The 59,108-nt window shown below is 45.4% G+C and overlaps 1 protein-coding gene across 1 annotated transcript; it reads left to right on the plus strand.

Annotated features, from left to right (window-relative positions):
- Positions 1 to 4,770: 4,770 nt before the first annotated feature.
- Positions 4,771 to 49,720, plus strand: MFN2 (mitofusin 2). The gene is made up of 18 exons (XM_089681625.1): positions 4,771 to 4,950; positions 12,963 to 13,141; positions 16,821 to 16,956; positions 17,941 to 18,103; positions 20,580 to 20,704; positions 23,205 to 23,313; positions 23,756 to 23,863; positions 24,809 to 24,962; positions 25,051 to 25,118; positions 25,199 to 25,320; positions 28,435 to 28,561; positions 35,837 to 35,941; positions 36,022 to 36,124; positions 42,057 to 42,277; positions 42,387 to 42,542; positions 44,051 to 44,247; positions 46,673 to 46,807; positions 48,942 to 49,720. Exons 2-18 carry the CDS (start codon positions 12,967 to 12,969, stop codon positions 49,006 to 49,008), a joined length of 2,271 nt encoding a protein of 756 aa, XP_089537751.1. The 5' UTR covers positions 4,771 to 4,950; positions 12,963 to 12,966; the 3' UTR covers positions 49,009 to 49,720.
- Positions 49,721 to 59,108: the final 9,388 nt, after the last annotated feature.

Here is a 59,108-nt window from a genome sequence, read left to right on the forward strand (position 1 = left end):
AGCTCAGCAACACCAAAAGACCCGGAAGACCACGGAAAACAACTGTGGTGGATGACCGAAGTATTCTTTCCCTGGTGAAGAAAACACCCTTCACAACAGTTGACCAGATCAAGAACACTCTCCAGGAGGTAGGTGTATGTGTGTCAAAGTCACCAATCAAGAGAAGACTTCACCAGAGTGAATACAGAGGGTTCACCACAAGATGGAAACCATTGGTGAGCCTCAAAAACAGGAAGGCCAGATTAGAGTTTGCCAAACGACATGTAAAAAAGCCTTCACAGTTCTGGAACAACATCCTATGGACAGATGAGACCGAGATCAACTTGTACCAGAGTGATGGGAAGAGAAGAGTATGGAGAAGGAAAGGAACTGCTCATGATCCTAAGCATACCACCTCATCAGTGAAGCATGGTGGTGGTAGTGTCATGGCGTGGGCATGTATGGCTGCCAATGGAACTGGTTCTCTTGTATTTATTGATGATGTGACTGCTGACAAAAGCAGCCGGATGAATTCTGAAGTGTTTCGGGAATATTATCTGCTCATATTCAGCCAAATGCTTCACAACTCATTGGACGCTTCACAGTGCAGATGGACAATGACCCAAAGCATACTGCAAAAGCAACCAAAGAGTTTTTAAGGGAAAGAAGTGGAATGTTATGCAATGGCCAAGTCAATCACCTGACCTGAATCCGATTGAGCATGCATTTCACTTGCTGAAGACAAAACTGAAGGGAAAATGCCCCAAGAACAAGCAAGAACTGAAGACAGTTGCAGTAGAGGCCTGGCAAAGCATCACCAGGGATGAAACCCAGCGTCTGGTGATGTCTATGCGTTCCAGACTTCAGGCTGTAATTGACTGCAAAGGATTTGCAACCAAGTATTAAAAAGTGAAAGTTTGATTTATGATTATTATTCTGTCCCATTACTTTTGGTCCCTTAACAAGTGGGAGGCACATATGCAAACTGTTGTAATTCCTACACCGTTCACCTGATTTGGATGTAAATACCCTCAAATTAAAGCTGGCAGTCTGCAGTTAAAGCACATCTTGTTCCTTTCATTTCAAATCCATTGTGGTTGTGTATAGAGCCAAAAATGTTAGAAATGTGTCGATGTCCCAATATTTATGGATCTGACTGTATACCAGGCTCTATAGTGAAACAAAATGCATAGATAATCCAAGATTACAGGATCTGATGCATTTTGAAGTCTCCTTCTACAGGGGTGCTTTCTATGCATTCAGTGTCCTACAATTAAAAAACATTATATTAATAAGCACAGTGGCTAAATGGTTAGCACTACCGCCTGGCAGTACTACGATTATTGGTTCAAATCCCAACCATGGCACCACCTGCCTGGAATTTGCATGTTCTCCCTGTGCCTGTGTGGGTTTCTCTAGGTACTCCGGTTTCCTCCCACACTCCAAGGACATGCTGGGAGGGAAATTGGCCCTAGTATGTGTATGTATGAATGTGAGTTAGGGACCTTAGATTGTACACCCCTTAAGGGTTAGTGACCTTAGATTGTACGCCCCTTGAGGGTTAGGGACTGATGTGAATGTACAATATATATGTAAAGCACTGCGTAAATTGATGGCACTATATAAGTACCTGAAATAAATTAATAACAAATTTAAATTTATATATATATATATATATATATATATATATATATACACACACAACATGCTTGTATCCAAGTAAGCACTTACCTTCATGTGTATAATAGACAGATGGACAAAATGGAAATTAATGTCAACGCTATTCCACCAGTTCACCAGGTAGGTGCGCCCCTCCCCCATCCCCAAAATGGCGGGAGAGCCCCGTAGAGTACCCAATATTTCCGCCACCATGCAATGTCCGTCTAATAAAGATATAAATAAATAAGTACAATATTGAAATATTTCTACAAATGTATATTAGGGAGAACAGAAATGTATCCAGTCTCTCTAATAAGTATTGGGCATATGGACCGGATGTGTTGAAAGCCAACAAGCTTGACAGAGTATCAGGAAGCAAGAGGAAAATCTATAAAGAATATATATATATACACACACTATATTGGGCCGCCTGCCTTTCCACACACATGGACTTTAATGACCCCCAGTCTTAGTCCGTAGGGTTCAATATTGAGTTGGCCCCGCCCTTTGCAGCTATAACAGCTTCAACTCTTCTGGGAAGGCCGTCCACAAGGTTTAGGAGGGTGTCTATGGGAAGGTTTGGGCAGCACAGTGGCTAGATGGTTAGCACTTCTGCCTAGCAGTAGTGAGGTCATTGAGTTCAAATCCCAGCCACAGCACCACCTGGAGTTTGCATTTTCTCCCTGTGCCTGCGTGGGTTTCCTCCAGGTACTCCAGTTTCCTCCGACACTCCAAAGACATGCTGGTGGGTGAATTGGCTCCTGTCTAAATTGTCCCTAGTATGTGTATGTATGAATGTGAGTTAGGGACCTTAGATTGTACGCCCCTTGAGGGTTAGGGACTGATGTGAATGTACAATATATATGTAAAGTGCTGTGTAAACTGATGGCGCTATATAAGTACCTGAAATAAATAAGGTTGGACCATTCTTCCAGAAGTACATTTGTGAGGTCAGGCACTGATGTCGGGGGAGGAGGCCTGGCTCACAGTCTCCGCTCTAATTCATCCCAAAGGTGTTCTATGGGGTTGAGGTCAGGACTCTGTGCAGGACAGTCAAGTTCCTCCACCCCAAACTGGCTCCTCCATGTCTTTATGGACCTTGCTTTGTGCACTGGTGCGCAGTCATGTTGGATCAGGAAGGGGCCATCCCCAAACTCTTCCCACAAAGTTCAGAGAATGAAATTGTCCAAAAAGTCTTGGTATGCTGGTGCCTTAAGAGTTCCCTTCACTGGAACTAGGGGGCCAAGCCCCACCCTCACCATAATCCCCCTCCACCAAACTTTACACTTGGCACAATGCAGTCAGGCAAGGACCATTCTCCTGGCAACTGCCAAGCCCAGACACGTCCATTGGATTGCCAGACAGAGAAGTGTGATTGGTCACTCCAGAGAACACGTCTCCTCTACTCTAGAGTCCAGTGGCGGCGTGCTTTACACCACGGCATCCGACGCTTTGCATTGCACTTGGTGATGTAAGACTTGGATGCAGCTGCTCGGCCATGGAAACCCATTCCATGAAGATCTCTACACACTGTTGTTGGGCTCATCTGAAGGCCACACCAAGTTTGGAGGTCTTTAGCTATTGACTCTGCAGACAGTTGGAGACTTCTGTGCACTTCAGCATGCGCTGACCCCGCTCTGTCATTTTACATGGCCTACCACTTGGTGGCTGAGTTTCTGTTGTTCCCAGTTGCTTCCACTTTGTTATAATCCCACTAACAGTTGAGCGTGGAATATTTAGTAGCCAGGAAATGTCACGGATGGACTTATTGCACAGGTGACCACCTATCACGGGACCACGCTTGGAGTCACTGAGCTCCTGAGAGCGACCCATTCTTTCACCAATGTTTGTAGAAGCAGTCTGCATGCCTAGGGGATGATTTTATACACCTGTGATCATGGAGGTGATAGGAACACCTGAATCACATGATTTGGAGGGCGGGGACAATACTTTTGGCAATATACATATATACTTATTATAATGGTCAGCTCAAGATATATTCACTCCAACTACAAAGAGTATACATAGTGTCTCCAACTATAGTGCCACTCAGGGAGAGGAAGTGTGTTACTCACAGAGATGGCAGATGAAAATAGAGGAAAAAATTAAATAAGAAAACGACTGCAGCCACTGCATCTAAGAACAGGTGAGCTGCAATATGTTCCATACTGTATTTGGGGGATTAGAATCCCTTTATATCTGTCCTCCGCCCCCCCTTCAGCCTTCCACACTTGTACCGCCTCCTCTCCTGGACTGATACGGCTTCCTCTGATTTCACTGCACACTGTGAGCTTCTCATAATGTCCATTACAAGCTGCAGCAAGTCAGGTGGAGCATTTCCTGTCCGGAGGACACCCAGCATCATCCTGCCTTTCCTCCCCAGACTGACTGTGCCTGGCCCGCCCCTTTCATTCATTGGATATCAATTCTTTCAGTCATGGAGGCTCTGCATTACATGTGAGTGTTAGCAAGGGTGGCCTACATGCATATACAGCCTGCCCAGGACCACCCAATCGCCCAGAATGACTCCCACCAGTCAATTCATTTTTTTTTGTCTCCTCCCAAGAGCCAGACCACTGCTTGTATGAAGACCGAGGGCTCTTGAGAAGAATACTGAGACAGGGTGCTGTGATGGTTTCAGGAAGCTGTGTACAGCACCCTGCCTGCCTCTCCAAACCACCATGATCTGCCTGCATTGCATAGAGAAGCACAGATACTCATTCATTTAATTGGATGAGCTGAAACCCTTTCATCGCTGTTATTTCCTGTCACCTCCATAGGCTAAGCAAAAATATGTGACCCAGGTGTTATCAATTAAAGGGGACCTGAGGGTGTCTCATACTTGCACCTATCTAATGTCAATAGTTGGTCTGGGTTACATCCAGGTCCTCAGTAAATGTCTTTGTCTCGCTCCTGCAGGGTCCGCAGAGACTGACATCCATCCCTGACCTCCACAGGACCTCCCAGCCTCTATGACAGCTTTTTTCGCAAAGACATGTGACAGATCCACACAAAGATGGCCGCCAGGGAGGACAGTTAATTTACGGAGCATTTCCCTCTAGTGTTCATAGACCTGCCCTCATGATCTCAGTCTAGGATGGGCCTCTAAGGAAGCCGGCCAATGAGCGGTGTGGGGGCGTGTCTGGCTAAGAGGGTGTGTGCGCTCCAGTGGCTTCTTTCTGCGCTGTACCCTTCACAGGCCGCCCGGGTGTCAGAGAGAGAAACGAGTGTGATGGGGCGGAGCCCGGCTACCGGAGAGCGCTGAGCCCCCTGTGTGCTATGAAGGCCTGCTCACCCCCGCCCGGCCTGCATGTAAGAGGCTCTGTATTGTATGGGGGGACATGGACCCTGTGCCGGGGACACAACGGGGGGGACACGGACCCTGTGCCGGGGACACAACGGGGGGCACACGGACCCTGTGCCGGGGACACAACGGGGGGGACACGGACCCTGTGCCGGGGACACAACGGGGGGCACACGGACCCTGTGCCGGGGACACAACGGGGGGCACACGGACCCTGTGCCGGGGACACAACGGGGGGGGGGGGGGACATGGACCCTGTATGCTGGGGACAAATTTTTTTTGTGGGGGATGGAGTCTGTGTTGAAGACCCAATGACAGGGACTTGGACTTTGTGTGTTGGGGACACTACGGATTGGACGGGGACCCTGTGTGTTGGGGACACTACGGATTGGACGGGGACCCTGTGTGTTGGGGACACTACGGATTGGACGGGGACCCTGTGTGATGGGGACACTACGGATTGGACGGGGACCCTGTGTGTTGGGGACACTACGGATTGGACGGGGACCCTGTGTGTTGGGGACACTACGGATTGGACGGGGACCCTGTGTGTTGGGGACACTACGGATTGGACGGGGACCCTGTGTGTTGGGGACACTACGGATTGGACGGGGACCCTGTGTGTTGGGGACACTACGGATTGGACGGGGACCCTGTGTGTTGGGGACACTACGGATTGGACGGGGACCCTGTGTGTTGGGGACACTACGGATTGGACGGGGACCCTGTGTGTTGGGGACACTACGGATTGGACGGGGACCCTGTGTGATGGGGACACAATGTAGAGGACATGGATCCTGTGTGCTGCACAAAATGCCTTTGCAAACCAGACATTACCTTGAAAAAGTATTGGTGACATCATCACTGTGATGTACATAGCCTGAACACAGCAGTGGGAGGGACCCAAAAGGCCCCACCCACTACAAAAAAACTACAATTTATGTACAATCTCTTTTTGCTTTACCTGAACTATACAAAATAATGACAGACCTAAGCAGGCCTTTTGTAAATTTGTATGGAATCATACAGGATCTCTTTCTACATAGTCTTTGATTGTGTAGTGTATGGTCACAACTCTTCAGCGTTCCAAGTTTGTATCCAGTAATAATCACCCGGCTCCTCTGACTTGCTGTAGATTTCAGTGGGAGGATGGAATGGAGTGTCTGGATATTTGATTAATTCCCATCATGCAGGTCTGACAGATCAGAGTGTCCGATTGTAGTGATGACCTCCCGGGATTGTATGGCGATGACTTGTCCCGGGACGTTATTGGTCTTTGCTGTGCTAGCTGCTCGTTGGACGGATCACAGGAGCAGAGTGGCAGTGACAGGTGTATAATGTATATCTGTGCCGTCCTCCCATGAACTCCCCTGTGACCGATCCCATGATGGACACGACCCATCTGCATCATCTCACATTCCCAATATATATTGTGCTGTGTATGTCAGCTGCTCCCAACGATTTGTGCCGAGAGGTATTGCAGTCGTGTGTGGATGGGTGCCGGAACAATCGCTCATCTAGGGGACTTTATTTTCAAAGTTTCTTTGGACAGGTAAACCATACTCTTCCTGTATACAAGTGTGTGATCCGTGGTTGTACCCGGAATATACGTGGATTGTACCCGGAATATACGTGGATTGTACCCGGAATATACGTGGATTGTACCCGGAATATACGTGGATTGTACCCGGAATATACGTGGATTGTACCCAGAATATACGTGGATTGTACCCGGAATATACGTGGATTGTACCCGGAATATACGTTGTATGATATAAAGTACAACATGTTACCAGTTGTATCATTTGTTTTACAACCTTGTTTCCGGTGGATATATGTATGATTGGTGAGCCGCCATGTGTGCTCATTACTAGGCTCTGCTATTCTCCCTGATCTCCATACTGATTACATTGATTCTGCTGGTGAAACCCGGAACCTCTGACTCCTCCTATTCCTTGTCTGTGTATTATTCTATTACATCTTCTCTTCTATTTCCATTCTCTCTCCTTTCCCTCACTTTCCTTCCTTTCTTTCTCTCTCTTCTTCTGTATTAGCTCTCTTCTCCCCCTCCCCCCTCTCTCTCTTCTCCCCCTCCCCCCCTCTCTCTCTTCTCCCCCTCCCCCCCTCTCTCTCTTCTCCCCCTCCCCCCCTCTCTCTCTCTTCTCCCCCTCCCCCCCTCTCTCTCTCTTCTCCCCCTCCCCCCCTCTCTCTCTCTTCTCCCCCTCCCCCCCTCTCTCTCTCTTCTCCCCCTCCCCCCCTCTCTCTCTCTTCTCCCCCTCCCCCCCTCTCTCTCTCTTCTCCCCCTCCCCCCTCTCTCTCTCTTCTCCCCCTCCCCCCCTCTCTCTCTCTTCTCCCCCTCCCCCCTCTCTCTCTCTTCTCCCCCTCCCCCCTCTCTCTCTCTTCTCCCCCTCTCTCTCTCTTCTCCCCCCTCTCTCTCTCTTCTCCCCCCTCTCTCTCTCTTCTCCCCCCTCTCTCTCTCTTCTCCCCCCTCTCTCTCTCTTCTCCCCCTCCCCCCTCTCTCTCTCTTCTCCCCCTCCCCCCTCTCTCTCTCTTCTCCCCCTCCCCCCTCTCTCTCTCTCCTCCCCCTCCCCCCTCTCTCTCTCTCCTCCCCCTCCCCCCTCTCTCTCTCCTCCCCCTCCCCCCTCTCTTCTCTTCTTCTTCTCCCCCCCCCCTCCTCTCTTCTCTTCTTCTTCTCCCCCCCCCCTCCTCTCTTCTCTTCTTCTTCTCCCCCCCCCCTCCTCTCTTCTCTTCTTCTCCTCTTTCCCCCCCCCCCTCTCTTCTCTTCTTCTCCTCTTTCCCCCCCCCTCTCTTCTCTTCTTCTCCTCTTTCCCCCCCCTCTCTTCTCTTCTTCTCCTCTTTCCCCCCCCTCTCTTCTCTTCTTCTCCTCTTTCCCCCCCCTCTCTTCTCTTCTTCTCCTCTTTCCCCCCCCTCTCTTCTCTTCTTCTCCTCTTTCCCCCCCCTCTCTTCTCTTCTTCTCCTCTTTCCCCCCCCTCTCCTCTCTTCTTCTCCTCTTTCCCCCCCCTCTCCTCTCTTCTTCTCCTCTTTCCCCCCCCTCTCCTCTCTTCTTCTCCTCTTTCCCCCCCCTCTCCTCTCTTCTTCTCCTCTTTCCCCCCCCTCTCCTCTCTTCTTCTCCTCTTTCCCCCCCCTCTCCTCTCTTCTTCTCCTCTTTCCCCCCCCTCTCCTCTCTTCTTCTCCTCTTTCCCCCCCCTCTCCTCTCTTCTTCTCCTCTTTCCCCCCCCTCTCCTCTCTTCTTCTCCTCTTTCCCCCCCCTCTCCTCTCTTCTTCTCCTCTTTCCCCCCCCTCTCCTCTCTTCTTCTCCTCTTTCCCCCCCCTCTCCTCTCTTCTTCTCCTCTTTCCCCCCCCTCTCCTCTCTTCTTCTCCTCTTTCCCCCCCCTCTCCTCTCTTCTTCTCCTCTTTCCCCCCCCTCTCCTCTCTTCTTCTCCTCTTTCCCCCCCCTCTCCTCTCTTCTTCTCCTCTTTTCCCCCCCTCTCTTCTTCTCCTCTTTTCCCCCCCTCTCTTCTTCTCCTCTTTTCCCCCCTCTCTTCTTCTCCTCTTTCCCCCCTCTCTTCTTCTCCCCCCCCCTTTCCTTTCTCTTTCTCTCTCATAAGAACACGCACCAGAAGACATGTGAAGGTCACATGTAGAGATGAGTTCAGTTTGTATATACAGAGGGTTCCCATGTCTGCCTGTCGTGTTGTCTGTCTTGTGATTCCAGTGGGTCTGGTAGGCAGTCGGGTTTACAGCTCCCTCCCTGTGTATGCAGCCAGTCTGATCTGATAAGAATGAGGAATGTGTGATCCATTACTGCATTCTCCTTCCATGAACATTCATTGTTTCCAGTGTCTGGAGGGCGGGTGCTGGTCACATCACTAGAAACATTCAGGGAGGGACCAGTTTTGCTACTGTTGAACTACAGAACACTTCCCCTTCTCCTCCTATCTATACCTTAAGGTAGGAATACACAATTAGAAAATCGACCGATCAGTCATCCGACTACCGAGAGCCGTTCAGACGTTGGTCAAAATCGTGGCCCACATTAACCAATCTAAAAAAATCGTTCGGGCAATACGTAGTGTTGGCGTCTTCTGTACAAGTGGAAGTGATGCGGTGTGCGTGTGACCTTGTAGCCACGCCCCTTCCGGCCAGAATGATCGATATACACAACGATGACCAGCAATGAGTATAATATCGTTTATTACATGACCTATATACATAAATAGTGATACATAAAATATAAAATGCAGAATTCTCATTTGGCCGATCTACTTTTAACATTTGGATTTTTCGTTCGTGTTTTATGAAGATTCCTTGGACATAAACATCCGGGTCATCTTCTGTTTCCGCTCATGTGTGATAGCGCTTGATAGATTTTTTTTTTTTTGTACGACCGTCCTACCACCGCATAGAAAATCGGTCGTTCGCATGCGAAACGACAAACTTTTTCATTGTTGTTCAACCGGATTTTTTCGTTCACAATATTGTTATCGGTTAAAACATCCTGCTCATCAACGTAGAGAGAATCATTCAATCAGTGGTTCCGGGAAATTTTTCGGATGATTTTCTTATCATGTGAATGGGGCATTAAGGTGCGTGATTCTGTAGTTCAGAGAGGGCTGACAACACTGCTCGGGAGCAGGTGCTGACTGACAACTCATGGGGCCCCCGGGCAATAGGGGATCTTGGGGCCCCTGTGTCCTTGCCCAAACTCAAAAGAGCCTATGAAAAAGGTACCAGGGGCATCTCATGGGGCCCCCTACTGACCCCCGGGCCCTCGGGCAGTGCCCGAGTTTCCAAATGGTCAGTCCGCCCCTGCTCGGGAGGGTGCAGAAGAGCACGCATGCATAGGAAATGAGGTGCTTACTGGATTTCTGCCATTTCTTGTTCTACGTTCCTACATACAGGGGGGGCCATGGAGTACAAATGTAGCCACCCTTTAACAGGAAGTCAGATCACAGAAACAAAAAACAAATGTCCTTTTTGGAGGAGGCTGAGAGGAATAGAAGAGATAGGAATATGTACTAAACCGGAGTTTAGTGGAACTTTAGTGAATGCGCTCCGCCTGGTTTTGAATCCCTATTGAACTCTTTTATGGAAGTGAAAGTGGAGTCTGGGGTTCCCCAATCAGCCGATCCTACTTTGGCTTTCATTTCTCCTAGCTTGGGCTTGAAAGTGAAAGAGTTGGTGGCTGAGGATTTCTTCCGTCAGACATTTTGATAAATGCAGCTATTTGTTGACATCCGTGTTGTTTGGTATCGAAGAACGAGAGTTTCTATAAATAAGTAAATGGACTCTTACATAAGAGGGTGAGGTGGTGTCTTCTAAACTGAATGTTAGAAAGTACAATAAGTGCTCCAATAAACAGTCATTATAGGCGTCCAAGCCTTTAACATGTGGATAAATGGCGTGTGCCGCCGAGGATGACATGTGCTTAGCAGGAAAAAAACAAGGATCCAGCCAAACGTGTGTGTGTGTGTTCACCTACCTATAAACCGATCATCCAGAACACCATGACCACTGACAGGTGGTAACGGAACCGGAACCCAGACCGCACTGAGTTTTTCCGTTATACCACAACTTCCCCTGTCCGAACACCATCCACGGACCACACCCTTGAAATCCCTCAGGAAAAAGACAGCACCCAGCTCTTCTTAAAACAGGGAGCCGACTTTTTATTTTAACACAAAACACAGGATATATACAGAGGGTGGGGAAACCAACCAAGAACAGGAAATACATCATCACCCCTCCCCATCCCACCAAGACACAGAACAATGGGATGAAACACATGGCAAAGGACATTGACCAACCCCCACACCAATACACAAACAGTACATCCCATAATAGTTGGCTGGACAGGAAGACACAGCACAATGGGGGGTAGCACATGGCAAACAGACAATGGACAGCCATGTGGCCGAGAACAAAGGAACACACACTATACACAAGACTCAGACATTCACATACACACCCTGTACCCCTTAACAGGCACAGGGTGGGTTAAACATAATGATTTGGGGAGATGATACGGAGGTCCCCCCATCCCCAAAAGTCACTCCTGTCACACAGGTAAAGTAAATAACATCGATTATCTCGTTCTAATGGCAGCTGAAAGTGGGTGGGATATATTGGGCAGCAAGTGAACATGTTATCCCTGAAGTCCATGTGTTGAAAGCAGAAAAAATGGGCAAGTGTAAGGATTTGAGCGACTTTGGCAAGGGCCAAATTGTAATGGACTGGGTGAGAGCGTCTCCAAAACTGCAGCTCTTGTGGGATGTTCCCAGTCTGCAATGGTCAGGACCGACCAAAAGTGGTCCAAGGAAGGAGAACCAACAACAGAGTTATGGGCAGCCGAGGCTCATGGATGCAGGTGGGGGAGTGTAGGTTGGCCTGTGTAGTCTGAACCAATAGAAGAGCTATTGTAGCTCAGATTGCTGAAAAAGTGAATGCTGGTTCTGATAGGTGTCAGAACACACAGAGCATCGCAGTTGGTTGTGAATGGGGCTGTGTAGGCACAGATCGGTCAGGGTGGCCCATGCTGACCCATGTCCACGGGCAAAAGTGCCCACAATGGGCATGTAAGCATCAGAACTGGACCACGAAGCAATGGAAGAAGGTGGCCTGGACTGATGAAAGCAGCAGTGGCGTCCCGAGGCAAGTGCAGGGGGTGCGCGCCGCACCGGGTGACACCTACCGCACGGGGGGACACTGGACCCGCTCTACGAAAAGGTAAGTTGTAAAGCAAGCCGAAGATCCCCGCAGGATAGATCTGATCCATCCTGAGGGGATCGTCGGCTTTCTTTACAACTTACCTTTTCGTGGAGTGGGTCCGGTGTCGCCCCTTATAGGTTGCATGCCGTCGATCCCTGCAGGATGGATTGGATCCGCGGATTGGGGAGCATAATGGATCGGAGTCCAATCCATTATGCTCAATCCGCAGATCCAATCCATCCTGCGGGGATCAACGGCGTACAACCCTAGGGAAGCCCCTGCCTAACCTGCAAGGGGTGTACACTGTAAGGTCCCTAATTTACATTCATACATACACATACGAGGGCCAATTTAGACAGAAGCAAATTAACCTACCAGCATGTCTTTGGAGTACCTGGAGGAAACCCACGCAGTCAGGGAGAACATGTAAACTCCAGGCAGGTGGTGCCATGGTTGGGATTCATACCAGTGACCCTAGTACTGCCATCCTGCGGGGATCGTCGCATGCAACCTATACGGGGTGACACCGGACCTGCTCCACGAAAAGGTAAGTTGTAAAGAAAGCCAAAGATCCCCGCAGGATGGATCGGATCTGTGGATTGGGGAGCATAATGGATCGGAGTCTGATCCATTATGCTCAATCTGCAGATCCAATTCATTCTGTGGGGATCGTCGCAGGGGCTGTCGCCAAGTGTTATCACACCGGGTGACAGCAACCCTAGGGACGCCCCTGGAAAGCAGGACTGGTTTAAGGAACACAATAGTGATTTTGTGGTGTTGACTTGGCCTCCAAATTCTCCAGATCTCAGACCAATTGAGCTTCTCTGGGATGTCCTGGAAAAAAAAGTCCAATCCTTGGAGACCCCACTTCTCAACTTATAGGACTTAAAGCACCTGCTACTGATGGCTTGGTGCCAGACACCATAGTATAACCTCGGAGGTCCATGCCTCAATGGGTGGTCATAATGTTCTGGCTGATTGGTGTGTATTAGTCATTCTGATCCGTTGCTTTTGTGATTTACACAAACATGACATTGCTTTTATGATTGGGGTGGTCCCTTATTAAGAAAGAGGCAGCTAAAGCTGTGCAGATCATCATTTTGGGGAAGAATGGGTTTTGTTTTCTCTAAAATGAAAGAACTTTTCTTCTCTAGAAAACTCCAAATTCAGGAAACAGAAAAGTTTCATTTGGTTGTTTGTGTGCTGGATGACGGCATTCACTCTGCCGATGAATGAAACGTATCAAAATGTTTTCTGCACTATTCACCAAGCCTGAGCCTCCGATATTTACAGAGTCTCACCTCTTTCGCAGCGCAATGTCCCTTTTGTTTGCAAGACCAACGTCGAAAATATCCAACAAGAAAGACAAGAGATTCATGGCTGAAGTCAACGCCTCGCCGCTCAAGCACTTTGTTACCGCCAAGAAGAAAATCAATGGCATCTTCGACCAGCTTGGCGCCTACATTCAGGAGAGCTACAACTTCCTGGAGGGTAAGATAGGAAATCTGTGTCCGGCAAGTCACTTTTTTTTTTTTTTTTCATTTTTGGATAGAGTAAGGGAGGGTTAGGCCGGCCATACATCCGTGGGTCGAAATTCGACCGATCTGTAATCCGAAAATCGAACCTAAGAATAATCAGCCGATTTTTTGCTCTGTTAGTGGGTCAATGACACCGGCCGATTTCCATGGTTCCTCCCCTTTTCGGTGATCGGGCATGTTTGAAAATTCGTGAAAAACGACCAATTTTCAACTCCATGATGGTCAAATCGTACGATCGTTTTTCCAAAAAGGCATATGCGCGTGAGCCGTGACCTGGAAGGAACGGAAGTTTCACCTGTTATGTGGCGTGAACTTTATGACTTGGTCGGCCGATTTTCAAATTCATTGATTGCTCCATCGGATTAGTGAGCGAACTAATTTTTCAATTTTCAGCTGAAAAATCTTTCGGAATTCAAACCGTGTATGGCCTGCATTAGTTTTATTTTGCCGTCTGTTCACCATTGGGGATATTTCTCTTTATTTCTTGTTCCGTAGCCACAGCAGCAAGTGAGAGGAAATCCTTCCAAAGTGAGGGAATACCTGGTTGTCACCAGACCTAGTGTCCACATTGGAAGATTTCCCCTCTGACTTTTATAGGGACAACCCAAAATTTAGGATTTTCTTTCTGTCACTTTCAATGATAATGGTAAACGGGACAAATGGAGAGGGGGGGGGGTCTCCTTAATGGGGACAGAGACAGCAATAAACACTGACAGATGTTCTAAGCCCTCTCCACTGTATCCAAAACTACAAAAATATATATTATTTTTTGCTTTTTATTATACTATAAAGTAGTATTAAACCCATTGTATTTTTTAGGTTAGCACCTTGCGCACCTTTTTTTAGGTTAGCACCTTGCGCACCTTTTTTTAGGTTAGCACCTTGCGCACCTTTTTTTAGGTTAGCACCTTGCGCACCTTGAGCATGATAAAATACAAACTTATCAGTAGACTATTTAAAAAAAAAAATCTTACCCCACTACTTGCAGTTTACAGCTTTCAATTCTGCTGGCTTTTGCTCTCGCAATGCGGTTTCCCTGAACTTCAGGTCTTCATTGGAAATGGTTAACAGTGGACAGTGCGGTCTACAGCCAGTCTATTGTCTTGGAGGAGCAGGGGGGCGTGCCTTGCCATCCTACAGCTGTGTGTTTCTCTTGATGCACACAGTGTTGAGAGGCACAACTCTAGTCCCTGCATGCCAGGGTGGATCCATAGGAATGCTGCAAGAGAAAGGAGCCACCCTGAGCCCCAGCTCTCACTGATGCTGTGCCGGATTTGCTGCATTTCCTGTGCATTTCCCCCACTGCATCACAATCGTACTCCGTTCATGTGAACTGCTGATGGTGTCAATGTTATGTTAACACCCAAAAAACAGTTTGTAAAACGCAGTGCGATTGGCTGAATCGGATCTCATGGTTGTAAACACCCAAAAACACACCTTTTTTCGTGCGGGTGCCGAGCAATTTGAACCATACAAAATGAATAGGCTCAAATTGCACTGCAAAGAGTTGTGTTTGATTTGAACAGGAATTCTGTGCGACTCCTGTCTGGATCGCATGCAGTTCCCCGCACCGCACCAGTGTGAACCTAGACTTAACCTCCTCGGCGGTATTATTATTGCCGATTTTTTTTTTTTTTTTTTTTTTTTTGTTTTTTTTGTTTTTTTTTTGTGCTGAAAGCAGTACCATTTTTTTGCATGGAAATATGTAGTTTTTTTATTGTAGGCCTGTAATTTTTAGGAATAACTCACTGAAATCTGTACGAACAAGAGTCTAGTAAACATCCCGGGTAGGATAAAATTTGAAACCCGACATCATAAATTATAATATAATAAGTAATCATAAAAAATAATATAATAATAATTTAATTCAATAATCTAATCAAACCAAAAACACTGAAATTTGAAATACAGAGGCAAATTCGCACATCGCTGAGCAAAGTCGCAAAATTGTTTTCAGTGTCTGATGAGGAATTTCCCCCACGAATCATTATCACTCAATTCTGCAAGTGGTTCTAATTTACTATCGCTGTTCTCTAGCCGGTCTAAAACCGCTTTTGACCTAAAGGGACGCTTTTTGGACGCCATGGACGTTTCTCAGTTTCCAGGCAGAAAGAACAGTAAAAATGCAGGCAGGGCGCCGGACAAAGCACTCGGGACAAAATGTATGTGAAATGCATTGAAACAGCAATGTTTTACTATGTAATAATCATTTTTAAAAAATTTCAAATTTGCCGCCGGTTCCGGCGCCCGTACGTCCCGACGTCACAGGGACCGGAACACAGAAGCCGAATGCCGGCATCGGCCGGAGGAGATGGCCGGGGACGCTGCAGGGGACACATCGTGGGAGCGAAGGACAAGGTAAGTGCTGCAGGGAATCCCTGAACAACGCCGCATGGTAGTCCCGAGTGTAGCTCGGGGTTACCGCGTTTGGTACTCAAATTTTACCCCGAGCTACACTCAGGAATACCGCTAAGGAGGTTAAACAAGAAACCTGGAGCAGTGGTCAAGGAACCAACTTAAACTGGAAGATGGGCAAGGATTAGAAGATAAAGAAACCACATACTTAGTAAGAGATTGAATTAGCTGCTAATTGCTGGACAGCTGGAGTGCTGACCGGAATCAAACATGGTGCTATGTATTTATCCAGATACATGTGTCCTATGGCTGCTTACTGTTTATTAGGGTTGCTCCAATATCGGTGCCGATACTAAGCATTTGCACAAGTATCGGTACTCATGCAAATACTCCCGATACCTGAAACCAATACGGAAAGTGATGTCAGCTCCAGGCTCTGTACAATGAAGGCTCGGCCGGTTCATAGGCGACGATGTAGTGATGGCGCTATTGCTGAGTGCCTGGAGAGCAAAGGAGCCCCAGGCTTCTACTGCACTGGCTCCTTCCCACTTCTCCCCAGAGCTCCATGCTGGGAAGGATGGCTTTGAGGTCACATCAGGCTGTGGGAATCAGCCGGCTTATTTCTGTCATGGCAGCTTCCACAGCCCGGAACTAATCCCATTGAGGCAGGCTGGGATGTCCCCCTGTATGGGCATCTGCTATCTGGGTATATGGTGCATATGGGCATATGTTAGCTGGGTGTATGGTGTATATGGGCACCTGCCATCGGGGTGTATGGGCACCTGCCATCGGGGTGTATGGGCACCTGCCATCGGGGTGTATGGGCACCTGCCATCGGGGTGTACGGTGTGTGTATGGGCATCTGCTACCTGTGTGTACGGTGTGTGTATGGGCATCTGCTGCCTGGGTGCGCGGTGTGTGTGTGGGCATCTGCTGCCTGGGTGCGCGGTGTGTGTGTGGGCATCTGCTGCCTGGGTGCGCGGTGTGTATTAGGTTTGCACTGCTATCACTACCACTAATAGCTGAAATGTAAACGAGAACGCCGGGTATTCTAGAAATAGGTATCGGTAATTGGTATTGGTGCGTAGGTGAGAAAAAGTATCCGTACTCATACTAGATCCTAAAAAACTGGTACCGGTGCATCCCTACTGTTTGTAGATTAAATCTAGACGGAACAGTAAAGGTGTTGACGGGTTTTTTTTTCTACAGTCAATAATACAACAGCCTCTTGCTTTCGCTTGACACTCATTTCTTTTCTTTGTGTTGTCCGTTCACAGAAACCTATGAGAATGCAGAACTGGACCCTGTCGCCTCAGAAGAGCAGGTCCTTGAGGTTAAGGGGTACCTGACCAATGTGAAAGGCATCAGTGAGGTGCTGGCACGGCGTCACATGAAAGTGGCCTTTTTCGGGAGGTAAAATACGCCTCTTTTGAGTAAAAAAAGGCACATTGCTTAGTAAAAAGCACATAGTAGGCACACGTAACATTGTTAGGCATATATATTTAACCCCTTGATCGTCATAGATGTTAACCCCTTTTCAGCCAGTGTTATTAGTACAGTGACAGTGTTTATTATTTTTTTAGCACTGATCACTGTATTAGTGTCACTAAGGATGTCAGTGTCAGTTAGTGTCTGCCCTCCGCACTATCACTGTCCCACTATAAGTCACTGATCGCCGCCATGACTAGTATAAAATAAATAAATATTCAAGTATCTATACCATAGTTTGCAGATGCTATAACTTTCAGCAAACCAATCAATGTACACTTATTGGGAGTTTGTTTTTCCAAAAAAAATGTGTACCAGACCCTTATCTGAGCACGCAGCCCGGCAGGTCAGGAAAGGTGGGGGGGGGATGAGCGAGCTGGAAGTTGCTTTGAATATTAAAAATGAATTAAATAGCATTTTTGCTTTGCGGTTCTCAGATGCAGTGCAGTTCTGCTTTATAGGCATAGTCTTTCATTGATATGTTTCGTATTCCACCCGCCTGACCATGCCATCATTCATGGGAATCTTTCAATGGGAATGCTACAAGTCCAATGTGACAACACAGATTACACTGGTGGCAGAACCGTGATGTCACTGCATTTGTAGTCCATTGTTTACTTTTTTCAGCCCCATAACAGAAAGTCTTTTACCTCTGTATGAACTTGGGGCTTGGAGTCCACCATACTGCACCCTGTGCACTGCACCCACAACACACTGGCCATAATCATTTATTATTGATGCATATTTTACATTAAAGATGCAATTAAATAGGAAAACCCCATCCAGCTGCCATGGTCTCCAGCACCTAATTTTGTACATTCCCCACTCTTATTGCAGTCTAGGAACTATGTTTGTTTTTTGTTAGCATGACATTAAATCTGTGGTAACTGTCTGTGATGTATCAAACAGGACAAGCAATGGGAAAAGCACTGTGATAAACGCCATGCTGTGGGACAAAGTCCTGCCCTCTGGTATCGGTCACACTACTAACTGTTTCCTGCGAGTGGAGGGAACGGAGGGCAGTGAGGCCTACCTACTGACCGAAGGATCCGAGGAGAAGCGGAATGTCAAGGTAACTACAAAGCAGATGGAGCTGAACTTCTATGAGCCGGGGGTGAGGGCTGTTCTGTCCCCACATGAAGGCGAATGAAGGTATAACTGATAATGGCTGTGTAACTTCCTACTTTCGTATCCAAGCAGTGGAGCAGACTGGACCGGCAGATGCTCAGGTTAAAAGGATCCAAACGTATACACAGAAATGAAATCAGCATGGGTTTATTTGGTCCAAACACAGCGACAAACAGTGATACAATACTGTAAGGTAGTAGAGGTATTGATGCTGTCCTGTGATATCTTTCCTGAGGTTAACTGCTGGTCAAAAACAGATGCCTTCACAAGCCCAGGGTATTGAATGTCCTGTCACACAGCTATAAAGCACATAAAATGGTTGCAGGAAGTGACCAGAACCAAGGCTTGCCTAAAACCGCACCCAGCAGAGGAAAAACTTTACTAGCAAAAGCAGAGGCATGCAGCATGCAAATTCTGGCAAGCAGATGGCAGCAACAGATCAATACATAGAAACAAACGTGGTGAAATAAGAATTGGTGATACAATGCACAGTTAAATAACAAATATGAGGAGAACAGCACAAGGGCTTCCTATGTTGTGTTTGATACCACCTAATAAAATAAGTAGAACTGCATTGAAAGTGTTGTGCTTTAACCTCTTCCCATCCACCCTATAGCAGAAATACTGCTACAGGGCGGCACGGGTGCACAAAATTTTATATATATATATATATATATATATATATATATATATATATATATATATGATTTTGCATTTCCGGGTAGGGGACACACACCCTGCCCGCACCTCCATTCACGGCTGTCATCACCTGGTCCTGGCCGGTGATTGCTGAGGATCTCCAACGGGGAGAGAGGACTGTTTGTAAACAAAACAGTTCTCCTCCCTGTCAGCACAGCCATGCAAAGCAGTGCGCTTACAGTGCAGCACAAACACACAGCACAATGTGAAATAGCACACAGTTAACCCTTTGATCACCCCTCATGTTAACCCCTTCCTGTCCATTAGTACAGTGTCAGTGGGGTTTTTTTTTAGCACTGATCACTGTATTGGTGTCACTAGGGATGTCAGTGACACCAAGTCAGTACCCCCGGTGTCAAAATGCACGACTCACGGCTATAAGTCGCTGATCACCGCCATTACTATATAACTGCCTGAGGAGCTGAACTGTGTACTGTACGTTATTCTGCCTGAGCTGCTGTTCTTTGGGATCGGTGCCACTTTAGCACAGGGATTACATTTCTACCATTTGCGAGGTTAAAATGCTGCTTAGGATACACCCCAGTGCTTGGAGTAATCATTTGTTTTCTGTTAAGTATCCTCTGATTCCCAAATCAGATTGCAAAATTGTTTTCTCCTTACTGCTGTCTTGTATTTATCAATCGTGTTCGTAAATATGAAGCCCTACTGTCTGCCCTAGAGCATACATTTGGATCGCTCTCTCATGACAAGAACAGTTTGACGTGTAATGGGCAATGGACAGGTTTGGGGGCCCTCCTTCCAGGTCTCTCTATTTTGACTAATCCCAGTGGGTAGCATGCAGCCTGCTGGCACAAAGCTACGAGTGTATTGGAGTTCGGCTGCCAGTTTCTCTCTGGCTCTTGTTCCAGAGATTATAAGGCTCCATGTACACGGGACGTTTGGAAAACCCTTCCGAACGATGGAGCACGTAGGTCAAAAAACGACTGTTTAGCCGTGTTTGCATACTGCGTTTATGCGCGTTTGCATTTAGAAGCGGTTTTTAAAAATAACCTCAGGAGACCTTCCTAAATGCCCAGAATGCACTGAAAAACAGTAAAAACTAACTATTTCAGACATTTTGAGAGAAATAGAGAGAGCAGTATTTCTTGAGATTAGCTGTCTTTTTTTTTTTTTTTTTTTTTTCTTTTTTTGTTTTTGTGGTTGTGTTTGGATGTGTTCCAGCTCATTTCTGTGCAGAAATTATTGCAGCAGTGTCTAGCATATTTTCCTTCAAGGTATGGTGTATCGGGTCCATTTGAGTACAGGGAAACCACTTTTGATGCATTTTTCATGATAAAAAAAGGCTCTGGACAGCATCTGGAAATGAAAGAGTTAAAAAAAATTTCTAAATGCGTATAAACGCGGTTAGCCGCATATCCACATGTTTGGCATTTTGAAACGCTGATAAAATCTACTCCTGAACGCAAGTTTGGTGCGTTCAAAAAAACAACTGTAAACTCAACTGCCTGTAAACGATGTGTACATGGACACATAGGAAAACATTAGGGAGAGTTCAGGGGCTGCTGAAAAAAACGCAGAAAAGCTCCTGAACGTCAGTTTATCAGCTGCAGTGTACATGGAGTCTAACAGTCTGTCCTGACTTCCGAGGGGACATCTTAGGAATGTACTGTAAGAGGTTGGACACGGTACCAGTCTGTGTTTGGCCTCTTCTGACTTCTTAGATGATTGATGAGTAGATGCCTTTTTCTCCTCCATGACAGACTGTGAATCAGTTGGCGCACGCTCTTCATCAAGACGATCTCCTGGATTCTGGCTCTCTGGTCAGCGTTATGTGGCCGAATTCCAAGTGTCCCCTGCTGAAGGATGACCTGGTGCTGATGGACAGGTGAGAAACCTTTCACACGTCTGTATTATTTTGTGGACTTAGGCATTTACCTGCTGATTTTATGGGAGAAATTGTCACCAGTTTATTAGGACAGCGCTTCATGAAGTTCAGATGACCGTGGTGTGCCAATATATTTTTGTTGCCTCTAAAGGCAAATTCTAATCAGGCTGTTTGTTATAATGAGCAGAGATCTTGCTACTTGTACAGCTTACGTACTGTATAAACGCTATTACTTGCATGTTGATTGGCTGGCAGACAGCTGATGAACCATACTGGTGAATTGCATTGCTCTTCCTGCTCTTCTTTGAGGTCCTGATGCTGTTTCTAACAGAGCCGGTCCAATTTCTTTCATTGGGGGGCAGATGACAAGATTTGTGAGAGTCTTTTAAAAATTGGGGAGGATGGTGGAGCCAAATCTTCCAAAATGGACATAGCTGATCATTTCTGTTTGGTAGCTACTATTAGAGTAGACTCCAGATCAGACAATATTTCTTCCCGACTTCCTGGCAGGAGAGGGGCGCTTGTACATTTAAACAAAAAAATGGTCCAGAAGTGTCTCCTTCACTGGGCTACATCCAGACTTCTTTGGAATACAAGGACTCTGGACTTTTTCTGCAATATTGATATCTTTTTTTGGAAACCCCACTTTAAAAATAAATATTAATAAGATAGATTGAGACCATAAGCAGGCAATATAAATGGTGAAAGGTCATATTAGGAGAGACTTCAGGAATGTAATATTACAATCTTGAGGAAGAAAGGGAAATGGAGGACACGACTGAACCCTTAAAGTGTTTCTAAACCTTGGACCCTGCAGTCCCTGTATCCGGTCTCCCGGACCCTGCAGTCCCTGTATCCGGTCTCCCGGACCCTGCAGTCCCTGTATCCGGTCTCCCCGGACCCTGCAGTCCCTGTATCCGGTCTCCCCGGACCCTGCAGTCCCTGTATCCGGTCTCCCCGGACCCTGCAGTCCCTGTATCCGGTCTCCCCGGACCCTGCAGTCCCTGTATCCGGTCTCCCCGGACCCTGCAGTCCCTGTATCCGGTCTCCCCGGACCCTGCAGTCCCTGTATCCGGTCTCCCCGGACCCTGCAGTCCCTGTGTCCGGTCTCCCCGGACCCTGCAGTCCCTGTGTCCGGTCTCCCCGGACCCTGCAGTCCCTGTGTCCGGTCTCCCCGGACCCTGCAGTCCCTGTGTCCGGTCTCCCCGGACCCTGCAGTCCCTGTGTCCGGTCTCCCCGGACCCTGCAGTCCCTGTGTCCGGTCTCCCCGGACCCTGCAGTCCCTGTGTCCGGTCTCCCCGGACCCTGCAGTCCCTGTGTCCGGTCTCCCCGGACCCTGCAGTCCCTGTGTCCGGTCTCCCCGGACCCTGCAGTCCCTGTGTCCGGTCTCCCCGGACCCTGCAGTCCCTGTGTCCGGTCTCCCCGGACCCTGCAGTCCCTGTGTCCGGTCTCCCCGGACCCTGCAGTCCCTGTGTCCGGTCTCCCCGGACCCTGCAGTCCCTGTGTCCGGTCTCCCCGGACCCTGCAGTCCCTGTGTCCGGTCTCCCCGGACCCTGCAGTCCCTGTGTCCGGTCTCCCCGGACCCTGCAGTCCCTGTGTCCGGTCTCCCCGGACCCTGCAGTCCCTGTGTCCGGTCTCCCCGGACCCTGCAGTCCCTGTGTCCGGTCTCCCCGGACCCTGCAGTCCCTGTGTCCGGTCTCCCCGGACCCTGCAGTCCCTGTGTCCGGTCTCCCCGGACCCTGCAGTCCCTGTGTCCGGTCTCCCCGGACCCTGCAGTCCCTGTGTCCGGTCTCCCCGGACCCTGCAGTCCCTGTGTCCGGTCTCCCCGGACCCTGCAGTCCCTGTGTCCGGTCTCCCCGGACCCTGCAGTCCCTGTGTCCGGTCTCCCCGGACCGCGCTTTTGTAAATGGAGGGCAACTTGCGCTTCTGATCGCCTTAGGCAATTGCAGTGGGAGCGGTTGCCTGTCAAATTTGGGTACCTGCTATCTCCCACCCTGCTCCCCAAAGGTGCCAATCCTTAATAGGGAGCGGAGGACAAAGGCTTAATGCGGAACTTCCCCTTTTGGATGGAGCTCTGCTTTGAGTGAATTTAAACTAGCTTGGGACAAACCTAGTGGACAAGGTTAAGACAAACCCACTTGGTCTTTTTGCTGCTGTCACTTTTCTGTGTTTCTAAAAAATAATGCATCAGGAAATGGTGACATCACTGTGACACAAGCATAAACTGGTGCCACTGATTCCTTGCGAGCTGCAGTAATAAAGCTTTATTAAACCATCAAACAGCCCTCTCCAGCGTATACAACAGACTAATACATAAGATTTAATATAATTCTGTAATGCCACAGTGGAGGAATACAGGAAAGGTGCTTTTGGTGAGGGTCTGGAAGAGAAATGGGGAGGTGGCCTCATAATATAGTCCATCTGTTCCTCAAATGTGTTTGAAATACAGATCTTTGACAAGTCTATCCTTCTTATTCTTTTTTTTTTTTTTTTTTTGCAGTCCCGGTATTGATGTGACCACAGAACTGGACAGCTGGATAGACAAATTTTGCCTGGATGCGGATGTCTTCGTCTTGGTGGCAAACTCTGAGTCCACCCTCATGCAGACCGTATGTGGCTCCTCTTCCTTTTAGAATTTTGGGTCAATGGGATTTGTTTCATAGCAAAAAGGACACCAAAGTTTCATAACTCAAAGCCAACATTCAGACGTCAGTCATTTAGAGTAGCTAATGATGGTTTCTGATTCTATGGGCTGAAAAAACATATATATTGCAAACATGCTGTATGTTACAGAGAATCTTGACCCAGCAACATCAGCTACTACCTCCCAGGAGCTTGCCTTGTAATATCCCGTAGTTTTATCCTCAATATTGCTGATGGCATTATTTTATATAGATCAGGAGTATGTCACACTTCTATTCCAAGAATGTTTACCCGTTCAGTCCCTGCACATGTGGGCTTACCCATCCCTTCTCTAGTTGTATAGACCTATTACCGTTCTGGAATACCGGCTGTCCTCCTCTAATCTCGCTGATAATTGTTGTCTTTCAGGAAAAGCAGTTCTTTCATAAGGTGAACGAGCGCCTATCACGGCCAAACATCTTTATTTTGAACAACCGCTGGGATGCATCTGCTTCTGAACCAGAATATATGGATGAGGTGAGGGCAAATAATTGGAGTACTTTTCCAGCTGTTTTTGGACTCATTTAAAAATCCCTTTTCTGAAAAACTTTGTCAGGCTGTTTTGTATTGTCTCCTGCACTGCAATCATTGCAAATTGCAAAAAAAAAAAAAGGAAAGCTGGTGTTTTGCGCTAAAGTTTTTAAAAAATTTTTTCCCAGTAAATGATTGAGGCCTGTTTGCTCCATGCAGACCTATGGATAGGTGGATGTAAACTAATTTGTGTCCCTTTTTATAACCTTCTACCTTCTGCCTAACTACCATTTTTGAAAACCTGAACATGACAGATCAGGGATTAAGTTCACTTAAACCTGGCCACCCATGGTCCGCCATAGTAAAAATGCTGCCAAAAAGTGAATGGGTACGGATGTCACAAACTGACATTTTGTCCTGTTCACCTCTAATTCAGCAGGGGACCTGCTTATGGATCACCTGCTGAATGGAGCAAAATTCACATGTATGGGAGGAGGTTTTGGTCTCCTCCTCCCATGCCCCCTTCCAGGACTTCTCCAGGGTGTCACCCATCCTCTGGAACTCCCTGCCCCAACCCATCAGATTATCACCTACTCTCCTTTCCTTTAGGTGCACCCTGAAAACCCATCTCTTCAGGGAAGCCTACCCCACCCCCTGCTAACTTGCCGACCTCCTCCACTCTTCCTACCACTCCATCCCCCACAGCTATCCCCTCCTGTGCCACCATCCCCTCCCTCCTAGATTGTAAGCTGAAAGAGCAGGGCCCTTGATCCCCTCATGTTTTGCATTGTATTGGTATTGTTCTGTCACATGTTCTGTCTCCCATTGTAATGTACAGCGCTGAGCGAACTATCAGCGCTTTATAAATACTGTATAATAATAATGTATGAAAGGACCCCCGAGCTGTTCCTGAACTGACGTTCAGACCTTGTATCCCTCCGCTCTCTGCAGGTGCGACGTCAGCACATGGAGCGGTGTACCAGCTTCCTGGTGGATGAGCTGGGTGTTCTGGACCGGGCCCAGGCCACTGATCGTGTGTTCTTTGTGTCCGCCAAGGAGGTGGTAAATGCTAGAATACAGAAAGCTCAAGGAATGCCAGAAGGAGGTAATCAGTGTGGTCTTTATAAGTATTTCATTTTTTTGTTTTTGTTCATTTCATTGCACGTTATTATTATTAAACCTTTTCATGACAGGTGGAGCATTGGCCGAAGGGTTCCAAGTTCGGATGTTTGAATTTCAGAACTTTGAAAGAAGATTTGAGGTAAGTTTTGTCAGTGATAATAAATGTTATTTTTCTGTCATGCTTTCAGGTTATTATACAGTTTGTTTCTGTCTGGGCAGGAGTGCATCTCACAGTCGGCTGTGAAAACCAAATTTGAACAACATACAATGAGAGCCAAACACATAGCAGAGGTTTTACGGCAAATCATGGAGTCTGTGCACGTGGCGGCCCAGGAACAGAGGTAAGCATGTGATTTAGACCAGGGCATAACAGTTGTAGGAGGGCATGCTGGGAGTTTTCTTTTATCTGCCTATAGGATGGCACAATGGGGTTAGAAATCTCTCCTTGGAGTGCAGTTAACAGAAATAAAAAAAAAAAAAAAACAACAAAAAAACACTTGACTTTTATTTTATTAAAGCCTCATTGCGTCAATTGTTTGTTTTTAATGTTGTGCTTAAAATGAACCAGTGCAGTGCCTATGAATGGCAATGCCACAGATGAACTTAAATAAGTTCACCTTTGGAACATGTTACATGTTCTAACTGGTTTTCAGGTGGCACATGTTACATGTTCCTATAGTTTTCTGCCGCTCTCCCTCTGGCAGATAGTATGGGGAGAAGTTTCCCTGTACTATCTGTCAGATTTGAAAACAGCCCACACGGCCGCATCACTCATTCACAGAGTTCTGTGAATGAGTGCCTACAAGTCCCGAGAGCCTTAGAAGCTGTCAGCTTGTAGTTTTCAATGAACTACCATGGCACTATGGAGCACTGTGGTAGTTCATTGAAGCTTCCGTCCGTATATCTTCTTGGCTGTACATCCCGTATGGCAAGCAGATATTCTGACACGTCTGCAGAAGACCCGCATGGCATCAGAGATCTACTGATTGCTGGTGCAATGCTTTACAGGCTCCTTTGGACAAAAATAATAAATGTACATTTTTTTTTTACCTGCAAAAAAAAATGTGCATTTATTATATTTTTCCAAAAGGTGAACTTATCCTTTAACTTGCTCAGCATCATTTACGTTCCTTTCTGTCCCTATTATGCTGTGCAGCCCCCAAGAGGGAAGAGAGGAAGCCCTGTGTAAACTTAATTGTGACTTGGAGCTTATATAGGTCTGAGAATGCTCTTTTTGCCGGCAACACAATCGTTAACCTTTTCTGCCGGCTTCCCACCAGCCCTTTTAAGTGCTTTAAATGAAGCGATTTCTGGGCTTCGTGTGATCACTGTGATTGGCTATGACAGTGCTCACTAGATTGGGAGTATTAGGATGGCTACCTTGCTAGGTGAACTGGAACTGTCAGTGGCAGTGCGATCACAGTGCTGGGGGTGCACTATTGAGCGAGCTTACAGCAAGAAACCGCTATGCTGTGTGTGGGTGTGTGTGTCAGTGTGTGCGTGCGTGTCAGTGCAGCATAAGGCCCACCTGCATGCTGCCACATATATTTGTACAGCCAATGGGGAGGGTAAACACCGGTGTCCTCATGTAGGAGGAAGAGAAGAGAGTCACTTGCTCTCCATACCTGGATGTACAGTGGTACCTCGAATAACATCATTTTCGGTTTACGAATGAAAATTATGCCTTGGTTTACAAACTGTTTTTCGCAATACGAAGTTTCCCCAGGATGCATTGCGCTTGGGAGGTTTATAGCGCCGCCCCATGCATGCTGGAGTCTGTGGGTAGCACGTGGTGTCGAGGTGTTGGAGCGGTTTTTGCATAGAGTTTTGGAGCCATTCTGGAAATGTTTTAAGCATGTCCCTGTACAGTATTTATGCCTTTAAAGTGCACTTTATAAAGAGTTTGGAACCGATAAAAGACTTTTTTTTTTTTTTTTACTTTTTTTTTTCTTTTTTCCGGAACAAATTAATTGGTTTTCAATGCATTCCTATGGGAAACCGCATTTGGGTTTACACATTTTTCACAATACAAAACGTCCCGGAGAACGCATTAAATTCAGAAACCGAGGTACCACTGTACTGAGTACTTCTCTTTTCTCCCTGCGACCAAATGGCGTGTGGACAGGAGGCAAAGGAAAGACAATGATGAAAAGTGTAAAAAAAAAAAAAAAAAAAAAAAAAAAGTATTCCTGTATATGCAACCTGACTGCATTACAATAATAAAGTAAGAAGGGTCAATTGAACTTTAGAGGGCAAAGCAAAGGGTTTTCTTGCTGTACATTAACCTCCTTAGCGGTTTTCCCGAGTGTAGCTCGGGGTAAAATTTCAATACCAAGAGCGGTAACCCCAAGCTACACTCGGGCTTACCATGCGGCGTTGCTCTGGGGGGTCCCTGCAGCACTTACCTTGTCTTTCGCTCCCACGATGTGTCCCCTGCAGCGTCCCCGGCCATCTCCTCCGGCCGATGTCGGCTGCCATGTTCCGGTCCCTGTGACGTCAGGACATACGGTAGCCGGAACCGGCAGGAAATTTGAAATTTTTTACAAATGTCATTTTTGCTGTCATTGCTGTTTCAATGCATTTCACATACATTTTGTCCCGAGTGCTTTGTCCTGCGCACTGCCTGCACTTTGACTGTTCTTTCTGCCTGGAAACTTAGAAAAGTCCATGGCGTCCAAAAAGCGTCCCTTTACGTCAAAAGCGGTTTTAGACCGGCTAGAGAACAGCGATAGTAAATCGGAACCACTTGCAGAATTAAGTGATAATGATTCGTGGGGGAAATTCCTCATCAGACACTGAAAACGATTTTGCGACTTTGCTCAGCGATGTGCGAATTTGCCTCTATTTCAAATTTCAGTGTTTTTGGTTTGATTATATTATTGAATTAAATTTATTATTATATTATTTTTTGATTATTTATTAAATTATAATTTATGATTTCGTGTTTCAAGTTTTATCATCCCCGGGATGTTTACTAGACTCTTGTTCGTACAGATTTCAGTGAGTTATTCCTAAAAATTACAGCCTACAATAAAAAACTACATATTTCCATGCAAAAAAATGGTACCGCTTTCAGCACAAAAAATCGGAAAGAATCATACCGCCAAGAAGGTTAAAGGGTATCTGTTGGGGTGGCTGTTACTTGACAAGGAAGGGCTTTCATGCATCCCTGGTGACTGCTGTTGTCCCAACTCCTAGAAAATATCTCGCTGTACATGATGTTGTGGATGTTTTGCTTTACCATGGAACCGGCACTGCTTCCTGTCATTGGACATCTTCATAGTGAAAGGCTCCCTTTTTAATGTTCTTTATTAGTTGCTTTCCATGTTAGAAAATGATAATCCGATTTCAGAAAGCAGTATGGTTGAACTACACAGTATGTTAAAGGACCATCTCAGTCCTGGTTCTCAGTCCTCCCACTGTATACATCAGAATATGTCTCATTCTCTCTGCAGAGTTTACTGCCTGGAAAAGCGGGAAGAATTCAGAGACAGATTGGAGTTCATCGAGAAACAACTCGAGCTCCTCACCGAGGACTATAAAATGAAAATCAAACAGATCACAGATGAGGTGGAGCGACAGGTAATGGCAATATAGCTGGTTTCAGTGGAGTTCATCTTCAAACCCAACTGCGGCAAAGCTAAAAAATTCACTCTTGCAATGGGGCTGCACCCCTACTCAAGGATTACCTGCTCATTCAGGTCAAGGGGATCTGGAAAAGTAGATTTATTTACCCAATCCTTGCACTGCTAAACCAGTCCCCATAGTGTCTTCTCCCCCATGCTTCAAGGTCCTAACATCATCAAGACCAATGCAGGGTGCATGGCCCTGCATTGGATTTGAGGACACCAAGGGAGAGTACACTGCTGAAACATGGAGGAGTGCCTTCTGTTGAGAGTGGAGTATCAGGTAAGTAAAAGTGCTTCTCCTCTCCCCGGGACCCAAACAAGCACTGCAAGGGAGAATCATCAGGTTCCCCAGAGCTGGACTTTAAACTGCTAGAAAGTCTCAAAATCACAGCTTGTTTCTCCAGTTTATATTGTTTTCAGAAGACTTTTCTTTTGTTTATTTCTAGTACCTATATGGAACCTTAGAATATTTTTATTCTGTTTTAAACATGAAATGATCATTTCAATTATTTAATTTATGGCAGTTTAAGTATTTAGGAGAGTTTTATTATCTTTTATATTATAATATCAATGTCCAACACTAATAAAAATGTGTTTATAATCAATGATGACCAGTGTGATAGTAAAAGAGGAAACCGCATAAAAAAAGAAATGGAGTATAGTGCATACTCCAATGAAGAAACAAAATGGACGATATACCAAATGAAAATATATAAGTCCTCTAAATATCATAATAGTCCCAAAAATAGTGATGTGATAAAATCAACAAAATGTAGTGACTTCTGTGACTTCTGCACTGCACCTCCACCATAATGAACTCACCAGAAGTAAGTAACAAGCAAGCCCAGATGGGAATGACACTAGATGGATCCCTTTGAGAACGTGCGTGTGCACGAAACGCGTCAGTGAGGAGCATACATGCTATTTTTGGGACTAGTATGATATTTAGAGGACTTATATATTTTCATTCGTTATATCGTCCATTTTGTTCATTGGAGTATTCACTAGTCTCTATTTCTTTTTTATGATGTTTCCATTCCCTTTTACTATCACACTGGTCATCATTGATTAGAACACACATTTTTATTAGCGCTGCACATTGATATAGTGTTTTGTTTTGTTGGAGACAGAGGGTTTGCCACATTGTGCTAGCTGCTTTACTTTTTCCTTTTTTGTCTTGCGCTCACCATTTATACTTTGATTATTCATTTATTTTATATAATGAAGAATCTGTTTGGGGGGGTGACACCATATTTGGCTGTTGGGTGTTTGGGACAAATCACCATTCCTAGGGCTCATGTACAGGACTGCAAGAGAACAATGCACATTTTATTGTAGTTAAGTGTTCTTGCATAGCAAGGAACACTTATTGTTATCTCACAAGTATATTCTTATTCTTATTATTATAGCAAATTTGCCACGCTAACTCCTCCCACAGTTTTTACACTACAAAGACAAGTACTATATCAAAACGTGCGGATTGTTCTCGATCGGATTGCTATTACTTTGTGGAACATTTCGCCGAATCATTCACGAAATATCGCGGTTTTTGTGGCGAAATTTTCCCATAGGAATGCATTGAGCAGCAGAGCACAGCTAGAGTGTGCAAAGGAAAAATCAGAAAAATCAGAACATGATTTGTAAACTGCCATCACTCTGCCATTTTCAAGCCCACCTACACATATCTTATATCAAAACGTTCAGCTAACCCTGCTGTCACTACAAATGTTCACGGCTAGGACATACTCCTGATAGTTTTCAGAATATGACCATTTGTTTGCACATCACCCCTCCCATTGACTTTCATTGAAACTCCACTGTAGACACCAGACATTTTAAGGGACGTTTTTAAACTGCGACTGTGCCTTCATTTTTTATCTTTCAGAGACATACTATACATCAAATTGTAGGTATTTTTCTTGTGATTGTCACAATATACCTTTTCACGGTAGCTTTTATACTTTTAAAACTACAAGCGTTTGAAGATGGCAATCGCCAGTGAACTTGCCAAGTTTAAAAAGCCTGTTTAGAGCACAGCTAATGACATTCCTGACAGAGTGAGTTTCTATAGCAACCAAACATGACTCACAAGCAGCTGAGTCACACAGGCTGGACTGTGAGATGGTAAATACAAGCTGAAATGCATTTCTCCCTCTGTCTAGGTAAGAAAACTGTCATTTTATGGGCAGTTGCCGTGGTCCTGCTCCCATGTCCAGCTATGGCATGAAAAGTCAGTTGGGAGCTCTCATAGGCACCCTGGTGACAGTTAGGATTTGAATGTTACTGGCTGAACCTGCTCATTTGCATATCGTTGCAAAGGATTCTGGGAAATGGGTTTTGCCACCTCAGGGTTGATTAAATCTGAATGATTTGTGTTTTTAGTTGGTTTATAGAGCCAGAAAGATTTGGAAGTGAACATAAAAGCCAAAAGAAAGATTTTAAAGTTAAATTCAAATTTGACTCTCCATAGGTTGATATTTTGGTAGTTCGGGCGGTTTATAAAGACTCGGAGCGTACTGAGTAGATGGAGAGGTTGGGAAAGCTCAATGGACACCAGGTTAGGATCTCTCTAGGGCCGTTTCAGTGCCACCGAGGTGAGGATTCCTCTGGGGGAGTTCATTGATACTGATGTGAGGATCTCTCTGAGGGAAATTCAGTGATTACTGACAGGAGTGATGCCAATAGGAGGATCTCCTTGGGGAGTTCAGTGATACTGACAATGAGGATCTCTCTGGGGAAGTTCAATGATACTGATGTGAGGATCTCACTAAGTGACACTGAAGGGCAATACAAACTTCTCTGAGCCTAGGCCCCATTCCAGAACACTTGGAAGTTGAGCGTTGTTCCCTGCCTCTCTTTTTTAGGTGTTCCTGCATGGCAGACCCCTCCCTGTTATCTCACATATACATTCCTATTATTATAGCCAAATTTACCCCCCTAACTCCTCCCACAGTGTTTACACTACATAGACAGTAATATACGTAAACGTGCGGATTGTTCCCGATTGGTGGGCTATCACTTTGTGGAACGTTTCCCCGAATGGTTCACGAAATATTGCCGTTTTTGTGGTGAAATTGGTCCCATAGGAATGAATGGCGGAATGTTCAATACTAGAGTGGGAGCCGACAAAAGCTAGAGTGTGAGCTGAAAAATCAGAACATGATTTGTAAACTGCCATCTCTCCCTCATTTTCAAGCCCACCTACACATATCTTATATCAAAACGTTCAGCAATCCCGGCTGCCACTAAAAATGTCCACGGCTAAGCCATAGTCCTGATAGTTTTCACAATATGACCATTTGTTTGCAACTCACGCCGCCCATTGACATTCATTGAAACTCCACTCTAGCCACCTCAAATTTTAAGGGGCATTTTTAAACTGCGACTTTGCCTTCATTTTTAATATTTCAGAGACATACTATACATCAAAATGTCTTGCGAGTCTCATTTATACTTTTAACCACTTCCCGACCGGCCGTTACATATAAACGGCCGGACGGTGGCACTGCAGGGTCGGGTGGCCGTTTATAAACGGCCTCCCCGCACCCTGCTTGTGCGCGCTGCCTGGGAGCGCGCAGCACCGCGATCCGGTGCCCGCTGTGTCCTCCGGACACAGTGAAACACCGATTGTCGGACGGGACCTCTGTACGAGGTCCCGATCATGTGATCACTGATTGGCCAGTCAGTGATCACATGCAAAGTAGTAAGCAAGATGTCACTTGTGACATCATTGCTTACTACGTGTGAAATCTGTGAATGATCACAGAGGTCACATGGTACAAGGCTATTCACAAAAGCCTTGTACCATGTGACAAGCTGTGACCAATCACAGCTCACTCAGTACTTCTCAATGAGTGCAGGAATGCACACAGAGAGAAAGAGAAATGATTGCTTTTACATCCTATATGGGTGTAAAAGCAATCAGTGTAAAAAAAAAAAAATCTTCATCACCCCCCACAAGTAGTACAGTGTCACCATGGTAACACTGTGCTGCTAGGGTGACAGTATGTAAAAAAAAATAAAAAATAATATAAATAAAATAAAAATGTAAAAAAAAAAATGTTTAAAAATTATAATTTTTGGTTATAAACTAATTTGGATTTTTTTTTTTTTACTAAAAAGATAAAAACGGAATAAATTTTGGCCAAGATTTATGATGAAATATTATTTGCAAAATTTTATTAAAAAAAACACTTTTTTTTTAAATTTTTGGACATTTCATTTACATAGCAAAAAAAATACAAATCCGAGGGGTGAATAAATACCACCAAAATAAAGCTTTACCTGTCTCAAAAAAATGGTAAAAAATTCATTTGGGTACAGTGTTGCATGACCGCGCAATTGTCATTCAAAATGTGATAGCGCTGAAAGCTGAAAATTGCCCTGGACAGGAAGGGGGGGGGGGGGGGGAGGAAAGCTTCCGGACTGGAAGGGGGGGGGGGGGGGGAGGAAAGCTTCCGGACTGGAAGGGGGGGGGGGGAGGAGAGCGTCCGGACTGGAAGGGGGGGGAAGCGTCCGGACTGGAAGGGGGGGGGGAAGCGTCCGGACTGGAAGGGGGGGGGAAAGCGTCCGGACTGGAAGGGGGGGAGGAAAGCGTCCGGACTGGAAGGGGGGGGGAAAGCGTCCGGACTGGAAGGGGGGGGGAAAGCGTCCGGACTGGAAGGGGGGGGGAAAGCGTCCGGACTGGAAGGGGGGGGGAAAGCGTCCGGACTGGAAGGGGGGGGGGGGAAAGCGTCCGGACTGGAAGGGGGGGGGGGGAAAAGCGTCCGGACTGGAAGGGGGGGGGGGAAAAGCGTCCGGACTGGAAGGGGGGGGGGAGAAGCGTCCGGACTGGAAGGGGGGGGGGAAAGCGTCCGGACTGGAAGGGGGGGGGGGGAAAGCGTCCGGACTGGAAGGGGGGGGGGGGGGGAAGCGTCCGGACTGGAAGGGGGGGAAAGCGTCCGAAGATGTTGAAGATGGCAACCACCAGGGAAGTTGGCAAGTTGGAGCAGTTTGTTTATAAAAGCCCCTCTAAGCTTGCTGTGACTGAGTGAGTTGCTATAGCAACCAACGATGACTCACCAGGCAGCTGAGTCACCAGGCTGGACTGTGAGCTGCTAAATACAAGTTGAAATGCATTTCTCTATCAGGCTGGCCATGTGCACTGCTTACATTTCATCAATCACTTGGTTACGGTTGGATGCAAGAACACTTCACACAATTTCCCCAGAAATTGTACCTTTTCTAGTTTTTTTATTGTAGTTTTATGCCCAGATCATTGACTGACTGTAATTCTCAGTGGGTGTATGCAGGTATATCTATGTCTAAGTGGTACTTGCATGCTGTGACACATGACCCGTCTCAAACACAGACTGTCTTAAATATCCAGATGAGTAATAGGTTATCTAGCTAGCGCTACCTAGAGAAAATTAATATATCAAGAGAGCGGCTAGAACACCAAAAAAAGGTAACCAATACACCTTCCAAAGCAATATGTAGATAATATAGGTGCAATAGTAAGACCGTGTGACATGCCACATATAGAGCATTAATCAACGTGCAATAGCATAGTGATCATATTAATAATTCAAGGCAAGTGAAATAACGTCCAAATAAGAAGACATATGATATGAAAATCTCGTAGAGTCCCTATTTATGGTGGGAATATGTGATCCAGAGGTGGTAGGTAATGAATAGAATGCGCACTCACCAGAAGTGCGTATTAGATACGCATTAGGAAAAAACTCCTGTATCAGACACGTGAAGGCTCTTCTGTATTCAGAACAGGCTGCATTCACTATCAGCATCTGGTCACAGACAGGACAGGATCCTGGGGTTCATCTTTCGTTATCCACTCACAGCATCATGGAGTCACCTTTAGAGACAGGAACTGCAGAGGATGGCGCTCACAGAGAGAGCCCAATAAGGGACATCACATAGTGTGATACTGTTTGATGAGCTTTTATTAAAGTATGAAGGTAAAAATAACAGATACTGACCAAAAAGTTCAGGATGGCCACCAGCGGTGGCTAGATGTCCAGAAGCTGTAGCCCCCCGATGCGTTTCGTGCTAAGCACGTATTCATAGGGTGCAGGACGTAAGCTGGTGGCCATCCTAAACTTTTTGGTCAGTATCTGTTATTTTTACCTTTTAATAGAGATTTTCATATCATATGTCTTATTATTTGGACGTTATTTCACTTGCCTTGAATTATTAATATGATCACTATGCTATTGCACGTTGATTAATGCTCTATATGTGGCATGTCACACGGTCTTACTATTTATAGCGGTGCACCTATATTATCTACATATGTCTTAAATATCCATTTTGGATAGAAGTGGCTTTAGAATAAAGCAAGCCATACATTAAGTGTGGTTGCAGGAAAGAAAATTGCTCAATTTCCCCATCCACACATTCAGTGTTGCTCTTGTGTTCTGACAACAGGAGGTTTCCCAGCCATCAGAATCCAATGTTCAGTGCTGGTGGCTATAGCTGCTGGCAGTGATCGAACAAAAAAAAAACCCCCAACAGGCTGGTTGTACTTAAAGCGGAGCTCCACCCAAAAGGGGAAGTTCCACTTTAAGGACTGCTCCTCGTTAAGGATTTGCACCTTTTGGGGGGCAGGGGGTGAGCGCGGGTACCTGAATTTGACAGGTATCCGCTCCCACTTCCGGTCCGATCGCCTAGGCGATTGGAAGCAGAAGGTGTCCTCCCTCCCTCCCTCCCTGTAGTCCTTTGGGACACGTGACAGGTCCCAGAAGACTACAGGACCATTCATGAAGCGCAGCGCTACTTGGGTACCCAGCTGTAAAGCCGCAAGCTGTCACAGCCGGGTGCCTACACTGAAGATGCCGGCCTCCTGGAATACAGGACGGCCGTTGAAACGGGCTGCGGGGGACACACCACGGGACCGAGGGACAGGTAAGTGGCTGTTTTTTAAAAGTCAGCAGTAATTTTTTGACAGGTGAGTGGAACTCCGCTTTAAGTCAATCGAACCATCAACTTCAGTACAACCAGCCTACTCCTACATAGATCGAAATTCATTAGATCCATCTATGCTCGGCTTTACTGTTGCTGCAAATTTTTATAAACGTGGAATTAGAGAAAGAAGTTCACTGGCTTCCTATCTAAAATGTCCTCTGGTGTCCCTCTGCCAGGATTGTCATATTTTCTATCAAATGTAATTCTAGTGAACCATTGGCTCCTCTTTTTAATGATTTATTATTTGAACATATAAATATATCAGGTGTCCAACGCCATGGCCGAGGAGATCCGCCGTTTGTCTGTCCTGGTGGACGAGTTCCTGTTGGAGTTTCACCCTTCGCAAGTTGTTCTCAAGGTTTACAAAAATGTGAGTGACCCGCTCCTGTTAGAAAATGCACTGAATTCAGGTCCTGGCCACGTTCCTAACCAGGCTTTGTTTTACTCCAGGAGCTTCACCGTCACATCGAGGAGGGGCTGGGGAGGAACCTGTCTGATCGATGCTCCAGTACGATTTCTGTGTCATTGCAGACCACACAGCAGGAGATGATCGGTAAGAGGAACAATCTGGGACCTGAAAATTGGTAGTTGAAGTGGTTGTAAAGGCTCAAGGTGTTCAGCAGCCCCTCCTAATACTCACCTAAGCCCTCTCTCGATCCAGTGATGTGCACTGGAGTCTAGGCTATCCCGAGACTCAATCTCCTCATTGGCTGAGAGAGTAGCGTGAGCCATTGGCTCCTGCTGCTGTCAGTCACAGCCAGTGAGCCAATGAAAAGAGAGGGGGGTGAGCCTGCTTGCTGTGGGGAAGCCGACATGAGGGAGGGGCCAGGAGAGCCTGCGGGAGACCCCAGCAAAGGAGGATCCAGGCTGCTCTGTGCAAAACCACTGCACATAGCAGCTAAGTATAGACATGCTTGTTATTTTTAGAAAAAAGAAATGTAAGCCTTTAGTATCACTTTGCGTTGCCCATAGCAATTTAGTTACACAACAATCCAAGATTTTTGGGGGAGATGAGAAGAATCCAGAGCACTTGGAGTGGAGACAATACATTCACTGTGGGGAGTGTCCCCAGTGGGAATTGTATCCAAAAACCTAGGCTCCGTTCACACTTATGCAACTTGTCACTCGACTTTGGAACACATAAAGTCACATGACAACTCACAGCCCATTGTTTTCAATGTCACCCGTTCAAATCTATGCGACCTGAAGTTGGAGACTTTGAAAAGGTTCCTGCACTTCTTTGATGCGACTTAGTGCCAGGAAGTGTAAAGTCAGATTAAAGTTGCACTTTAAAGTCGCACTGGAAATCGTGCAACTTTGGAGTCGCACAAGTGTGAATGGAGCCTAATGCAGGTGCCAAGTTTCTCTTTGGAGAAAAATTAACTGTGCTTTACATCTTTAAGTCTGGGTCCACACTAATGCGGTGTGGGACACCGCATGTAATTCACACAGGAATAGCACTGCATTCCTGTGCAAATTGCATGACATGGATACAAATGGAGAAACAGAAAAAGGGCGCACCGACCGATTCAAATTGCATGCTATGTCTGTGTGGTGCGATTTAATCCATACATTTTGTATGGCTCAAATCACATCTCCTGAAAGGTGCAGGGCATTTTTTTTTTTTTTTTTTTTTTTTTAATCCACACCTGAATTGCATCGCATGGGTGTTTCAGGGCTCATTAATTTATCATTGACACCTGCACTGGATCACATGAACACATGAATGCCATGCTATTACAGTGCGGGAAACGCACAGGATTCACAGTGTTTCCCACACCGTATTGGTGTGAACCCGGGCTCAACGGGATACTTGTATCTTTTTTTTTTTTTTTTGTATACATATTTAAACATTGCATTACATTTTATTTTTGCTATACTGTGTATACAGTCTTTGATTAAAAATTAATTTTTAAAGTTCACCTTTTTACAAAAATGTTTCTGGAGCCCGTAAAGCATTGCACCAGCGATCAGCAGATCGCTGGTGCCATGCACATCTCCTGCAGATCTGTCAGTATATCTGCTTGCCCACACAGCGCCGTGGTAGTTTGAGAACTACAAGCCAACAGCCGCTAATGCTGCCGGGACTTGTAGTTCGTTCATTCACAGAACACCGTGAATGAATGATGCGGGAGGAGAAGACCCTCCACTAGCTGTCAAAAAGAGGAGCGGGGGCTGGTCCAGGGGCGAACTGACAACTCATGGGGCCCCCGGGCAATAGGGGATCATGGGGCCCCTGTGTCCTTGCCCAAACTCAAAAAAACCTATGAAAAGGTACATGGGGCATCTCATGGGGCCCCCTACTGACCCCAGGCCCTCAGGCAGTGCCCGAGTTTGCAAATGGTCAGTCCGCCCCTGGGCTGGTCCATTCATAACATGTTACACCCTGAAGATGGGTGTAACATGTTATGAAAGGTGAACTTATCCTTTAATATATAACAAGTGTCCAGAGCTCTATTATCCAAAAATACTCCATAGCAGAAGCAGCCTGTCGTTTGGCTGCTTGTGTCTGACTGAATCCTCAAACATGGCTGTTGTGATGAGGTTGGTTCTGGTACCAGATCTAAGTGATTTATTGGGCCCTAATGATGAAGAAAAGGAAGTTTTTAGTTGTGTCATTTATAGCACTTTAGACTGCTCTTAAATCGGGGTTTCCATCTACTCACTGAGGGGCTCTGGGTGAAAACTTGAGGTGAAGAGGATAAGGAGAACCAACAGGAGGAATCAGTCGGGTGGTAAAGTATAACTAAAGGCGCTTTTTTTTTTTTTTTTTTTTTGTTTTTTGTTTTTTTTGTTTTGTTTGTTTTTTTTAGTTTTGGATAGAATGTAGAGAGGTTAGAACGCCTGTCAGGTTTTTATTGCTGTGTGTGTCCCCAGTAGGGAGATGCACCTTTTCTGTTTGTCTTGTTTTACTGTTATCACCAAAATTGAAAGAAAATCACAAATTTAGGCTTCATAACAGGAATAGATTGGAAATCTTCCAATGGGGACGCTGATTCTGGTGACACCCCAGGATTCTCTCACTTTTGAAAGATTCTCTCACTTCCTGTTTGGGCTGTGGGACAGGAACTGAAAAGAAAATATGCCCGATGGGACACAAATGGGGGAAAAAAAAACCTGAGAGGGATCATAACCCTCCCATACTTTATCCAAAATGGGGAAAAAAAGTTTTATCTTTAGTTCTACTTTAGGTGCAAATGATTGGCTTTTATTATTTAAATCCAAAATGGGTGGGGCTTAAGAAGATTCCCCATCTTCAGGGCTTGGATGTGCAGGAGAGTGATTGATAAACTCAGTGGGGTTTATTTGCTAAAGCTGGTTCACTCAGAATCTTGAGCACTTCTGCATAGTAACCAATCAGATTACAGGTTTTACCCTAGGTACATGCCTATGCAGGTTGCGTTTGAGGCGTTTCTGCTTTGTGTTGCATTTTTGACGCATTTTGCGTTTTTTGTGTTTTTTTTTTTTTTTTCCTCCTTGTTGCTAGGCAGATTTAAAATGCAATACACGCTTTTCTGCAGCATTCCCATTGATGTCTATAGAACCAAAAACGCAATGTTTTGCTTTCAACAAAGTCCCTGACCCTTTCCAAAAAACGCACCGGGTGAGATGTGAACCTGTCCCATAGGAAATCATGTTAAATGGACTAGATAAGTTAGTGCAGCGCTAAAATTCTAGTTCCAATCAAAGAAATAAAAAAAATATATAAGACGATAAACTGGTAATAAAAGTTCAGTATAAATGACAGCCTATGTGACTCTACGGTGCCAGGTGACTGGTTAAATTCAGTGGTGGTGCTCCGTGAAAAATAGCAGAATTACGCACTCACCAGATGCGCAATAGTTATACGCATGAAGTATCACATCCAGGGTTTCCTCATCAGATATGGGGGTCTGGTCAGGGTTAAGGTGGTCCTCCCTCAGGGTAGTAGTCAGCAAATGCCCAGTAACAAATTACTCGGATCCAGGTAACCAGAGGTCCCTTTAAGGGATGGGTAGAAGAAGGCTGCCTGCTTACAGGATAACGTCCTTCTCTGGATAAGACTGATGGGTAGGCAACTGGATCACAAAAAACGGGCTCTGCAAATAAATACTGATCCTCCAAGCTGATACACCAGTCCCCGCAGTGTCTTCTCCCTCATGTTCCAATGGCCTAAGATCCTGATGTCATCAAGACCAAAGCAGAGTACATAACCCTGGAATTGATGTAAAGAACACAGAGCAACAATCCACGGGGGAGCACTGTCAGTACTATATTACTATAATGTTAAATGGACTGTACTGCGTTTCTGCAAAACGCTGCAGAAAACGCTTTGATGTGAACAGAGGGTTATTGCTAAAACATAATTGAACCAGCTGAAGTTAGAAGCTGATTGGCTGCCATGCACAACTGCACCAGATTCTGAGTGAACCAGCTTCAGGAAATAAACCCCAGTCTGTGTTTCTGTTAATGAAGTATTAAATCTAAAGTCCAATAATTTGTTTTGTTTTTTTTGCATTGATACATTGGACAGCTTGGTTCGATGTACAGTTGTGTTCAAAATAATAGCAGTGTGTTGAAAAAAGTGAATAAAGCTCAAAATCCTTCTAATAGCTTTTATTTCCATACACACAAATGCATTGGGAACACGACACATTCTATTCCAAATCAAAACATGAAGAAAAATACATCAAATTTGTGTTTGTTTCTCTAAAAAAAATTGAAGAAAAGTGAATATTAGACGGTTCAAAAAAATGGCAGTGTTTTGTATTCTTCTTTACAAACTCAAACATTCACTATATAAACTGAGAAATGTTTGAAGATTTTGCTTTCCTTTGAATGACTTCATGAATATTTGGTTGTAGTCGCACTGTTTCTGAGAACTGCTGTACATCTGTGTTGTATGGAGTCACCCAACTTCTGGCCCCTGTGATCAGGTATTCCAGCCCAGGATGATTGGACGACATTCCACAGTTCTTCTCTATTTCTTGGTTTTGCCTCAGAAACGGCATTTTTGATATCACCCCACAAGTTTTCTATTGGATGAAGATCCGGGGATTGGGCTGGCCACTCCATAACGTCAATCTTGTTGATCTGGAACCAAGATGTTGTACGTTTACTGGTGTGTTTGGGGTCGTTGTCTTGTTGGAACCCCCATTTCAAGGGCATTTCCTCTTCAGCATAAGGCAGCATGACCTCTTCAAGTATTCTGATGTATTCAAACTGATCCATGATCCCTGGTATGCGATAAATAGGCCCAACACCGTAGTATGAGAAACATCCCCATATCATGATGCTTGCACCACCATGCTTCACTGTCTTCACAGTGTACTGTGGCTTGAATTCAGTGTTTGGGGGTCGTCTGACAAACTGTCTCCGCCCACTAGACCCAAAAAGAACAATCTTACTTTCATCAGTCCACAAAATGTTGCGCCATTTCTCTTTAGGCCAGTCAATGTGCTCTTTGGCAGATTGTAACCTCTTCAGCACATGTCTTTTTTCCAACAGTGGGACTTTGCGGGGGCTTCTTGCAGATAGCTTGGCTTCACATAGGCGTCTTCTAATTGTAACAGTCCTCACAGGGAACGTCACACCTTCTTTCATCTTCCTGGAGCTGATTGTTGGCTGAGTCCTTGCCATTTTGGCTATTCTTCTATCCATTCCAATGGTAGTTTTTCGCTTTCTTCCACGTCTTTCAGGTTTTAGTTGCCATTTTAAAGCATTTGCCATCATTTTAGCTGAGCAGCCTATCATTTTCTACACTTCTTTATGTTTTCCCCTCTCCAATCAACTTTTTAATCAAGGTACGCTGTTCTTCTGAACAATGTCTGGAACGACCCATTTTCCTCAGAATTTCAGAGAGAAATGCACTGTAACCGGCATGTACAACATTTGCTGCCTTCCTTCCTTAAATAAGGGCAATAATTGCCACCTGTTTTTCAAAGAATAAATGACCTCACTAATAGAACTCCACACTGCTATTATTTTGAACATGCCCCTTTCAATGAGTGATTCAATGACACAGAATCAGCAGCATGCATGTCATGACTGTTGGGTCTGTTGGATTTCTATTACTCTACTACACCTGCTAGGAAATTATTTGCCATGTAGAAATATAATTTCTACCAAAAACAGCGATTGATCCAGTTAGTGATGTCTGACTGCTATTATTTTGAACACAACTGTAAGTATGCATGTCTGATATCCACCTGTATCGTGCTACATATAGTGAGAGCCATGATCTTCTGGGACCTCTGTGAGCCTCTACCCGTCTGCACACTGACCCCAGAAGCATGCTCATTCGGCGCCTCTATCATTCACAGAACGCCTTGTATTTTTGTAGTAGCATGGGCAGTGATTTACAGCACCCTCTGAATATCAGATATGCATACAGTACCTTGTTTTGCATTCCCCTTCATCATATTGGTGCACGTAGTGTATGATTTGTCCGCTTTCAGTGCACTTCTTGACTCACTGATCCCCTTTGTGTTCTTCCCCTTATACAGAGGGCCTTCTGCCCCTCCTCCCTCCTTCTTCCCGAACACAAATGGATCTGCTGGTTCCCCGCCAGAGCTTTAACCTTAGCTATGACCTGAGCTGCGACAAGCTTTGTGCCGACTTCCAGGAGGACATCGAATTCCACTTCTCACTGGGCTGGACCATGCTTGTCAACAGGTTCCTAGGACCTAAAAATGGTCGCCGTGCCCTGATGGCCTACAACGACCAGGTACGTAGGTGAATTCAAACTCTGCAGGCACCCCTGTATAAAGATAAGTAATGGTTTTCTTACTGGGAAACATATTGTTGCATTCTTTTCTGTTTTTATCACCTGTCAGATACCTCGAAATATGCCTTTGACCCCTGTAAATCCCAGCATGCCACCAATGCCGCAAGGTGCCATGACACAGGAAGAGCTGATGGTCTCCATGGTAACTGGGTTGGCGTCGCTGACGTCCCGGACATCCATGGGTATTCTGGTGGTGGGAGGTGTGGTGAGTGTTTTTGGTTTATACTTCCTACTACTAGGCTGTCTCTTATTGCTGAAATTATTTTAATTTAAAGTGTATGCAGACCCAAGAACAAAAGTGTAATATTGCGTCTTACCAGTCCTTAGATGTGGAGGCTGCATTAGCTTTTGTTTTTCAAGCTTATTTTCACCTGTTGATCCTGCCACTACTTGTTTTTGGGTGACAACACTCACTCTACTGCATCTGCGGAGGAGCAGCGTGGTCACCCTACAACAGGAACTGTTAGGACTACAGAACCTTTCACCCTGTTCTCTTTTCCATTACACAGGGGGAGGTGCTCTGTAGTCCTCAGTTTGGAATAAGTAAACCGCAGTCAGCAGAAGCAAAGAGCACGGGTAGTGCAACTCACAAAACTTCTGGCAGGGATCAACTGATATATTTTTTTTTTTCATAAAAAAAATAAAAAATCAATAGTTTAATTCAGTGTTTCTCAACCTTTTTTTTCAGTCAAGCCACCCTTTAAAATTATAAACAGTCTTGAGGCACCCCATTCTAAAATGGGGTGCCTCAAGACTATCCATAATATGAAAAGGGCGCCCCATTCTAAAATATGCAAAACTACTCTAATAGTTTATATAACGCAGCAACAGCCACATGTGTAGGTCACCCAACATTAGAGGTGATTTATTGTTCCAAAGCAAAAACACTTTTGCAGACTGGTACTGACTAGTATTCCAGTGTTTCTCCTCTCCCTCAGTTTTCCTCCATCACTGAGCTAATGTGATCCCAGCACTGATGGAGAGGGGCGGGGGAGGGTCAAACTAGGATGCTGTGCAGGTAGCTGACAACCTCCTTATCAACTGATGATGTCATTGGTTGTCAGGATGCCAGGGGCTAGAAGGTCGTAATGGCTCACAATGAAAACCTGTGGCTTTGTGTAACTTAAAGGTGAGCTTGTCCCACCCGCTGGCTTGTATACAAGTTTTTGGCAATTTTTAGACATTTTGCCAAGGCACCCCTGAAGAAACCTCAAGGCACCTCAGGATGCCTGGGCACCCTGGTTGAGAAAGGCTGGTTTAACTGACCAAAGGGGAGCAAGGAAAGTTAACTGTTAGGATTTCCATACACTAATATACTACTTGTTTTTGGGTGACAACACTCACTCCACTGCATCTGCAGAGGAGCAGCGTGGTCACCCTGCAACAGCAACCATTAGGACTATAGAACCTTTTACCCTGTTCTCTTTTCCATTACATAGGGGGAGGTGCTCTGTAGTCCTCAGTTTGGAATAAGTAAACAGCAGTCAGCAGAGGCAAAGAGCACAGGTAGTGCAACTCACAAAACTTCTGGCAGGGATCAACTGATTTTTTTTTTTTTTCTTTTTCATCTAAAAAAAAAAAAAAAGTCAATAGTATGTTTAACTGACCAAAGGGGAGCAAGGAAAGTTAATTGTTAGGATTTCCATACACTTTAATGTGTGCTCGGTGTGGGTTTGCCTCACTTGTGATGCGTTTTTTGTGCCATTTTTGCAGGTCTGGAAAGCCGTAGGCTGGCGTCTTATTGCCTTGTCGTTTGGACTTTATGGACTTTTGTATGTCTATGAACGCCTCACCTGGACCACCAAAGCGAAAGAACGAGCCTTCAAACGCCAGTTTGTGGAATACGCAGCTGAGAAGTTGCAGCTTATTGTCAGCTACACCGGATCCAACTGCAGCCACCAAGTCCAACAGTGAGTAACACAACCTGCCGGTCGCTGTGGCAGCATCAAACATGAGAAACTGTGTATGTTCTACAGGGAAAGAATAGCCTGTTTACAGATTTAGCTTGAAATGGTCTTTAGTATAGGATGTTCTCAGGGCCGATAACTCTGCTGTAGTGATGTTTACTAGTCGTTTAAAGCAGAGTTCCTGTAATTCAGCTACTTTGTAATAAGTGAAGGCACAAGATGAGTTAAGTCCAAGGAGGTGCATGGCCTCTCCTGATCACATCTCTATTGTTTGTATCCGACAGGTTTATAGTACTCCCAAAAAGACAGCTAGCCTTCTGATCTCTGCATCTTCAACAGTAGAGTCGCTGCAGGTGCAATGCATACTCCCGGATCTGAGAAGAGAGAAGCACAGAGAGCAGCTATGCTCACCATCCCTCCTCCTGCCCAGTCACAGAAGCCTTGGTATTTTATGAACACATGCACAAAATACAAAGGCTTCTGTGAAGTAGCAGGACAAGGAAGGGGCGGGCATAGCTGCTCTCTGTAGAAAAGAACAAAACAGGGAGCACTCTCTTCGTGTATTACCGTGATAATATGAAATTTATTATAAAAATACAAATGCATACTCACAAGCCAAAAAGGTCATAAAAACTGAGACAAGAAGTCAAAAGATGCCAGTCGTGGACAGCATAGGTCCTCAGGTAAAGGGCTAACGCATTTCAGGAGTTGAACTCCCTTCTTCAGAGCAATAGATGCAATAGCTCCTCTCTGTGCTTCTCTCTTCTCAGTTCTGAGAGTGTCTCTCCAGCACAGCAATATTTGTCAGATGTAAATAATACAATACAAATGGGTGCCGCTGCACCCATTTGTATTGTATTTGTTTGGAGGTTGTTTTTGGTTACCTTTTTGGTGCATCAGCTGCTTTTTGGTTTTATCGCTCGCTTTTTCTCCCCAGATGTAAATAATAGAGAGAAGCCCAGGAGATGTCATGCACCTAGTTGGACTTCACTCATAGTTTACCTTCCCTTTTTTTCAAAGTGGCTGTATTCCTGGAACTCCAATTTAAAGCTGAAGTCTGGGCACAAAAACTTAAAATATATTCCTCAGTAACCACAAGGATAAAAACCCAATTTATGTGCCCCAAATACCTTTCCAAACACAGATATTACCTTGTTAAAGTAGCAGTGATATAATCTCTGTGCTGTACATAGCCTGTGCAGAGAGCAGAGCTGTGGGAGGGGCCCAGCAGATCCTCCCACTACAGCCTGCAGAAAACTACAGGAGGGGACGGAGACAAGACCAGTCACCCTGCACAAGGAGAGAGAGCAGCAGTGAGTGGTCTTTATTACCATACGTTCCTGCAGAAGGGTAAAGTTTCACACTGGATTTCTGGCCGGATCTGGAAGGAATACACAAAGCACACCAAGATTCAAGAATACACATGACTAGTATTTAGACAATAGTTGCTCATCCCAGAATTAAACTTTAAATAATTAATTCTAAGCCTTAGGGAAACTTTTTTCATGCTTTTCAGTTTCATGCTGGATTGCCGCACAGATATGGAAGAGATACACAAAGCACACCAATATTCCACGAAGAATACACAAGGCTCTTGTACTTTGTCAATGTTTGCTTATCCCAGAGTTCAACTTTAGAGAAAAGGCCAGAGGCAGGGTAGCATAAATCTGCAGAACTGCAACTTTTCTGGCACTAAGGGCTTGTTCACACTTGACTAAATTTCCTACTCTTCCCAAACGCTCCTATAGCTTTAGTATAGGCATCAGACAGGCATTAACGAGCTTTAGACTGGCTTTTTACAAGCATTAAAAACACTGCCCAAATGCCCTATGTGCAGTTTTTTTAACCGTTTTATAAGAATTGACAAGCGGTAAAATCACACCACTAACTAAATAAACTGTAATGTTATTAACGGCATCACAAATTCTTCACAAACGCCTGCCAGGGCATTTGAGGAGCATCGCCGTATACTTGAAAGGCTTCAAACTCCTCCTGTCCTGATGCGAGGCTTCAGTTTTGAAGCAAGGTGACGCTAACACTTCATGTTTTTGATAATGTAAACAGCACTGTGTGCTGCCCATAGTATCGTTTGCATTAAAAATGACCCTCAAACATATGCTTTCAAAGCCAGTGTGAACTAGGCCTTCATCCGTTCCTGGCTTGTGTTTCAGCTTTGTAGATTCCTGTTGTAAGAAACCTAAGAAGGCCACTATACTAATGCAGCCAGGCAGTAATAATATCCTCCATGTTTCTCATGACAGGTTTAATTCCACTTGTTTTTTGGGAATAAACAAACATTTCCTGAGCACATGTCCACCACCTCCGTTCATTAGATTGACCGTTAAAAAGCTTATGCAGCATCCATTTAAAATTTCTTGGCTCCTCTTGTGTGTTTTCCACTTTAACTCCTCCCCCTTCCCACCCACAGGGAGCTGTCCGGCACCTTCGCCCACTTGTGTCAGCAGGTGGACGTAACCCGGGAGAACCTGGAGCAGGACATAGCCGCTCTGAATAAGAAGATTGAGATCCTGGATGGCTTGCAGAGCCGAGCTAAACTATTGAGGTACATTTCTGTGCTTCACTTTTATTTGGGTTCATACAACGTGCTCCCCTCTCCTATGTGACAGTGTTTGGACCTGAAGATTGGCCGCTCAGGCTTCTGTCAGAAAGATTGGAAGGTCACATGCTCCCACAAGCCCAGGGTATATCCTATGAGAGATGCAGCAATGCTGAGAACCCTTTAGGGCCCATTTATATTTTTGTGGTACAATAATGCATATTGTGCTAAGACAGCCCATTGAAATGAATGAGCATCAAACGCACTCTGTGCTGAAAATCCGACATGCACCACACTGCAGTACGATTGGAGCTGTGCTACCATAATGCCGCGTTTTTCACCCTTTTTTTTTTTTTTCCATCCACAGCACCCTTTAAAAGTATTCAAAATCTCAAGGCACCCCAGTATAAAATGCAAACAATATAAATATTACTTATCAATGACTTTCCCCCCCCTCCCCCCATTGACTTCTCCATCATGTCCAACAACGCCACCATCAAACCTGCCCCGCAGGCCAGAGTACTTGGTGCCATTCTGGACTCCAACCTATCCTTCCAGCCCCAAGTCCAATCTTTAACAAGCTCATGCAGACTCCACCTCCGCAACATCGCCAAAATCCGCACGTTCCTAACCCCAGAAACCACTAAACAGCTCATCCACTCCCTCATCATATCACGACTCGACTACTGCAACTCCCTCCTCACTGGCCTGCCTCACCACTGGCTATCCCCGCTTCAGTCGATCCTGAATACGGCTGCCAGATTCATTCACCTCACCAACCGCTCCGTTTCGGCCACCCCCCTCTGCCAATCCCTCCACTGGCTTCCGATTGCGCAACGGATCAAATTCAAAATCCTAACGCTGACGTACAAAGCCGTCCACCATACTGCCCCGTACTACATCTCTGACCTAATATCCAAGTACCGCCCAACACGCACACTCCGCTCCTCACAAGACCTCCTTCTCTCTAGTTCCCTGGTCTCCTCCTCCCATGCCCGCCTCCAGGACTTCTCCAGGGTGTCACCCATCCTCTGGAACTCCCTGCCCCAACCCATCAGATTATCACCTACTCTCCTCTCCTTTAGGCGCACCCTGAAAACCCTCCTCTTCAGGGAAGCCTACCCCACCCCCTGCTAACCTGCCGACCTCCTCACTCTTCCTACCACTCCATCCCCCACAGCTATCTCCTCCTGTGCCACCATCCCCTCCCTCCTAGATTGTAAGCTGGAAAGAGCAGGGCCCTCAATCCCCTCATGTTTTGCATTGTATTGGTATTGTTCTGTCACATGTTCTGTCCCCCTTTGTAATGTACAGCGCTGAGCGAACTATTGGCGCTTTATAAATACTATATAATAATAGGAAACCTGAGCCTGGGACACGGCAAACCACACCACCTTGATGAAAATAAAGTGATTGTGAACCTATTTTTTTTTTTTTTTAATACAAACATGTCATACTTACCTGCTTTGTGCAATCGTTTTTCACAGACCAGCCTTGATCTTCCCATTCTCAGGTTCCCCGCCAGAACTCCTGGCTCCTCCCCCCTCCTGCCAAGTGCCCCCATAGCATGCCACTTGCTATGGGAGCACTCGTGCATGCTCACTTCTGAGTCTCACTCTGTGTGTTCATAGACACATCCTCCCCCTGCCTCTCCTTATTGGCTGTGATTGACAGAAGCATGCTGTCTCTCAGCCAATGAGGAGAGAGAGAGAGAGACGTTGCTCTCCTGCAAATCGCTGGATAGAGATGGGACTCAGGTGAGTATGTGGGGGGCTGGGCAGACCACAAAAATGTTTTACCTTTTAATGCATAGGATGCATTATTGTAAAAATACTACTAGCTTTACAACCTCTTTAACTTCACATCAGAGGCCCCCTCCCCCCATCACATTGGAGACCCCTGTTCATCACAGGCCCACCCACACCACGGCAACTCAAGACACTGATTTTGGGGCACACTGGGTCCCGTGCTCACAATGGGAGAGCCCGGATGGGATTGCAGGGTGTCCCGGCAGTCTGTTTGTGACACACCTTGGTGAATGGCACTGCAATGCATAGAACGTACATTGGCGCAATGCTGACGTGCCAGTGGGCCTTTAACCTTCAGACCTGTGTATTTAGGAAATGTTTTTGTCTTCTAGGAATAAAGCCGGCTGGCTGGATAGCGAACTGAACATGTTCACTCACCAGTACTTACAGCAGAGCTGATGTCTCCGCAGATAGGACGTCCGGTATCTTCACATCATCACAATGTTTCCAATACGTTTCTTCTCTACCTTTCTCACACCTCCTCTATGGTATTCATGTAAAACGTTTACAGGGATCACCGAGGGCTCTGTCCCTCCATCACCACTGCCATCTTCTGGAAGTTTTATCATTTCCTGCAGCTCTTAACCTGCACTGCTGCAAAGGATGCTGGGAAGATGAAGAGGTGTCTATGAAAGATTTGGATGCTGCTTTGGAGAAAACACTTAAAAAATGAAATATGGCAAGTGACGCGAGTAACATTGGGGTAGAATGAAGGACATCAGGTGTATGTCGTCTCTGCTTCTTGTACTGATCAGTGCTGTACAAAGGGTGCCATTCCAGACTGAAGATTTCTGATTGGCGCTTGGTAAAAAAAAAAAAAAAAAAATAGCATACATATGGGAAACGCATAAACTAATCAATAATCTACCAGTATAGCTGTCTGTAATGTGGGGAGGATCAGGGGTGTATTTACCACAAGGCAAACAAGGCATTTGCCTTGGGCGGCATTTTTCAGGGGGGCAGCATCTCCCCTCGGAAGAAGGGACACGCGCGCCATGTGAACCAGGTGTGATCCGAGAGAGGTTGTGGGCTGCTTGAAGGTGTATGCAGAGCCTGACTCTCGTTCCCAGGGATGTCTGGAGCTGTGAAGATGAGTGTCTTCCTCTCTATTGCGGGGGGGGGGGGGATAGTGGAAGGCTCTCCCAGGTGGGAGGCAGGGGTGTTGTTGGTCAATGTTAGACTGTCTCCATGGGGGGGGGGGGGGGTTAGGTGGGTGGTGCCCGTGGGGGCAGACAATTTTTGTGTTGCCTAGGGCAGCACAAAACCTAAATACACCACTGGGGAAGATCCATCTTATAAAGTCCTCAGAGTGACATCACTGGGGTACTTTGGGCTCCATGTAAATTGATAGGCTGGTTACTGATCAGCTGGCAGCTCCACCTCTAACCCTTTTGAATTTGGACCTTGCCTTTTTAAGGTTAATAATCTAACGTATGTTTTTGTTTCTGTAATTTATAGAATTTGTGATTTTTGCATCCCAAGGCCTTATAATTCTGTAAAGTAACCCTGACAACAATTCAAGATTGACAGACTAAGCAAGTGCAGGGGGTAGGCAGCACCAGGTGCTGAATCGTACCTCTGACTAGTATAAAAAAATATTGCTGTGGGGAGCCTAAAATATGCAAATTGTGACTTTTGTGAAAGTCCGCACTGAGAAATTGCAAATTGCATCCTACAGTGCAATGCGGGGTCTCTCAATACCTTGACACCAATCTTGCTTAAAGTTTTCTTTTATGCTGCAGTTGTCCTGGGTTCAGAGGCTCATGGGGAAACTCTGTTGAAATTTAAGTGTAGTGCGACAATCCTTAAAGCAAAACTGAAGGCACAACTTTTTTCATTTTGAATCGAGTAATGGAAGGTTATAATCCCTATCTGTTTTTTGCCATTTTTCAGACTGGAGAGATTTCCCTTCACTTCCTGTCCCACAACAGGAAGTGAATCCCTAGTAGAACTTGGTTGCAGTAGTACTTTCCCTACAATTTTGCACACAAAGTCCAATGTGTTGTACATTACCATCAACTATGTAACAAAAGGGCCTGTCTGCTTGGTTAGTTTGTCATTTGATATAGTTTTGTTCATTCCTGAAGGATATCATACAGAGGTTGTACAATCCAGACTGTAACGTGTTATGCCAGTTTTCAGGCTATAATTGGACAATCCATACAGTTTCTAGGTTTAGAGAAGTACAATCTCTCAATGGATTAAGTTTGCTTTGAGAATTTTTTTCCTTGCTGTGACACGTCTGCTTCCAATCATTAACTAATGGAAAAGCTGAACCAATCAACTAGTCAGGAATCTCGGGCAAGAAATGTTGTTAAAGCTTGCTGGCATCGTGGTGTGCCGCACAGATTTACTACACGACCCTCCAGTCTGAATCTAGTCATACATGTTCTATGTGAAATATAAAAAAAAAAAAATAGGCAAGAGGAGAAGTGCTGGATCATACACAGGAAACGGTACGAGGCCAGACTGTGCTTAAGCCCGGGTTCACATATATGCGGTGCAGTAAATCGCATGTGATTTGCACAGGAACTGCACCGCATTACTGTGCAAATCACATGCGAGTTGTGTGCGGTGTGATTGGAGCCATACATTTTGTATGGCTCTAATCGCACTGCACCCGCACCAAAAACATGCAGGACCCTGTTTTTTTCTTTTTTGGTCCACACTAGAATCAGATCGCATGCATATTCACATCTATGCGATCCGATTCTGCCCATCGCAAAGCGTTTTGCGGACCGCTTTCGGGGTGTTAACGTACACACCCGCAGCGGTTCGCATGAACGGGGTGCGATTCTGATGCGGTGTGGAATTCGCACAGAAAACGCTGCGAATTCCGCACCGCATCAGTGTGAACCCGGGCTAAAGGGTCGTTTCATTTATACAGGAAGTGTGTAGTATGTAGTTTCCTGATCTATTCATTTATTCAGATAAGCGCTACCTGCAGCGTCTTTATTTTGCAGCTTCTTTACGGGTTACCTTCCAGCTGCAGAGCTCTTTATTTCTGCTGCCCTGGGATAGGACTGAACTCTGCTCCTTTGTGTCATGTCTCAGGACAATGGAAATCATCCTTTTGCTGGAGTCTAGAGATATAGGACAGAAAACTGCAGAAGGAAGTATTAAAGGAAAAGGAAGGTGCATGGATAAAAATTGCAGGAGGGTTTGTTCAAGACAAGACCAGCAGATATAAGTTGACTAAAGAACTGTAAAAAAAAAACAAAAAAAAAAACAGCACAAGGGACAGTTCTTACATTTAAGTGTCTCTTGTACTGGTGCTGGTTCTTGTAGTCGAAGTCTTCTAACCCCTGACCTCCAAAACAGCTGTGATGCTATTTTTGTATTTTTTTTTACCTTTTAATAAAAAGTTACCTTTTTTAAAGGAAGATCACAAATACCTAATAACCCCGCCCCCCAGCCAGTGCTGATTGGTTGATTGTGGGATTATGGATTCCTGAAGAATGTTAATACCCAAACACATCCGGGAGTGTCATAGACAGGACCCCCTTCTGCACTCAGTGGTTCCTTCCACCACCCCTACCTCAACACTGTGTTCTGTAGAGATGTATGGGTCTGTGGATGGAAGTGCAAAGGGGAAACAGGCATCTGACCAGGGGCGAACTAGGGGGCAATAGGGGATCATGGGGCCCCTGCGTCCTCGCCCACACTCAAACCACACCCAAAAAAGCCTATGAGAGGTACCAGGGGCATCTCATGGGGCCCCCTACTGACCCTGGGCCCTCGGGCAGTGCCCCAGTTTCCAAATGGTCAGCCTGCCCCTGCATCTGACTCTTCTGAAAGTGGATATGAAAATTATTCAGGTGACCATAGCTCTTCATGACAGTGAACGATCTAGTTCCCATCAGAGTAGGGTAAGCATTTTGCATGCAAATTCTTAAACTTTTTTTTTTCTTCTATATAAATATCAACAGTCAATTTAAGGAAAACAATCATGGGAAATTTGGATTCTGTCATTACTAGGTTTCTAAAAAAAAAAAAAAAAAATCCATTCATTCTGCTGGTCCATGGCTTGTATACCTGGAGTTCTGGCATGACTTGTTGCATACTTGCTACAGGACAGTTGCTAGATACTGAAGCAAGCCGGGTCAGTCTGGCGGTGGGTCAGCATTGGCTGTCTCTGTATTTCAAGGTGAGTACTCCTGTTGCTAGTTCATTCTGGATATGAAGAGAGAACATTACCGGTCTATGGGCATCGCCAGATTAAGCAGTAGGATTTCTGATTCTGTTGGCACTCTGATTCTAATAAAGAAGTTTGAGCATGGAATAGCTTTGCACTGACCCCCGACCTCGCCATGCCCATATCCTACCCCTGACCCTGTGACTGCAACCCTAAAAATGAATTTATCCAGATATGAAGGTTTCCTTCCCTTGATGAAGTGTTCCTTGGCACGGAGAAGCTGCGCCCTGTATGATATGAGGAAGTGTAGTCTGTATATGTTCGTGTTGGTTACTGCTGAAATATTAAGGTTTCTTTCTTGCGCTGAAATGAATTTAAAATAGCTAAAATTGTGCTAGCCATCTTGGTGGCCAAGGAAGGGCACTGATATAATTGCTGTCAACCCTGGTGCCAAATGGTTCATAAAAAGGTTTTTAAAGTGTACCGGTCACACGTATCCTGTGGAGGCATTTTGTGGTCTGATTTCCTATTCGGCCTATCGCATCTTTAGGAATTTATGACCACACCGAGACGTGCTGAGGACAAGCAATGCTGTCATCACTGAACAAATTGGACAGGCTGCATTCTGGTCTACCACTAAAAAAAAGAAACTTGCACTTGGAAACATGGAGGCTGCAATTGCCAGCTTTCTCTGAAAAATGCTAGTTTCCTGGCTATCAAGGTGATCCAGAGGCTTCCTTTCTGTGCCACTGACCTGAAGTGTGCGGATAAAGTTCCAACCTCACCCTGTCTCTTACAATCTGCTGGCTTGTTCCAGGTCTTGGTATTGTGAAACCCTGTCCATTTAAAGCCTAAGTTCATCTTTTCAACTCTAGGGGCCACAGTAGATATTAATAATCTGTGCAGCTTTGTTAAATGTTCATTCATTATATTGCCACACCTGTAGGCCATTTGGGTCCCCCAGAGGCCTGGCTATAAAAAAATTCCCAGTTAGCAACCCCCGTGGCCTGTCGCCCTGCAAGGGCATGAAATCTGTTGGACGCTCACTGCCAGCATTACAACAAGGCAGATTGTAGGGTTTACTAACTGGGAGTTTTCTGGCCAGGCTTCCATGGGGCCCCAAATGGCCTACAGGTATGACAATAGCATTATGTAAGTTGCACACATATTACTACCTACTGGGGCCCCCTGACTGCATAAACTATATTCTGGACAAGGTGAACTTAGACTTTAATGCCCACCCCTGACCCAGGTATCCTTGGCTTTATGGTGCCCCAATGCCCCCTTTTTCTATTGTAGCTGCTGGAAAATACCCGGTGCTTCTGTGTATGTGGGAGCATGTGACCACCTCCTGTGCAGTGCTTGGTCCTAGCAACCAATTGCTAGGACTGAACACTGTCACATGACAGGAGGTGACACGTCATTACTCCCTGCAATGATGGAATGACCAGGGAGCCATGTGAAGATGAGTATACGTGGGGTGGAGGGTGGGCTTTAGAGACCCTGATACTTTTTTCCGAATGGACAAGGTGACAGGGTCTCTTTTTTAAAGTCAGGGCCAGGGAACTAGGACTTGCAGAACTAGGTTAGCAATGTGAACCTCTGTATTTCCTGGTGCAGGTTTTCTTTAAGTCCACAAAACGGCTCTGCGGATTTTTGGGTGACTCGAACACTAAATGAACTTGATGTAGGGAGCTTTGGATACAAGGCGCTTCAATGACGCTAGGTGTTATGCACTTTATTTACCAGAAAGTTGTTCATGGGTCAGTTGTAAAATTGATTTATTTTCTACGATTTATTTAATTTTGCATGTCTGCTGTAACACTTGACAATAAAAAAGAAAACACAACTGCTACGTTTCATGTGTTTTTTGTCTTGAATTATAGATACCATATTGGATATAGTTCCATAGAGCTGAAAGTGATTTTGTGTGTGATGGTCGACTAGCTTTTATTTTATCCATCTTTATGCTCTGAGAAGGGCAAATCTTAGGCTCCGTTCATAGCAATGCGTTTTTTTAGTGGTTTTTGCAGAAACACACTACAGTCCATTTAACATGGTTTCCTATGGAACATGTTCACATTTTTGCTTTTTTGAGCTGCTGCATTTTTGAAAAGGGTCAGTGACTTTTATAAAAGCATCGTTTTTGCTACAATAGAGTTCAACGGAGAATCTGCTGAAATGCAGTGCAAACCGGACAAAAAGCAAACTGCGTAGGTGTGAACGGAGCCTTAATTTCAGGAGCCAGAAAGTTGAGATCCTGGTCCCTCCGCTGATAATGATAGAAATGTCCCTGCCTCACATTTGTACTCTTTCCCTTGTTGTCACATCAGCTTCGGTAGAGACTACAAGAAGCGGTTTTCAACACGTTGGGATTGATTTACTATAACTGAAGAGTAAAATGTGAAGGTGTGCATGGCAGCCAATCAGTTTCTAACTTCAACTTGATCAGTAATGGGCAGCATAGTGGCTAAATAGTTAGCACTTTTTCCTGGCCGTACTAGGGGTACTCAATCTCAACCACGGCACCACCTGCCTGAATCAGATAGGCTGGTTGTACTGAAGTCGAATGATGGATCAACTTCAGTGCACTTGGACAGCAGCATTGTCAGTCTGTGGGGAGGGTAGTGTTGATGGACTAACAGACTTAGGTGTATTTAACCAAAAAATTAAAGCCGAACTCCAGCTAACACTTTTTAAGCAGTTACAGGAACATTTTTTTTTCCCCTTTTTTGGAATAAAGTTTTTTTCATAAATAAAAGCTGACCATTGTAAACACCCGTCAGTGGTAAACCGTTCGTCTCAATACTCTGCTACTTCTGGAAAGCTTGGTCCGTTAAAGGTTGAAAAGTTGAAAACTAAGACTTATCACCAGGTGAAATTAAAATAAAAAGCCTAAAGAAAGAACACTGGGGCAGCACAGTGGTTGAATAGTTAGCATTTTTGCCTGGCAGTACTAGGGTCGTTGGTTCAAATCTCAACCACGGCACCACCTGCCTGGAGTTTGCATGATCTCCCCGTGCCTGCATGGGTTTCCTCCGGGTACTCCGGTTTCCTCCCACACTCCAAAGACATGCTAGGAGGTTAATTGGCTCCTGTCTAAAATGGGCCCTAGCATGTGTATGTATGAATGTGAGTTAGGGACTTTAGATTGTATCCCAAGCACGGCACCACCTGCCTGGAGTTTGCATGATCTCCCTGTGCCTGCATGGGTTTCCTCAGGGTACTCTGGTTTCCTCCCACACTCCAAAGACATGCTGGGAGGTTAATTGGCTCCTGTCTAAAATTGGCCCTAGTATGTGTATGTATATATGTATGAATGTAAGTTAGGGACTTTACATTGTACGCTCCTTGAGGGTTAGGGACTGATGTGAATGTATAATATATATGTAAAGTGCTGTGTAAATTGATGGAGCTATGTAAGTACCTGAAATATATACATAATAGGCTTTGTCATTAGAAACCTGGAAGGTGATTGGTTTCTATAAAGAGCTGTGCCAAATTTTGACAACTAGGGTAATGTACTCTCCAGTTTTAGTAAATCAACCCTGCAATGTGACATAGTCTGCTATTGTCGTCATCAGGAAACCCATCCATTCAGCCATCGCTAGAGTGCATGTAGACAGGAAGTGACTGAAAAGAGGCCACAGGAGATGAGCAGCACTGAAATACAACAAGGGGTGGGGGGGGGGAAGAAGGTAAAAGCACATCTGTTTTTTTGGATGTTGGCCAGTGGTAAAAATCCAGGAACATTTTCCAGAACACGTTAGTGCTAGATACACACTACACATCTCATAATCCGTAGTCCATCTCTGGCGTGAGCAAGTAGATTGTGGCTACTCGCCCTTCTTTTTGTCCATCCTGATATTCATGTGGCCATATTAGGTCAATGATGTACTGCGCAGCCTGGGGACATTGCAACAACAGCTGATTAGTTAAGAGATGACAGCTGCCTTCCGGATTTGGTTGAACTCGTTAAGCCAGCCATACATGGGTTGAAAAATTACAAACAAAATTTTCTTTAGAAAATCGTAACTAAGACTCCGACTTTTGTACCATTAGTGGACCGCAGCATCTGCCGATTTGCATGTGGCCATTGAAGTTGAGTGATCAGACATGTTGGAAATTTTTTGAGAAAACGAACAAATTTCTAATCAATGATGTGAGAATCGTGCGAGAAATATAATTAAAAAAGGAATGAGCTGTGACCTGGAAAGGAAAGAAGATTCTCAGCCACAAAAATTCTTTTCTTTAGCAACATGGTGTGAAATTGAAGGCTTGGTTGGTCGGATTCCTAAATCAATGGTGGTACCATCGGATTACAAACACACAAACTGATTTTTTGAAAGGAAATTCATTCAGAATTCAACCCTTGTATGGCTTGTATTAGGAACGAACCCAAGCTTATCACTAGTGCTGACCCTGCTGTGCATGGTTCCTCACACTGACGCATGTTTTCTAGTGGCCATTGATGAGGTTTAGGTTTTTCAGTACTACCGGTATGAGGTGAATCCTAGCCATATTTATTTATTTCAGGTACTTATATAGCGCTGTCAATTTTACGCAGCGCTTTACACATATATATTGAACATTCACATCATTCCCTAACCCTCAAGGGGTGTACAGTCTAAGGTCCCTAACTCACATTCATACATACATATACTAGGGCCAATTTAGACAGGATCTAATTAACCTACCAGCATGTCTTTGGAGTGTGGGAAGAAACCAGAGCACCCAGAGGAAACCCACGCAAGCACAGGGAGAACATGCAAACTCCATGCAGGAGGCACCATGGTTGGGAATCAAACCCATGACCCATTTACTGCAAGGCAGACGTGCTAACCACTAAGCCACTGTGCCGCCCATTAGGTCCTTGTGGCTGTATTAGGTCAATTTCCTAACCCTGCTGGACTTGGTTCCCACCACTGACTCCTACATCCTGTAGTGGCTAGGGATGAGGTTTGCCACATCCATGGGTATGAGCCTTTGAACCATGTCCAGTAGGCTTAGAAGGACCTTCAAAGTGAGTTTTGCATTATTGCGATGGAACCCAACCAGGATTGCGAGGATGCATCCGTCTGCTTCACCAACCAGATGGGCTCCATGTTCCACGTCTGGTGGCGATGTCCGATAGTAACTAGATTTTTGGATCCGAATATTTAATCTTATCTAATGGGGTGAATGTTCGCAGGACACCACAGACGGCGCTCTTCCATAAATATCCAATTACAGTGCCAAAAAAATCCAGTAAATTGATCACCTATATGCTGTAAGCAGCGAGAATCACTATAGCTAAACATTGGAAGAGATCACTTCTTCCACTTGAATATGTTGAGAACAAATTTAATTGGATTGTGATTAACGACAGATTCACCTGTATTCTACACAACAATACTACTAAATTTGATAAAACATGGGACCCATGGATTCAATATATTTCTGTGCCTTGATATTTCCCTTTTCTCTTCTCGTCATGTCTTGTCTCTTCTCTTGTCTCTTCTCTTCTTGTCTTTTCTTTTCTTCTCTTGTCTCTTCTCTTTTCTTCTTTTCTCTTTTCTTCTCTTGCCCCTTCTCTTTTATTCTCTTGTCTCTTCTCTTATATCTCCTCTTTTCTTTTCTTCTCTTGTCTCTTCTCTTCTCGTCTTTTCTTCTCTTGTCTTGTCTCTTTTCTCTTCTTGTCTCTTTTCTCGTCTCTTGTCTTCTCTTGTCTCTTCTCTTGTCGTCTTTTCTTTTCTTCTCTGTTCTTGTCTCCTCTCCCTGTCCCCTTTTTTATTCCTCTGTTTTCTGGGGCTAATTGAGCCTATTCTTTTACTCGTTATACAACATCTGTCATGGTTTCCTTAACGCTTGTTCTGTGCGATTCTTGAGGCTACAATCACCGACTTTCATATAGACTTTCATATAGAACTTGCCAGGTGGTTTCATAGATTTCTGATTTACTAAGATATGTCTTTTGTTTGTTTAAAATCGGTGTTCTTATGTGTTGGTCGACATTTTCTTTATTATAACATGACAGTTGTCTTTACATTATTTGTAACTTGATATAAAATGTTCAATAAAAACTATTGGGAAAAAACAAAGTGAGTTTTGGTTAAGCCAGCCCGCTCACGATATTAGGGGGGCATAGTGCAGCCATTGTATCAATGTGTCAGAAGGGAAAGGTAACAGGCAGCACAGTAGCTAAATGGTTAGCACTCCCGCCTGGCAGTACTAGGGTCACTGGTTTGAATCCCAACCAGGGCACCACCTGCCTGGAGTTTGCATGTTCTCCCTGTGCCTGCGTGGGTTTCCTCCAGGTACTCCGGTTTCTTTCCACACTCCAAGGACACGCTGGTAGGTTAATTGGCTCCTGTCTAAATTGGCC

This window comes from Staurois parvus, unplaced genomic scaffold (assembly GCF_062004578.1).
Source record: "Staurois parvus isolate SC_StPar_1 unplaced genomic scaffold, SC_StPar_1.0 ptg000274l, whole genome shotgun sequence".
In the NCBI taxonomy this organism is placed as follows: Eukaryota; Metazoa; Chordata; class Amphibia; order Anura; family Ranidae; genus Staurois; species Staurois parvus.

Bases quoted from the DNA above. Each gene is read 5' to 3' on its own strand.
- MFN2 (XM_089681625.1), top strand. From the start codon at position 12,967: ATGTCCCTTTTGTTTGCAAGACCAACGTCGAAAATATCCAACAAGAAA. The intron at 16,957-17,940 runs GTAAAATACGCC...TGTATCAAACAG, and splicing joins AAAGTGGCCTTTTTCGGGAG to GACAAGCAATGGGAAAAGCA. The intron at 23,314-23,755 runs GTATGTGGCTCC...GTTGTCTTTCAG, and splicing joins AGTCCACCCTCATGCAGACC to GAAAAGCAGTTCTTTCATAA.